This window comes from Gorilla gorilla, chromosome 7, assembly GCF_029281585.2.
Source record: "Gorilla gorilla gorilla isolate KB3781 chromosome 7, NHGRI_mGorGor1-v2.1_pri, whole genome shotgun sequence".
Lineage (NCBI taxonomy): Eukaryota > Metazoa > Chordata > Mammalia > Primates > Hominidae > Gorilla > Gorilla gorilla.
The window spans coordinates 16835817-16902271 of record NC_073231.2 but is presented as its reverse complement, the minus strand read 5'-3'; the positions used below and the strand labels follow the sequence as shown (position 1 = coordinate 16902271).

Genomic DNA, 66455 nt, shown 5'->3' with positions numbered 1-66455 from the left:
TATCCATTATTCCTTGGAACCCTTTTATATCTTGTTAACTTTTGTGATATTTATTTGCTGTGGTCCGAATGTTGGCGTCCCCCATATGTTGGCACCTACATATGTGATAGTATTAAGAGTAGTGGTGTGGGAGGTGATTAGGTCATGAGGGTGGAGCCCTCTTGAATGGGATTAGTGCCTCTTTTATAGAGATGTGAAGGAGACTCCCGTTCCCTTCTTCCATGTGGGGATACAGCAACCAGGCACACTCTATAACAGGAAATAGGCCCTCACCACACATAGAATCTACTGGTGCCTTGATCTTGGACTTCCCAGCCTCCAGAACTGTGAGCCATAAATTTTGGCTGTTTATAAATTACCCAGTCTAGGGTATTTTTGTCATAGCCATCCAAATAGAGACATTAGTGTTCCATGCTAGAGAAAAGAGTCCTTCATGTTTTCTACCTAATTAATTTCACTGAAGTTTGAAAATAACGTCCCCTCCTCTAGCTACTTCAGAATCGGAAAAAGAGATGTGTGTCCTTCTCTTTCATCCAAGGTCCTTCTCTAGTCCAAGACCTGTGCCTGTCCTAAAACATGTACTAGACGCTGACTAAAACTCATCTGTAATGCACATTGACTTGATGTATTTTACATCTTGCTTCTCCTTTTTTTTCTCTTGACTTTCTAAGCTGCTGACCTGGTTGGTTGTTCTGCCATTTCTTCCTGGTCTTGACTCTGATCTATACAATTTCATTCCCTGGTCATGAACTCTTCCATCATCTGAAGTCATCATGTCTCCTTGTTTGGCACTGAACTTGTAGGCCATATTGGAATACAGATCATGTAGTCTAAGCTAGTCACAGGTGTTTTTCTACTTAACATGCTTGACTTCCTTCACTAAACATCCTCCCCACCCAATTAACTTACTCCAGTCTTTTAAACAAAACGATAGATGTATTTATCTTATCCATGCCACTCATTAGTTTATGAACTGCAATCCTGAATCCTTTACAATTTACGTAATAACTCAGATTTTTTTTTTTTTTTTGAGGCAGAGTCTCACTCTGTCGCCCAGGCTGAAGTGCAGTGGCACAATTTCAGCTCCCTGCAACCTCTGCCTCCCGGGTTCAAACAGTTCTCCTGCCTCAGCCTCCTGAGTAGCTGGGATTACAGGCACATGCCACCATGCCCCGCTATGTTTTGTATTTTTAGTAGAGACAGGGTTTCACCGTGTTGGTCAGGCTGATCTCGAACTCCTGACCTTGTGATCCACCCGCCATGGCCTCCCAAAGTGCTGGGATTATAGGTGTGAGCCACTGTGCTCGGCATAACTCAGAGTTTTAAAAATAACACAGGAGCTGAAAATGTACCAGGTAAAGTTGCACTGCATGCCTTCGCCCTCTAAACTAGGTGACAGCCCAACCCTCCGTATAATCCTAGGACTGTCTAAAACAAAACCACATGGGAGGAGAACAGTGGCAGGGGCTCCTCTATATTTGATGGGCATGGGGGATTTACCTGATTGCCACTATGTTCAGTAACTTTCCAAAGGAGTAAAGTCACTTAGTGTTGGTCACTAGAGCTAGTGATTTTTTTTCAAGAAGCTGGATATTACAACTTTATTTCTACTCATCTCTCTTACAAATAATTAACGTTTTGTTAGATCCTGTCCTAGGAAACCATGTTAGAGCTTCCAGACCACATCCTTAATTCCACGGGCTTCACTCTCCCTTCTAGTCGTGGCACAAGTGACCACAACCATTACAGTCAGGTGCTGAGCATCAAAACAAACACATTGCTGTGTGTAGCACCACAGCCCTTTTCTCATTTGTTCATACAACCATTTTTTAAATTGAGCATCAATTATGTGTCCCAAGCATCAAATATTCAGCAGTGAACAAAGAAGTTAAAATCCCTTGTGAAATTTATATTATTTGGAGAAGACAAATAATAAATAATATCAAATATACAAAATGTACAAAACCAAATATATAGTATAAATTAAATATACAGTATATTAGGTATAGATGCTAAAGATAAAAAGACAGGAAAAGGAGATAGGGAGACCAGGCAAGTCACCATAGAGTGGGTGGCATTGCATAAAAGTCTAAAGGAAGGAAGGAAGGAGGCTTGGGGCTGTGTATCAGAAGAGCATTTCAGGCAAGGAGAACAGAAAAGACAAAGGCCCAGGAGAGGCCAGCGTGCCTGGACACTAGTGAAGACTGGGGCTTTCAGCCGGAGATGAGGTTGCAGGGTGAGGGCACATTTAACTGCCGACTTCCAGGTCACAGTTGGGACTTTGGATTTTCTTCTGAGCACAATGGGAAGCAGATACTGTGTATCGAAGAGCACCCAGTTGAAGTTTTGAGATGATGACTCTTTTATTGTAGAGGAAAGAAGGGGTGCAATGATCAAAGCAAAGGCTGCTTAGAAGGCTGATGCATGGATCCAGGAGAAATATGCTGGTGTCTTCAGGGAGGGTGGTGGCCAGGGAGAGATGAGAAGGGGTCAGATTTTGGATATTCTCTGAAGGTAGACCCAAAAGGATTTTCTGGCAGATCAGATGCCAGGTGAGAGAATGAGAGGAGTCGGGAATAACTGAGATCTTTTGACCCATATAGGCATCCCACCAAATCTAAAATCTTCAGACTTTGCTGATATTCCCAGGAGTTTAGGAAGCACTTTAAAACACTAATGCTAACAATAGTGCTGGAGTCTATATTCAAATTATTAATGCTTTATTTCTTTGCTTTCTTGATTGACATATATGGTATATATAGTTTACCAAATATAACTTTCTTTATATCTGTTTCCACGTGTAAAATTATTTCTCTTACCTAGAGAATACCCAAACTTGTCTTAATTTTAAAACGAGAGATGTGGGCTGGGCACAGTGGCTCACACCTGTCATCCTAGCACATGGGAGGCCAAGGCAGGCAGATCACTTGAGGTCAAGAGTTCGAGACCAGCCTGGCCAACATGGCAAAACCCCGTCTCTACTACAAATACAAAAATTAGCCAGGTGTGGTGGCAGGCACCTATAATTCCAGCTACTCGGGAGGCTGAGGCAAGAGAGTTGCATGGACCCAGGAAGCAGAGGTTGCAGTGAGCCGAGATCGTGCCACTGCACTCCAGCTGACAGAGCAAGACTCTGTCTCAAAAAATAATAATAATAAAAATAAATAAATAAAACAAGAGATACTACTGTCCTGGGCCAGGGTGGTGGTGGGGGAGAAGGGGTAAGAGTGGTCAAGAGGACTGTCTGACACACCGAATGGGAAGTATCAGAGAAAGACAGGATGTCTTAGTCAGCTTGGGCTGCTGTGACAAAGTATTAGGTTGATGCAGTTGTGATTAAAAGTAATGGCAAAAACTGCAATTACTTTTGCACCAACCTAATACCATGGACTGGGTGGCTTACAAACAACAAATTTATTCCTCAAAGTTCTGAAGGGTAGAAATCTGAGATCAGGGTGCCAGCATGGTAAGATTCTGGCGAGGGCTCTCTTCTGGGTTGCAGACTGCTTACTTCTTGTTGTATCCTCACTTGATGGAAAGAGACTGAGCTAGCTGTCTGGCCTCTTCTTATAAGGGCACTAATCACATTCACGAGGGCTCCACCTTAATGACCTGATTACTTCCAACCAGGCTCCACCTTCTAATATCATCACTCGGGGGATCAGATTTCAACGTATGAATTTTTGTGAGGACAAAAACCTTCAATCCATAACAGAGGAGAAATAAAGAAAATAAATTGCCCCAATGTATTAATGGTAAGTGGAGTTTTGTTGTTGTTTTCGAGACAGAGTCTCTGTCACCCAGGCTGGAGTGCAATGGCACAGTTTTGGCTCACTGCAATCTCTGCTTCCCAGGTTGAAGTGACTCTCATGCTTCATCCTCTAGAGTAGCTGAGACTACAGGAGTGTGTCATCACACCCAGCTAATTTTTGTGTATTTTTAGTAGAGATGGGGTTTCACCATGTTGGCCAGGTTGGTCTCCAACTCCTGACCTCAGGTGATCCACCCACCTTGGCCTCTTAAAGTGCTGGGATTACAGACACAAGCCACCGTGCCCCACCAGATTTTTATCACTAACAAGAATGAAAAATAGTACATGATATCTTTGTGGGTGGGCTCATTTAACAATGATTTTCTAGTGTCTTCTTGGTGCCTAGGTGCTAGAGACATGACAGTGAACAAGATGTACAGAAATCCCAAATCTCAAGGAGCTTACATTCTGGAGGGTGGAGACAAGTAATATGTACGTAATACGTCAGATGATAAGTACTAAAGGTGGGGGGGGTGTGGTGGGGGGGCAGCAAGGAAGGAGGATGGAAAGTACCAGGGGGATTCATATGTAGTAAATTCTTAGAATTTGTTAAATAATATATGGGGTTTATTCTTATGTCTACTTTTTAAACAGCTTGATACAGGAAAATGTATTCATTTAATCAATTTGACTACCAGCAAAATAGGCCATGGGTCACACACTTAGTATTTCTAGATTCTTCAGAGTATTAGAAGTGAAGAATGAAGCATAGCACCCTTTGTAAGGGTAGTGGCCCTTGCGCACTTTGTGCACCCTGTAGGGATAACAAAGAATGAGCAGTAAACGGTACTTGGTTAGATGGTAGTCCTTGCAGGCAATTGGCTTTAGACTTACACTTCGTATCAGCTCTATTTAACCTACTCAGGTTGTCCTCATTAGGGCTTTTCATTTGGAACGCTATTATAGCAATCATATATGGTATTTTTAGCATCTTATATAAACTTTCGCACAAATGCCCAAGTTATATAATCAGCTCTCCCTCAGCCCCCCCACCCCCGGCTTTCTTTCAGCTTCCCACAGTTTTACAGTAGGGGCAAGGAGGTGTGAGTGCAATAGGGAATCCCTGTACGGTGACTGCAGGTGTTCAGGTCTCAGAGACTGGTTCCCCCTCTCTAAACAGGGATGGGTATGTACCAACAAAATGTGTTCTTGATACCCTTCTCTTCTATTCTCAGCCCTCACCTGCTGTTACATTTTCAGCAGGTATCACATTGCTGTGTTCCTCAGTCTGGGAGATGCTCTGCCTCCTCTTACTGTGTTCAAACCAAGCCCTGGGGCTTGGCTCCAGAGGCATAAGGCACCTTTGAGGTAGTTGCAGTTCCCTCTTTCTACAGATAGCAAATGAGGCCTAGGGAACCCAGGTGACTTCTTCCCTGGCATAGAGGCATAAATACAGTCAGCACCAGGTGTCTGGATTCCCTCGCTGGTATGACTTCTATGAAACTAGCAGCTTCTCAGATCTCAATTTTCTCATATATATATATGTATATATATAATGAGAGGTATGAAAAGGTGGTCTCTAGAGACCCCTCCATCTGTGTATTCTGTACAAAAATTCTATTGGGGACCAGGCGTGGTGGTTTATGCCTCTAATCCCAGCCCATTAGGAGGTTGAGGCAGGGGAATTGCTTGAGGCCAGGAGTTTGAGACCAGCCTGGGCAACATAATGGGGCCCGCCTCTACAACAAGTTAAAAAAAAAAAAAATTTGCTGAGCAGAGACGCATGCGTCTGTAGTCCCAGCTACTTGGAGAGGCTGAGGTGGGAGATTGCTTGAGCCCAGGAGGTCAAGGCTGCAGTGAGCTATATACTCACTATGCACTGCAGCCTGGGTGACAAAGCTAGATTGTGTCAAAAAAAAAAAAAAATCTATTGGGTAGGTACTGTTTATATAAAACGTTATAGTTTACTCTCTTTGAATAGAACATTATCAACTGAAATGAATCAGGAATGGGACATATTTTGCTTGGACTGACAAATTCAGTTTCTTTTTTAATAAGAATGTAAAGAAACAAATGGTAAATTCACCCACAGCAAAAAAAAAAAAAAAGAGGTTCAAATACATATCTTCAGCTGAGTTGTATATAAGAAAAGCACTGTGTTATGTTACTCTTAAACAGGAGTTTACCAAACTATATCAGGAAAAGTCTTATGGTGTGGCAGTGGGAGGCAGGGATAAGCAGGCAATGATGGTGATAAGCATTTTCCAAATTAGGAAACAGATACGCTTTTCTTCTTACTCTCTTACATAACTGATCTATTTTAGAAGACAACACTCAAAAACCGAAACAGAATACAAATCTCATGATTTTACTACTTTGTTAGCAAAGAATGACACGAGCAAGTAATGCGGAAGGAAAAGGAGAGCTCTTCACTCCATTATACTTCTCCTAGCCAGGGGCAGCTTAGCAGGATTCCCTCTTCTCCATCACAGCCTGCTGGGTGACTCAGAGACCTGTCTAAATTTTAGGAAATGAACGAAGAAGGACACTAATTTTTCTTGCCTTTGAATTTAAACAAGCAGTCACATTATTGTGCAACTTTCGGATGGCAGAGAATGATGGAAGGGTGACCTGTGACAGTGCCAGTGACTGCTTTGCCTAGACTTCCTGATTCAAAGGGAAGTTATGCAGCACACAAAGGCCATAGCGGCAGTACAGCCTCTTACATAAATAAGTTACATAAATGAGAACAAGTTATGTAAATGTATAAACCAGCAAACATGAATTATAACCATTCACAAATGCCAAGGAGAACACGGTAAGATTCCTCCTACGGTCCCATTTTTTTCTCCCGCACATTATCATAATTGTGCCATTTTATTTCACATCAGAATCAGATGTGGTTGTCATATTTATTAGGGAAAGGAACTCCAAAGGACAAATAATACTTCACATTATTTTCTGAACCACATATTGTACTTTTGGCAGAAATCCCATAATAGAACCTGACTTTATATTTGAAAAGAAGTTTATGAGTGTTTATTAATTTACTATGCTCCTTGTAATAAACATGAACACATTGATTAAATATTTACTATTGTAAATTTTGCAAGTTGCCATTAAGAACAAGGATGCGTTACAAAAATGAATGTGCGTGTACACATGGATATTTGTTATACTATTTGTGATTTCAAGTCTCAAGGGGGTATGTGGACATCAGCTGAAAGTCACTGTTCTGCTTGTTAAGGTAGTAATTTAGGGGGTTAGGATTGGATTTAAGGTTATGCTCATGACTTAATCCCAATGCTTCCCACGCCAAATGCTTAGGAGGTGCTCGTTGGATCTAGCTGCAATTTGCTTCAGGTGCAATGTGAATGATAAATGAACTTGTTTCTGTCTGCATCCTGTTGGAACAGGAGGCTTGGCTTTTTCTCAGGCACCTCTTTTTTATTCATTCCCTTTAGGGTAATATAACTCTATCTTTTCTGACGTTACACGACTTGTTCCTTGTGTAGTGAAAACACATTAACTCAAAACATTTTTTAGCCTTAATTGCCTGTTCCTTATAAAGAGAAATATTAAACGTTTACCAATTTCAAACATAGCATGCTCAGGTGAACTTTCCAATTAGCAACTTCTTTTACTTTGAAAATCTCATATATTTCTATGAAATATTACATATTTTATTAAATATTACGTATTAGTCTAACGTAGTAACATAATAGTGGAATAGACGTGATCTTAAAATCTGTATTAGCTGTGTGATTTTTGACAAATAACTTTCCCTGTGTTTCCAATCATTTGAAAAAGGACTAAAAGTCCTAAGTGACTTCCAACATTAGCAATCTAATACCCTATCATCAAATCTGTATTTTCAGCTGAGAGCTTTAAACTTGCTGCTGTGAAGTTTAAGGGAAATAGCACCCATTATATATCAACCCGATCATTTTCTTCTGTCGGCAAAACTGCAGAGCCTGCTTGGGTTGTAGTAATACGGTGACCGCCATGTGAAACACATGTTTCTTGGTGTTTTCTTTTAAAGCTGCCAAATATAGACCTTAACCAGCTGTAAGGCAGTGCTTGAGGTGTGGAGACACCTGAGGAACCTGTGGGCTTTCTCCCTCGAGGTGGGCCCATGATGAGTTTTAAGCAAGACGAGCAAGCAGTCACCTGGCACCAGGAAAAACTCCTTCCCCTCTGGAGGGAGTCGCCCCAGGAACGTGGGTTTTTTGTTCATATTTAAAGTTGAGTCCTCTAGAACCGAAGAGTCCCAGTCATCTGCCGAAGGTGCGCTCCCAGGCCCCCTGCTTGGGCGCGCCCACCTGGAACCTGGGCGTAGAGCTATGAAAATGCAGACCCGCACAAGCGCGAGGCCACGCCGGGAGACCCCCGCCCGCCAGGAGTTGGGGCAGGTCCGGCCTGGGCGGGGGCGTCGGGGGAGGGGTGGTGACCCTGAGTCCCGCGCGGCAGGGGAGCGTCCCCCAACCCCCGGCAGGGGAGAGGGCCACCGCAGGTGGCGGCGTTGGCGGACAGGCAAGCGGGGACTGAAGCTCCGGGCTCCTTCGGGCTTTGTTCCGTCACGAGCCGAGCCCTCCTTTCCGGAGAAGCCAATTAGATCTCCGACGGAGGAATCATCCGACCTGCGTCCCCCACCCGGAGGGGGCTCGGAAGGGGCGGGGCCCAGCGCTGGGCTCCTCGGGAGCGCGGCCGCGGGCGGCGTGGGGGAGTCCCGGGCGCCGTCGCCGAGCCCGGCCCCGCCCTCGCCAGGCCCCGCCCTCGGGGCTTCCCGGGCGCGCGCAGCCCCGCCGTGTCCGCGCGCCACGCCCCCCTGCTCGCGGGCCGCGTGCGGAGCCGCGCGCCCGGGAGGCTCCGGGACCGTGGCGGCGGGCGGCGGCGGCGCAGCCCTCCGCGGGCCATGTCCTCTCCGGCGGTGGCGAGGAGCTCCCCAGGAGGGAGTCGGGAGATGGCCCCAGCGCCGCAGGGCCGAGGCCGGTTCTGGGAAGTGGGCGGCGGCAGCGGCCATCGGCTGGAGCGCGCGGCCGCGGAGTCGGAGCGCTGGGAGCTGCTGCTCCGCCGCGGGGAGCTGCTGGCGCTGGGCGGCCACCTGAAGGGCGCGCTGGAGGCGTTCGCGGCGGCACTGCGCCGCGGGGCCCCGGCCAGGCCCGAGTGCCTGGGCGCCCTGGTGGACTGCCTGGTGTTCAACTACCGGCTCCGCCACGGGCTGGGCTGGAGCGCGGCCCCGGTTGCAGGCGCTGACGGCGGCGCCGGCGGGCTCCTCAGATGCCTGGGCTGCCGGGGCTTCCTGAGCGAGCCGGTGACCGTGCCCTGTGGCCACAGCTACTGCCGCCGCTGCCTGCGGAGGGAACTCCGCGCCCGCTGCCGCCTCTGCCGGGACCGGCTGCCGCCCGCCACCGCCAGTGCCACTGATGCTGAAGGGACCGCCCCGCGGCCGCCGCCTCTGGCCGCCGCCATCGCCGCTTCAGACTTCAGAACCAGCGTCGTCCTCAACCACCTGGCCGAGAAGTGGTTTCCGGGCCAGCGCGAGCGGGCCCGGGCGGCCGGCAGGCTCGGGGAGCTACTGCACCAGGGGCGCTACCGGGAGGCCCTGGCCGCCGCCTGCGAGGCGCTGCGAGCAGGTGACCGCGCGGGGATGCGGCGGGGCCGGGCCGACCGCACCCTCCTGGCCCCGAGGGCCGGGGACCCGGAGCTTGTCTGCGCCCCGAGAGTCTCCTCTGCTTCCCCGGGGCCGCTGGGCCGCTGGCGTGTCGGGTCTCGGGGTGCTGGGGGGTGTGGGAGGGGGCGGCGCCCCGGGGTGCTTCGGTCACAATGGGGATCGCCCTGGGAGCCGACTGTGACGCGGCGCGGGGAGGGGCGCTCGGCGCGGGGTTCCCTCGGCCGCGGCCTGGCTGTCGGGCGCGCGCTCCCGGCGCGGAGTGGGTGACCTGGACCGAGGCCGCCCCGGCGCGGGATGGGTGGTAGCTGGGCTATCCCGAGCGGCCGCTCGCTTCCTGCCGCGCGCTTTCCGGGAATTGGCTCTCGGGCCGGGCCCGCCACGAGGAAACGACTGCTGGGGCGGGGAGAGAATCCCCCGCGAGGGCAACTAGGCCGGGCAGGCGGCGTCTCCCTTCCTCACCCACAAAAGTCACCGGGACCATTGGGAACCGCGGGAGGGCAGAATTGCATAAGCTGGGGGCGGGGGGCGTTGTGTAACGGGTGACGTCCGGTGGGCGTGGCGGGAGCTCCGCGCGGTCGCCCGGCCTCGGGAGGCCCTGCAGGCCGCCGGGCTTGGGGCTTGGGGCTTGGGGCTTGGGGCGGAGCTGCCCCGGGTGGTCCCTTGCTACCTGGAAGTGCCTGAACTGGTTCTTCTTGAAAGTTTCAGCTGGCCTGTTTCAGATCATGCTTATTTCCTATGTACTTTGCAGTGCACCTAGTTTATGGTAAAGATGAGAGGGGCTCCCTGATCCAGAGTTCTCTGCCACGCTTCTCTTGGCCTTTCCACTTAGGATCAGGCTGTGGGGAAAGGCCTTGTAGGTCTTGAGTGCATTTCTTAGTCTCCAAGAAGCAGCCTCGGCCTCCTAACCTAGGTTAGCACTTTCTTCTTAAGGTGGTTTTAGGCGCTGAAAGGGGGCAGTTTCAAGCTTCTCTTATGTAAAAGGAAGAGTTGTTCTATATAAATCAGTAGTTCTCTACCAGGGGGATTTTTATCTCCCCTCTCTCAGGGGGCATTATTTAGAACAATATTTGGAGAGATTTTTGGTTGCCACCTCTTGTGGGGGTGGTGCTGGTACCGACATCTAGTGGGAGAGGCCGGGGTGCTGCTCAGACATCCTACTAGGCACAGCAGGATTCCCACAACAAAGAATTATCAGGCCCCAAGTGCCACTGTTGATAAACCTTGTGTTACGCGTATTTCAAGATCTTAGTGTCTATCCATTGGCATGAAATGATAGGGGAATAATCCCCAAGAAAACAGACATCTAGAATAGCAACTGACTTTAGGTATTACAGGTAAATTTATAGACTGTGTAACTGAAAGGATCATCTTTCGGGTCATCTTTTGTCCCAAGTGCTTAGTCATATTGAACTAATGTCAAGATCTTGCGTTGTTTAGTATCTTTAGAGTTCGAAGCACAAACCCCGGAAATTTTTGTATTCTTTCAGTGCCTTCGTGAGGAGTAGGCAGGTATAAAATAGAAAGATAGGCTCAGAACAAAAGAAAAGTATTTGGAATACATAATTCTGATACACGTGACTCTGCCTCTCTGGGTGAATAAAGAGAAGAGAAACTGGACTCAGTTGTACAGACCACCTAGTAACTGACCATGGTGTGATTTTTAAAGCGAGGAAGCAGATGCCAGGCAGTGAAGACTTGCACACCGTCACACTGTTAACTGGTAGAGAGGCAGTGCTGTGTCTTCCGCTTCTCCTAAACGTTGGTCTAGGGTTCATCCTGCCTTATAGCACATGTTTAGTATACATATCCAAGCAAGTTTTTTTGGTCACTGAGGCTGAACCTTATGGACAGTACTACTGATTTAGTGATCTGACCTTGAATTAGGGGTTTCACAAGAATCCAGGTCCTGGTCCATGGAAGAACAGTGAGCCCTTTTGCTAATTGAGGTCTAGCTTAACATTCTGTGACCAATAATATTTTAGTTAACAGAGATTCTGGTTCTTGGATCGAGGATATTATGTTTAACAGGAAAAGGCTCTGAAAGATGTAATCTCTCCTTTTTTCAAGTTGCGTAGATTGCACATGCGGATTTTGCCCACTTAGCAACTTCATTCTACTTTTGCAGGAATAGAACCCAAGTCTTCTGACTTTCACTGCATTAGCTTATTTTTTCCTCATTTTTAGTTCTTTCAAGAATCATTAATTCCATGCTTGAAAATGTCTGAATGGCACTAATGAGGATAAGTTTTTTAATCTTTTGAATTCTTAATGTGAAGTAACAGGAAAAAAATCTCAGAGCTAACCAATTAGAGTTGGTAAAGGGCCGATTTATAAGTGTCTCACAATTTATGGGTGTAAATCAAAATGTTAACTAGTACAGTCATAAGCTGTTTGTACAATCCTTAGGCTTTAACTTCTTTGGAATTGGCAAGCTAGGCATTTGACATGTATTTATATAACTGTACGGTTGTAGTTATTTATGATCTTGTCATTATTGTTGATAATGAAAAAAGATCTTCACTATAATTTCTTCGTATAATTCTTATAATGAAACAAGTAAATACTATTAACTAGAAAAAATCTAGTCTGCAGTTAGCCCACACACATCCAAACTTATCTCTGCCAGCAGCAAAAGAAAGCTTGAAAACCTTTGCCAAAATCAGAAGTTTCCCATTTAGATTACATAAGTTTCTGTTGAATTGAAATATATTTAGATAACATTTAAACCATTGATCTTTTGGTATTAACTCTCAGATGTTTCATAACTTTCTGTCTTTTTAGTATTCAAGGATATTATGTAAAGTTTTTCCTGCACTGAATCTCTGTGCTTGAGCCTATTGAAATGATCCCACTAAGCCATGCTGCCTGCCTTTTGTGTTTAATGTTTTTTTACGCTGACTTATCTCCTTCGTGTGTTCACCTCTCCCCCAGAGGAAGACAACAGAACAGTATAATTTACAGTTTGTACAGGTGAAAAAAAAATAATAAAGGTTGTAAGGTGGGGGGTGATATTTTGTTTTAAAATATTTGGGTAAGGAAAATTTTGTCTTTAATATTAATTCTGTAATCCTTGACCAGGCATGGTGGCTCAAACCTGTAATCCCAGCACTTTGGGAGACCAAGGCGGGCGGATCACGTCAGGCCAGGAGTTCGAGAACAGCCTGGCCAACATGGTGAAACCCCGTATCTACTAGAAATACAAAAAGTTAGCCAGGCGTGGTGGTGCATGCCTGTAGTTCCCGCTACTCCAGACGCTGAGGCAGAATTGCTTGAACCCGGAAAGTGGAGGTTGCAGTGAGCTGAGACCACACCACTGCACTCCAGCCTGGGCAACAGAGCAAGAGTCAGTCTCAAAAAAAAAACATAAAAATAAAAATATGATCCTTGACTGTTACCCAGTATTTTTACATTATTTATATTAATATCATTTGATCTTCACAGAGAATTCTATGGAGTACTGTAATATTATATTCAGAGGGAAACTGAGGCACCTATGGATAGACATGCAGTGTGGCTTAGTGATTAAAGCTCTGCATGCTGGAAGCTGACACCTGGGTTCCAATCCTGACGCAGCCCTCGCCTCTCTCCGACCTTGTGCACGTTGCCTAACCTATCTGTGTTTTGGTTTCCTTATCTGAAAAATGAGAATAGTCTCTACCTCATAGGGTGTTGTGAGAATCAAATGAGTCAAAACATGCTAAGTGCTTTAAATAGTGCCTCACACAGAGTAAATGCCCAGTAAATATTAATTAAATATTTTTAAAATGTAGAAGTGTGTTACGGCTAGAAGGGGATTTTGCTGAAAGTGGAATCTGAACCTTGCAATTTTACATCCTGTTCTGTTCTATCACTTGGTGGAGAGTAACGATTACATCCCGATTTTAGTTTACACATGTTAACTAGCAGTTTAACATTCATCAATAAACTATAGATACTTAAAAGCTTTAGCTATCAGAAGATCAAATTATAGGTAAATACTGAATACATTTAAAGAAAATGTAGAGGGTTTTTATTATCTTTAGTAACTCAACTAGGTTAAAATGAAGAAATTTGAATTTAAACAATACAGTAGTTTCCCCTTATTTGTGGTTTCGGTTACCCACATGGTACAGTATGATAAAATATTTTGAGAGACCACTTTCATGTACCTTTTATCACAGCATATTGTTACATTGTTGTATTTTATCATCAGTTATTGTTGCTAATGTCTTACTACACCTAATTTATAAATTAAAGTTTATCACAGGTATCATAGTATATATAGGGCTTGGTACTATCCGAAGTTGCAGGCATCCGTTGGGGTCTTGGAACGTATCCCCCTCGGGTAAAGGGAAGCTCTTGTTAACTTATTTATGTCCTTACTTATTGTGCAGAGGACTTGAAACAGTAAACACTGATGTCTGTATGGTGATTATAGTTCACAATTATTTTCATTTCTATTATCGTAATTGATCCATACACAAACTTATGTGAGATAGGAGGGCAAGTATTAATATCCCTAATTCACAGATTTAAGAAAAGTTCCAAGAATTTTAGGTGACTTTCTTAAGGGAAGTAAGTGACCAAGTTAAAACCAAAAGCAGAACCCAAATATGTGCATATTGATTCAAAACACAAAGTTTATTTAAAAATTAGCACGCAAAACATAAATCTAAAATATTCTTACTATTCAACAAATTTTTATTGAGTAGCTACTATATACCAGGCATTGTTTTAGGTGCTAGCAATATAAAAAGTAAAATAAACTCCCTGTCCTTGTAGAGTTTGTATTTTTTGTTTCTTTTGTAATTGCAGCAAATTGAAAATCCCTAGAAAATGGGGTTTACTGCTTAATTGGCTTCTACTTAACCAAGACTGTATCTCTAATTATTTTCTTTGATTCATAAGGTACTTTAAGGATGTTTTTTTCTTAGTGCCTCAGGGTTACTAAAAAGATCAACTGTAATGGCTACTGATATAAATGATAAAAAAACTGATTGAAGTGTCCCATTTCAAAGGAATAATTTGTTTTTTAAAGGTTTTTCATTCATCAAATGCAGAATTTACCAAAACTGAATTATCTTAGATTTCTAGTTATTTATATATTAACTTTTTGTTTATTCAGAATCATTTTTCTGTTTGTTGGAATATTTCTAAGAGGCTTGGAAAATCTCGAGTAAAATTTTAAAGGAATTTGTATAGTGTTCTGCCTCTTTCCAAAGGTATTTCTCAGAATTGGAATTGTTCTATTATTGAAGTTGAATGACTTCAGGGAACTCTAAAATGCAAGATGGAAGCTTCTGTTTGGTTTTTTCTTTCCCTTTGGTAAGGTCTTTTGCTTCCCCTCCCCTTGACCCACCTTTGTGCTGTCTGTTGTCCAGTCTGCTCTCCTGATCCCTAAAGATGTTTCTTATCTAGGCTACCATTTATGTGGGTAAAAGACAAGGTAGAAAATACTCTTCTGTATCTTGTATCAAGGGTTAATCTAATATCTTCATCACTTTGAGATATTTTGGAATGTTATCAACAATTATTATAGATGGAGCATGTATGTCTTAGGTTTGGTGTTAACTGTTTAACATGCATTATCTTATTCAATCCTCACAGCAGTTATAAAATGTAGGTGTTTTAGAGGTAAGCATGTTATAGGTGAGGAGAGTTCAAAGAGTTAAACTACCGAAAGGGGATCTGAACCCAATTTCTGAATCTAGTGTTGTTGATCTTACTATCCCAAACTCCTACTCCTGAACATTCTTAATCAATGATCAACAGCTTATCAATTGGCAGCTTTGAGCTCAACCCTGGTAACCAAGTCCTACTATACTGAACATAATGAAGCAATAGAAGCAAAAAAAAAAAAAAATTGATATTCTGGTTAGCCTTTGAAAATTTCGATAGCTTGATATATAAATCTCAGAAAAAGACACTCAGAAAAATGAGAAAAGGAATATGAATAGAGAACTTTATACACATTCCAAATACTGAATAAACACAAAGTTTTAAAGGTCAAACTTAATGAAGAAATGGAGGTTGTTAAAATTACGATGCTATTTTTAATTTATGTATTTCTAGCAAAGAGAAAAAACACAGCTTGTGGGAGTATAAAATAAAGTCTTTATAAAAGAAGGGTTGGCAGAATGTGTTGGAAATGTTGTATATCTTTATAACTTTCTAGGCCCAGCATGGTGGCTCATGCATATAATGCCAAAACTTTGGGAGGCCAAGGAGGGAGGACCACTTGAGCCCAAGAGTTTGAGACCAGCCTGGGCAACATAGTGGTACCCTATCTGTACAAAAAATTTAAAAATGAGCCAGGTGTGGAGGCATGCACCTGGAGTCCCAGCTACTGAGGCTGGAGGATCTATTGAGCATAGGAGGTCAAGGCTGCGGTGAGCCATGATAATGCCACTGCACTCCAGCCTGGGCTACAGAGTGAGATCTTAGATCTTTTCTCAAATAAATAAAGTACAGGCAATAAATAACTTTCTACATACTGTATAGCAAATAACTAAAAAGGCAAGCAGGTACATAAAGATAGACATTTGTTATACTTTTTATACTGCCAAAAGTTGGAAGTAACTTAATTGCAGAGTAGGAAATTTTTAAATAGGTTGTATATATAGTAGGATATTTTGCAACTATTAAAAATCATGTGGACTAGTATTTCATGGAAGAAAAAAGCAGATTATAAACAGCATATATAGTATATTTTATAAAACTACGTGTTAAAAATGTACTTTACACATAAAGAACAAAAATGTGTGGGAGGCCGTTTCTTTTAGACTGACCTGCACTAGGCACCAGCAGACCAGACAGAATTAGAATGGAGGCCCTTGTGCTGAGTGCCACATAATCAAACTGAACTTTGAATTTGAACTGAAATGAGCCAGTTTAAAAAAAAAAAGAGAGAGAGATTTCAGTCAACCTGAGTTAGTGAAATAAGGAAGTCCTCTCTGTTTTAACCTGTAAAGAAAGTTTTCAGCTTTAAAACAACCAATCTACTTTTTGTCCCTTATTTCTGCTTTCTTTAAACCTTTTCTGCCTAGAAGGCGAACCTCCTCTGCTTAGCTCATTAGAAGACCCATTTTATAGAATGAGCTGTTGCCCATTTCTAGAATCACAAATAAAAATCAATTCGAACCTTAAATTTGTGGTAATTTTTTCTTTTGTTAATACCAACACTGGCTATTTCTTTGTGATGGGAAAAAGATAGTTTTTACCTCTTATTTCTATATTTTTCAAATTTTATGAATAAATATTTTTTAAGCTTTTGTGATTTGAAAAAAAACTTTCTTGAAGGTGAACTAAAGAAACAACTTTAAGACCTGTTACTAACCATGGATCTCTAAGGATTGGAACAAAGATAGGAAACCATGACTCTAGAATACAAAACTCTCTGTTCAACCCGTGAAATAAATGCTTTGGACAGCCGAAGACGAGATTCCTCAGACGGTGGAGCAGAGTCTTATTTAAATCTTTTTACTTGCCGAATGACTTACAGATAATACTGGGTATAAAAGAAGAGAAAATGGGAACATGAATTGAGCTTAAGGAATCAAATTTTAATGAATTTTCTCTAATTCAGGAAACATTTATCAAAGCCAGGATCTGAGGATAAAAGGCAGGAAATGAGGGAGTTCAAAAATCTTTGAATTAAATTACTTTAATAAATAATGTATATATACGATGAAGGCACAGAATCATAATAGCAAACACGCCATGCTTTCAATGTACCAAGCCCTGTTTAAGTACTTTGCACCCATTAACTTACTCTCTAGAGTAAGCCTTGGGGTAGAGACTGTTACCAACATGTTAATAGCATGGAGGTAAACAGCTAGAACTCTGGAGCTGGCTTCCTGAGTTAGAATCTCGAATCCACCAATTACTAGCTGTATGATCATGGGCAAGCTGCATATACTCTTCACTGTTTTCTATAAAAATGTGGACAATCCTAGATCCATGTAGAATTGTCCTGAAGATTGTAAATCATTTAGAACAGCACATAGTGGTGTTAATAATGTTTTAAAAGCCCCGGAATATTAAAGCTAAGGAAATTAAAGTACAGAGATTACTTGTAATTTACCCCAAGTCACAGTGAGTGGGTGGAGGAGCCAGATCATGCTCTTAGTGGTTATCATAAATTGTGGAGGAGACCCAAAGCAAAGCATCTTGGGAGGAGACTGGTGAGCTGTCTTGCTGGATGATAAAAAGTTATCAAGATAAAGAATGGTATGATAAGGGAGGAGCTCAGCACAGAAAGGAGGCATGAAATAGAATGGTATGCATGGGGCAGTGGGGGTAGTTAGGTATGGTTGGGACTTTGAGTGAGTGGGAAGGTTCATAATGATAATTAAGGCTGGAGAGATGGACAGGAGCCAGGCATGGAGGAACTTGTACTAAATAATACCTGTTTTACCTTGTGAATGGTAAGGATGTAGGTAGAGTAGAACTGAAGGCAGGGAGATCAGTGAGCAAGCTATTGCAGTAGTATTAGAGAGAGATTTGGGGAGCCTAACCCAGGGTTACTAGAAATAGGATTGGAAAGGGGGAGATTTGAGGAATATCATAGGAAGTGACATTTACAAAGTTGATTCTGATTTGGGAAGTTAGTGGTGTCAATAATAGAGAATACAATGAAAAATGCTTTTTTGGTGAAGAATGCTGAGTTTAGAAAAAGTATGGCAGGCAGTTGGAAATTTGATGAATCTGAAGTTAAGGTGAAAAATCAGGACTAAAGATAAAGATCAGGGAGTTAATTAAATCATGACGACTAGCACATCTGTCCCTGCTTCTGGTAGATAAGGGTACAAGACCAGAGATATTAAGTGATTTAGAATAAGGTCACAGAGTTAAGTACCACAGTCATATTCAATACAATTAACCCAAACCATGTTGTCTTTGGATTTTGTCAATGTTGTCAAAATTTTGACAACTTTTGAAATTTTGTCGATTTCAAAAATGGAAAGTACGTAATATGCCAGGCACTTGCTGGGCACTACAGATACCTGCAGTAATGGAGTGAGCACCAGCATCTTCCCTGATGGCGTGTGCAGTGAGGTGACTCGTCTGTAGTGTCCTCAAGGTCACGTAGAGAGCATACAGTAAATACTTGTTGACTCTTTCAAACTTAAGTTAATGATACAGTCAGGACTGATAGCCATTTTGTTGTCTTTCTTGAAAGTTTACGTGGAAGGCAGACCTTGTGTATGCTTTTCAGAGGGGCTCATTTAGCGCACTTGGCGCTTAAGAATTTGAGATCAGTAAGTGTGATGGTCCTAATCTTTTTTTAAAAGTATTGGAAGTTTGAACTCACCTGATGGGGTGGTTCTTTTTTTTTTTTTTCCTTCAAAAAAATAATCATTCATAATAATCCGTTAACATTGGAAATTCTCAATAAGAGCATTACACAAGGAGTTAGGGAACAAGAGTTTTAAAATCTGGCTCTTTTTATCTCTACTTAGGGCATGCATCTTCTCTTCTTACCCCAACATATACTGACTTTTTAGGACCTCCTTTAGGGGGATCTCAATATCCCGAATTTTTCTGTGTGGAGAGGGGAAGGAATATGTCTTTTTTTGCTTTGGTCAGAGTGGATACATTTTATAGTTTGTTTTTTCAAAGACGGGTCTTCTGAGTCACTTCTTTCACTGCTGCCGTAAAGAAACTGTATAAAGGTGATTGAGCAGTGAAGGCATGGATAAAAGGGGAAATATTCAACAGTTCTGAACGTGCATGTCATCAAATATAAAGGAGTGAGAACTTGATGTATAAGAAAAAATGGAAATTAAAAAAAATAAAAATCCAAGAATGGGCTGCTTGTTGCAGTAGTGAACTCCTCGCTGGAGGTACTAGAGCGGAGTCTGTCTCAAGGATGCTATTGGAAGCACCCCAGCTGTGGGTGGAAAACTGCACTTTCAGAGCCTAGTCTTTTATAGCCTGGAGTTTTTGATGCTGATGCTTTTACTACTTGTTCTTAGACTATTTTGCCATACGCTGCTCTGTTTTCTCAACTCCAGTTGTACTTGACAAGTCAGTATTGCATGATGCTGTTTGACAGTAAAATTTTCTAGCTAGATTATAAGCTCCTCAAAAACAGGAATAATGTAAAACATTTTTGAATACCTACAGGGTCTAGGTTTGTGCTAGGAACTCTTAATTCTTGATTGATTAATCATATTGAACTTTTAATTCTTATGCATTTTGTTCAGAGATAATTTTTCATTGCTTTAAGAAGCACAAGACACAATATTCTAGACATGTCTTTTTTTAACAAGTAAAACATTTTTATAAAATATTAATTTTATTCTTTAAATGTTTTCATTGATATAAAATTCTGGGAACATTGTAATCCCAGTTCTCAGGCACCAGCAACTGAAAGAGGCCTTCCTAAATTAATTGCTCAAGTGAGAGTTTTCAATAGAAAAGCAATCATCTAAAAACTAGAGTAAACCCGGCAGCTATTGATAAATTTTATTAAATTTTATTTAGAGGCATTAAGGTCTTTATGCCCATCTTACAATGAATACTTTATGCTTTTAAAGATCTCAAAGATAGCTTTAAAGTAAGAGTCAAGTTAATGTGATTCGTTGCTATATTATAAATTAATTTCTTGCTTGGACACAGTTTTAGAATCTGTATACCTGTAGTAATTGATTGCAGTAATATCAGTGAACCAGCTAAGTGTCTGAAATTCTGAATGCCATAGGATAATAATTGGCTTCTTAAGTACAGATGTGGATGATAGTGAAATGAATCACAAAGCGTTTTTTCTCAGGAGTATTTTAAATTAAATATATTTTGAATTGGGCCAATACTGTTTTTGCTAATGGCAGGAATTAAAATTCGATCTCTTAAAAGCTGACTCTTATTAACCCATTTCCTCCAGAATCAAGACTACTGTGTACGCTCATAAGATTGAGCCTTTATCAGTCCCTTGTCACTGTGGGAATTCCACATGTAATAGTTACACGTATGGCTATTTTTATAAATGAGGATTTAGAAAGTAGGGTAAAAATATAAGATTTACTATAAAAAGGCAAATCTAAACATCTAAGAAATATGTCTTTAAAATCTTTATAGACTACCCTTTGTTAAAAAAAAAAGTTTTCTTAGGAGTGATTATTCATATTATAAAAGTATTTACAATATTCTGGAAAACAGTTTGCTCCACTAAAATGATCTACTTACAATGATTTGATACAACTTCTAGATAGGATTCAACACGTAAAATGGGTTGTGCCTATACTGCCTTTGGCTTATAGACTTTAGTTTGGTGATTATTAACCCTGGAATCACTAAGTCATTTCTTAATCTGGTATGATCATATTTTGTGGATTATGTAATAATCTTTTTAAAATAATCATATCCTTATAAAATATTTATTTCAGAGCCCAGTGACTTGATTGTAAAAATTTACAGAGCGGAATCATATGCTGGTCTCCAAGAGTTTAAAGCAGCCATAGAAGATTTAAATGCAGTTCTTTTTCAACTTCCAGATTGGCCTGAGGTAAAATTACTGTTTTATGTTTGCATAAATTGTAAAATTTCAACTATAAGGGACATGCATTCATTCACAGTTAGGAATTTTAACAAAGTAGATGGTTGACTCCAAATAAAATACCTAGTGCTCTAGAAATATAGGTTCACCTAGGTGCAATGGCTCATTTCCATAATCCTAGCACTTTGGGAGGCTGAGTTGGACGGATTGCTTGAGCCCAGGAGTTTGAGACCAGCTTGGGCAACATGGTGAAACCCCATCTCTACAAAAAACACAAAAATGAGCCTGGCATGGTTGTTTGTGCCTGTAGTCCCAACTACTCGAGAGGCTGAAGTGGGAAGGTCACTGGAGCCCTGGAGATTGAGGTTGTGCCACTGAAGTGCCACTGCATTCCAGCCTTGGTGTCAGACCCTGTCTCAAAAAAAATCTAGGTTCAATATTTTGAGTGGATGAGTATCATCTCACAATTTTTTAAATTATAAGAGACTTTTCTTTCATAAATAAGGAACAAACAATTCATGGTACAGGAAAAAAAAGACTTTATTATACAAAATGTCTGCAAAGAAATACAACTTGCCATATTGTGAAGATGGATACAAACTGGACTTCATTGAATGAGATTTATTAATGGAAAGAGAATAGGTTCTTAAAGTTGGAAACTTTTTGAGGTATTATATGGTAACTAGATGATTAGGCAGTGATTTAATTCAGAAGATAGGGACAAAGGAAGTTGCCTTGCCCATGTGGCTTTTAAAAAGACTTAGGAATGTGTATAACATACAATCAGTTTACAGATTCTCCTTTTTATCAAATTGTCAAGGCAAATTAGTCCAAATGTGTTCTTTAAGATATAAGTTACTCTTTTAAGTAACTTTTTTCCTCCATTCAAAACTGTGTCTTTGAGGACAGTGTAGTAAGGCTGCTCTAAAAAGTATAAATTAATTAGAGAAATGATACGAAATCTCATGATGGCATGACTGGTTAGTACAAAGCAAATGTATTCAGAATAAGAGGGCAGTGGTCAGTGTGCATGGCTTTAAAACTATTGAAAAGGAGTCTTTTGGATTTGCCACAGAAGTGATGTAATCAGAAAGGTTTTCTTCAGCCATTAAAGTGGTAGCTAAAAAACTGTTTGGCTAGAACTAGTTCTTTAGGCTCCTCTGATATTATTTAATACTAAGAATCTCTTTCATTCTAATCACATAAGCAAGGAACGTTTAAAGCTTACCAGTTAATACTTTGTTGGTGGACCAACCCACAGACTGAATTTTGGGTTTATCAGTGATAATTAGTAGGACTCTAATTTTTGTCATAGAGTTTGCTGAACTCACATTATGAAGGAGAAAAGTGAAAGACAAAATAAGGGATTTATGAGAAGTGTCTATAAGTACTTTCTTAAAAAATTGCATGGGCAATTATACATTCCTAATAACTTGGAAGAAATTTACCGTACTGCCCTAAATCTAAGGCAAAATTTTTTTCACATTTTAATATTTCTTTAATTTTGATGGATTCTTAAAGTCAGTATAATTTTACGTATAATTTCCTTTTCCCTCAAACAGTTCTTATTAAATCAATAATATTTAAATCAGTAATTTCCTTAAAGTGTGGGGACATGGTATTTCTGATCCTGCCAAGCTCTGACTTGGTGTGGAACTTTGGTGAAAAAGTCATTGTCTGGGCCTCAGTTCCCCTGTTAGTGCTTCTCCAGGGTGGTGTGTAGGTATGCCTTTAAAATGCTTTGACCTCAATTTTTCAGAATTTCAAAATCTGCATTTCCTTTTTTTGTTTGTTTGAGACAGAGTCTTACTCCGTCACCCAGGCTGGAGTGCATTGGTATGATCTCAGCTCACTGCAACCTCCACCTCCCATGTTCAAGTGATTTTCGTGCCTTAGCCTCCCAGGTAGCTGGGATTACAGGTGCATGCCACCACGCCTGGCTAATGTTTGTATTTTTAGTAGAGGCAGAGTTTCACCATGTTGACCGGACTGGTTTCGAACTCCTGAACTCAAATGACCCACTTTTGTCAGCCTCCCAAAGTGCTGGGATTACAGGCGTGAGCTACCGCACCCAGCCCAAAATCAGCACTGCTGAGCAGACTATTGTTTTTCTTTACTTGATAATGATTTTTTAAAAAACAGTTCTTACCACAAAGGTTTTATATATGTGCTTTTATTGAAGGTCTACTTCAGGAAAGGAAAAGTACTCTGCGATGCCGGTTTTTTAGGTGATGCCTTACAACTCTTTCTTCAGTGCTTAGCCCTTGATGAAGATTTTGCACCTGCAAAGCTGCAAGTACAAAAGGTAATCAGTTTACCAACAATTACAGTTCATGGTAGGGCTAAGAGACAGGTTTAAAAAAAAAAAAGCTAATAAAAGTTGGAATAAGAACATAAGTAGTAAATAAATCTAACTTAGGAACAAATGTGATAATTTGAGTGGTTTTCAGGTTCATGTACGTATTATATTGAGTTCTTAGTGAAATCGAAACATTTCATTCACAGATATTTCAATGCATTTCTTTGGTTAGTATTCTAATAGTTTCTTCAATCTGAGCCAGACTGATGGTCCTTAATTAAGCATTACTATCACGATGTTCCTGCTCAGAAGCCTTACTGACCTGCCTTTTGCCTTTTACTTCAGGTCTAACCTTTGCTTACTCCGCAGGATTGCCAATAGTATTGCTCAGTCCACTTGTTTTGCCTTATTTTTTTCAATACTCCATATGTCACTTTCCATACTTTGTTCTATTTGTGGTGTGTTAGTAATTAATTTTTAAAAATAGGAGATGGGGGAAGGAAGGGAGCTGTCTGATGAAGTGACTTTGGGAAGCATTGGGTTAAGCCAAGTTAATTAGGTTTCTCCAGAACGTTTCATAGCTTTTGATATGCCAGCATGAAATAAAATAGCACTCAGCTCTTGCAAGACTTATTCACAGAATATCTTCGAAAAATTCTTTGAGAAAATCTATGCTAATACAAATTCAGGGTCCCAGTCATGATGCTCTCCTGCACATACTCAAAACATGCCACGTTATTTATCAGTGTTTCTTAGAGTGTGGCTTTTTGTCAGAGTCATGTGGGGATCATGTTAAACCTAAAGAGTCCTGGGCCCACCAACTACAAGTCTTTGATTCAGAATCTCTAAAATTGGAGCAGTCATTTAAGAAGCATCCCAGGAGATGTTTATGTACCCTGAAGCATGAGAACTTTGAGATTATTCTCAGATCTCAGCCCCCTTAAGAATCCAGCTGGCATTGGTATAGCCTCTATGAGGTTTGTTTGCATATACATTCTAGCCCACTGATTTAAGAAGAAAATGTTTACTATTGTCTGTTTTCTGACTGTTCAATGTTCATTAGTGTTATCTTCTTGGTAAGACTGCAAACTTTAATTTTAAGAGCATGTGTTTCTGCATTTTGCATGCTGCCAGACATCCTTCTATTTCTGTAACTATTTGTTTGCTGGTTAATAGGATCAGGTAGATGCAAAACAAATAATGCTTTAGAATATTTTGTTTTTCTCCAATATACTTTTTCTAAGTTGTGGTATAATTTACATATAATGAAATGCATGGATTTTACACTTCAGTGAGTTTTGAAAAATGTATGTACCTGTGTAACAGCATCCCAATCAAAACAGAGAATATTTCCATCACCCTAGAAAGTACCTTCATCTCCTTTCCAGTAAATCCTCCATCCCCTGCTCCTAGAGGCAACTACTGTTCAGATTTTTGTCACTGTAGAGTAGTGTTGCTTATTCTAGAACTTCATTGGAATGGAATCATACAATATATACTGTTTTGTGTCTGGGTTTTTTTTTTTTTTTTTTTTGCTGAACATATTTTTTAGATACATCTAGTTATTTTTTATTGTTTTTTAAGTATTCCATTATATGAACATAATGGAATATGTGGTTTTCAGTTAGTAGTGATTTTCATTTGGATTGTTTCCAGTATTTTTTCCTGATATAAACTAAGCTGCTATGAGTATTCTTGTACAAGTCATTTTGTGGACATATGTTTTTACATCCCTTTGGCAAAAACTTAGTGGAATTGCTGGGTTCTAGGGTGGATGTGTGTTTAATATATTTTTTAAAACAGAGGAAATGTAAATGTGTATATACAGATTTTTAAATGTTTGCTTATTAAATGGAGTGTTTGAGCACCTACCAAAGATACGTGCTTTTATCTACATTGTTTATATTTCCATGAATGATTTGTGATTTATTCTGATTTTTGTGTGTTTGAAAGATAACAGCTGAAAAACCAAACCTCCAATTTAGACTTTAATATGTGCTGTACCTATAAATACAGATTGTTTGACCACCAAAAATTATCAGAATCCCTTTGATTTTATTCTAGCCATGTTCTTCCCCTATCTTAACCTGTTTCTGTTGGAGTTTTAGGCATATTCCTGAGGTAAGCCCCCAGAAATTTGATTCTCCAGCTGTCTCCCAGCTTATTTCCTCGCTATTATAGGGAAGCTGCCATGGGGTGCTCCTAACCAAGGATTGGGCAGCAGTAACTGCCCACACAGGTTAGTTATTCAGTGAGAAATTAAATTGAGTGTAAGTACAGGGAATTTTGTAGTTTTGTAGTTAGAAGTCCAAGTTTAGTTCACATAAGTGCCCCAAGGCCAACTTCGTAAATATATATTGAGGTGAACCATGAACTATTTTGATAGGATAGGGCTCACTAAGATTCAGAGATAAATATTTAATATGTCTTTTAAGATCTTTTTATAGTCTTTGTGTTGAAAGATCAGCCTTTATCCTGAGTCTTAATACTCCCATGCTTTCCTTTCAAAGTTTTGAATCATTTGTTTGCGGGTGATTTGACCCCATGAGGCACACCTAATTTTGCAAGACTTTTGAACTTACAGTGTTGTTTACCTTGTTCCCCTCCTGCTCATTAAAAAAAATGTCTGCTACAAACTTTCTAAATATTCTTTATTAGGTAAATTTATACAAAATTATCCTTAAGCAAATATTTTATATTTTCTACTACTTTTAATATTTCTCTTACAGATTTTATGTGATTTATTATTACCTGAAAACTTAAAAGAAGGCCTGAAGGAATCTTCCTGGAGTTCATTACCGTGTACTAAAAACAGACCTTTTGATTTTCCTTCAGTGATGGAAGAGTCTCAGTCTCTCAATGAACCTAGCCCAAAGCAGGTACGGGGTGAGACAAGGTTATCATGAGTTTAGCGTATCCATTTCTTTACGAGTTAAGAGCTTCACTTTCCTAGTTTCAAGTACTAGCACCTACTTAAGTACTTTTAACCTGGTTAGTTATCTTAGTAGAATTTTTTCCATAGCCTTTATTTTACACTAAAATCTTTTATGTAAAATATTTGCTAATGAATCACAATTTTAGGTCACGTGAAAGAAAACTTTTAGTTCTTTAAAAATATGTATAGAACATTGCATTTATGTTTCCTTAGGGTAGTAACAGCTGTGTTATAGCATAACTACTTTTAAACTTCATTACAACATAAGTCACCTTGATTTCTAGGGCTGTGTAAGTACAGTCATCCCTTGTATCTGTGGGAGATTGGTTCCAGGACCCCTCACAGATACTAAACCCAAGGATGCTCAAGTCCCTGATATGTTAGTAAAATGGCACAGTATTTGCATATAACTTATGCACATCCTCCTGTATACTTAAATCATCTCTAGGTTACTTATAATACCTAATACAATGTAAATACTATGTAAATAGTTGTTATACTGTATTGTCTAGGGAATAATGACAAGAAAAAAGTCGATATATGTTCAGGCTTTTTTTTAGAATATTTTCTATCCCCAGTTGGATGAACCCACGGATGCAGAGCCTGTGGATACGGAGGGCCAACTGTGCTGGCAAAAATCATTTACTTGTCACAGTGTTGGAATCAAGTTAGTGCTATTAAATGAACATTAAAATGAGCATTATAAGGCATTGAAATTTCATTTCAGTTTGATTCTTGGTGAGAGGAATAAAGGATAGTAAAGAAATACAGTTACCTTTGTTTATTGTATTTTTGTAGAGTGAAGAAATACCAGAGGTCACTTCAGAGCCTGTCAAAGGAAGCTTAAACCGTGCTCAGTCAGCACAGTCTATAAATTCAACAGAAATGCCTGCCAGAGAGGACTGTTTAAAAAGAGTGTCCTCAGAACCTGTTCTGTCAGTTCAAGAAAAAGGTGTTCTGCTGAAAAGAAAGTTGTCTCTTTTAGAACAGGATGTGATTGTAAATGAAGATGGAAGAAATAAGCTGAAAAAACAAGGAGGTAAAAATTTTGCTCTACACTTGTATAAAATGAATTTATTTAGTCAGAATAGTCTTTAAAGTTTTTCCTAAGGAAGAAAACTCCATGTCTTTGTTTTAATAGAAACTCCCAATGAAGTCTGTTTGTTTTCCTTAGCTTATGGTGATATTCCAGAAGAATTAATCGATGTCTCAGATTTCGAGTGTTCTCTCTGCATGAGGTAAGCATATAAAACTTTATAGAAGATGAATATTTTATGTTAGTATACATAAAATACCATGTAGATAAAGGTAATAATAGACAATGTAAAGTAACAATGCTGGAATAAAAATCAAAAGACATGAATTTTAGTCCTGGGTTTACCTTTCATGCCTTGGGCAAATAACTGAATCTCTGAACCTCAGGTTTCCTAATTTAGAAACTGGGGTCAAGCTTTGCGTGGCCTACATCTCATTGTTGTGAGAATCACATGGCTTCAGTATAAAAGGAATCTGGGAAATTGTAAAGTACTAAGAAAGTAATAGATGATATTATTATTGAAACTTACCTATCTCCATGGTGTTAAATTTGGGTATGAATTCTAATTAGTATTTTATGTATATGATCCTATCTTATTAATGTGTATTAACCATAAAGTCTTTTTAAAGTAACATAAAGATAAGGATTTCCATTATTCAGAATGCTATAATTCTAAAAGACTAAATGTTTTGAAGTAACATTTCTCATTTACATGAATTGTGTAGGATCAAAAGATTCATACGGGGTCAGGAGGCCTAGTGCTGGTCACACTAGGCTGGTAGCAGTTACATTCCTGAGCAAATCGTAATTCTGAGCCTTGGTTTCTTCATCTGTAAAGTGAGGGGATTATACTAAACAGTCCCTAAAGTACCTCTAAATCTATTTCTAGCAAATTCAAAACTATCATGTTTCAGAAAATAAGTAAAACTAGTTGTTCTGTAATGTTTGAATAGTACATTTAATATTAAGCCTAACATTAGGATTCAACTGCATTATTTATTAGATCATTCTTTTTATGAGTTTTATATCATAAGGCTCTTATAAACCTATTAAGGAATCATTTTTAAGTTGATATTAAAATGGGAATCTAAAGGCTATACAAAAGCTAACTAATGATTTTTAATGATGTATTTTACATTATTTATTTTGCAGAAAGTCTTTGAAATCTGGTATGTATTTTACATTCACTGCACATATCAGCTTGTACTAGCCACATTTCAAGTGATTGGTAGCCATGGTGTCCAGGGGCTGTTGCGTTAGTCAGGACAGCTCTAGGCCCTTGGCTCTAGGCCTTTGGCAGGAGGCCTTTGTTGATGGAGAACTTTTAAAACATTCTGTAGGGTATGATTACACTTATCACTGCCCCTTCCCTCCTCTCCTGCCTGCTGGGCCCTCCTTCTTCCTCCTTTAAATAGAGATTAGTGTTATGGTTCTAAAGTAGTACAAGCTTTTCAGTGGATAGTTTAATGTGAAAACTAACATGTATCTTGGTTGATTTCAGGTTGTTTTTTGAGCCAGTAACAACCCCTTGCGGACATTCGTTCTGTAAGAATTGTCTTGAGCGTTGTTTAGATCATGCACCATATTGTCCTCTTTGCAAAGAAAGCTTAAAAGAGGTAAATATTAGTATATGTGTCTGTTTGTTGGTCTCAAGTTTGGCAGCATGGTTTAATTTCTGTTCAGCCATAGAAATAGTGATGATCACGTTCAGAATTACATTCTATATTCTGAGTGACTAACAAGGATAATGTTTTATTACCCATATGCTAATGTTGGAGAAAAGTGAGGTTGAAGAGGATGGGGGGAAAGAAGACAGATGCTGAAGACCAACCCCATTGTACTTAATTTTTTTTTTTTTAAACAAAAGTGAGTATGGTTAGTTATCTGGTCAGGGATAAGTTCAATTTTGGTGATGACTATATTGGGGAAACCCTATTGCCCTGCCTCCAACCCTCAATAATAAGCCAGGTGTGAGGACTGTTTCAGCTTCCTTAACATCTAGAACAACTTTGTTCAATAGAATTTTCTGCATTGATGGAAATGTTCCATATCTTTGCTGTCTGATATATTAGCCATTAGCCATGTTTGCCTATTAAGCTTTTAAATATGGTTAGTGTCACTGAGGAACTATATTTACATTTTATTAACTTAAATTTAAGTAGGCACATGTGACTAATGGCTGCGACATTGGGCAATGCAGCTCTAGAAAAGTGGTAGATTGGAAAGAAGAGAGGGAGGTACAGCTTCCTATTCCCCTTCTTGTAGAGTCAGTGATCAGTGCTAATAACCTGTGATAGGAAAGTAGCTAGATCTCAGTGGATGTCTTCTCTAATTGGTGAGACGAGAGCACCCTCTTAATCATGCTTGAGTGACTGCATATCACCTACTGTCAGGCTAAAGCCTATGATTCTGAGAGGCAATTGCAGTTTGTAGCATTGATTGGGGAAAGTGATTCTGTCTCTGATGATTGACAGGATTGCTTAAAAAAAAGTATCTTCCAAATATGAGTTGAAAAATTCATAAAACCATTATGAATATACATACAGTATTTCCTGTATAGAAAACAACTCAGTACGCATGTCATAATAGCATGTCTGTTATTACATTTGATATGTGTCTTACATATATAACAAGCTGATATGTAAAACAAAAGCATATTTAGAATTTTCTCAAAGTCAGGAAACATCAGATAAATTTATTCTTAAAAGAGCTTGTTAGTTACATTTTTAGCTAATATGCTCAATGTTTTTAGATGAAGTACTGTAAACATGCTATTTTTCCAGACTTTATTTAAATATCCCCCAGGATAACTATGATGCTTGTTTTTCCAGATTAACTGTTAGGTTGGTGCAAAAGTAATTGCGGTTTTTGGCATAATATTAGATCTATTGCTTTGATTAGGGATATTCCCTCTTTAAAAAATGTCTGGAGATTGAAAAATATATACTAAGCATATTTTTTGAAAGTATAACTAACATACTATTTAGGAATATCCTGTTTCCAACTTTGAAGATACCCTGCATAATATAATTTGTAAATTCAAAATACATATACTTTAAAAGAAATTGGTATGCTGTTCAGTTTTACATTTTTCCTACTTGTCATTTTATTTTGCTCATTTTTCCATTTCCATCTATTTTAGATACATGGTTTTTATAGCAGCATAACAGTCCAGTGATTTAACATTTCTTTGTTGTTGGATATATAAGGTTTCTTGTTCTCTTTTTTATATACTATGCTTTTGCCAACATCATTTAAAATGAATGATTTTATGCATCTTTATGTAATCGAAGATATTATGACAGATATTATATATCTGTCACTCAAGGACAGAGTTGAGGTCTGCTCCTCTACTCAGTAGTGGGTGACAATGGAAGAAAAATTTGAAAGAAAAATTATCTACAGACTGTATCTGAAATTGGCAACAAAACAGATGTTTTGCTTTTCTTAAATAAGGCAATAACCATTTCCTTAGGTTAAATTTTTGGGAGGTGAATTATTGGATCAAAAGCCATATATTTATAAAGCCCTTAAAACCAATTGTTGGATTGCCTCATCCCCAGAAATGTTACATTTATTGAGATTTTTATCAGTAATGTAAGAGTGGCTGTATTTCCCTAGATGTTTAAACATCTTTATTAACTTAATAGAAAATTATAATGGAATTGCTTTTATGATAGCTAATTTGATTGATTTTGTGATAAACACTTAGTATCTGTGTATATACTACCTGCCCAAGGCCACCTCTCCCCATGCTCCCCTGACCAGCAGCATCTGTCACCTGACAACTTGTTAGAAACATAGATTCTTGGACCCCACCCCAGATGCTCAGAGACCCTGGCGTAGGGCTCAGTAGTCTGTATTTTAACAAGCCGTGATTCATGCTAAACTTTGAAAACCACCACCAATTTCCCAACCTCTCGCATTTCCCCATCTACTCTTCATTGGATAATGACAAAACCCTTGCTTTTACTGACTGCAGTTTCAAGGATGGCTTATCTTGTGATAGTTTCCCAGGAGGTTTTCCTCACTAATTTTATGAAATAAATATGTATTGGGCATTTTCTTTGTACAAAGTTCTGTGCATACATCCTGACTATGTCCCTGGCCCTACCCTAAGCAATTTTTAGTTTAACTGCAGAGATGTAATATATCCGTGTACATATACTACACGCTACAATGCCTACTATGTGGTAAAAACAGTAAAATATGGGTTCTTGGGAGAGAAAAAAATAATTAAGGAAGAGTTTGTGAAAAAGGTAAAATTGGAGTCAGACCTTGAAGGATAGATATGTTTTGCATAAGCAGGAGTGAGAGAGATGGCTTTTGTAAGTTGGAATAGAGAATAACACAAAAATGCATGAGGATAGTACTTTTTCAGAGTATTTAGGGGTCAGCACAAATGTAAGATTTTATATAGAGCTGGGGTGGATGGACCATATAGGAAAAGCAATATCTTGATAAGGGTCTGAGTGATAGTGTCCCAAGAAACGCACCTTCCTTGGGTCACTCAAGGACAGAGTTGAGGTCCGCTCCTCTACTCAGTAGTGGGTGACAATGGAAGAAAAATCTGAAAGAAAATTTATCTAGAGACTGTGTCTGAAACTGGGAACAAAACAGATGTTTTGCTTTTCTTAAATAAGGCAAATTTGTTATTTTATTTATTCCTTATCCCCTTTTTGTATCTCAGTTAAAATGATAGTTTAGTGCCCGTGAGCTGTCGGGTGGAAAAGGGCCTCTGTTGTGGAAGACGGCAGGGCAGGGCCCTCTGCGGCTAATAGAGAAGCTGTGGTCACAGCAGGAAGCAGTTCTTCTGTACAGGGCTTGGTTCAGGTTGCAGCCAACTATCTTTACTGCTCTTGTGCAAAGCCTCAGACAGGTTTTTTTGCTTAGCATCATCCATTGTAATGTTCCCCTCACTAATTAATCCAGAATTGATGGTATAAGTATGTAATAAAGGCTTTAATATATCAGTTAACTGTGTTGCCTGTTTTATACTGTAGGAAAACCACTGCTGGAATGTAAAATAATATTGTCTTTTAGTATCTAGCAGATAGGAGGTACTGTGTCACACAGCTGTTGGAAGAATTAATAGTGAAGTATCTGCCTGATGAACTGTCTGAGAGAAAAAAAATATATGATGAAGAAACTGCTGAACTCTCACAGTAAGTTTCTTCTCATAAAAAAAATTATGAACTACTACCCTTTAATAGTAAGGAAAAACCTCACCGCAAGCTGGATCCTGTCTTTAGTTCATCTCAGTCTAGTCAAGAAGTATTGGTCTGTTTCCGTGGTCCTCAACAGACAGAATCTTATAAAAGTTCACTTGGTAACATCCGGATGTTTTATAGGGAGTTATTGACTCAGCTCTGTGGGTTGAAGCAGTATTTTAGGCGGGGGAGGAATTTCCTACAGTGCCATCAGGCAGTGGAATGGGAAATAGAGAGGGGGCGCTGGTGACAGTGACATTGGTGGTGATGGCGGCTCTCATGTGTCATGGTAGGGCAAGAGGAAGGTTGAGGGTCAGTAGCCTAGATTAGCAGGGGATTTTCTGTCACATGGAGGCCCAGAAGGGGGCTTTCCAAACTTTGAGATCTGAGATTGAAATTGGAAGAGGGGTGTTCAGGGCCAAATCCTCAATTAATGAAGATACTGACTGGGAGCACAACTGAGTTGGTGTCGGGAGGGTGAAAATCTCGGAGGTAACTTTGGGATTCGGTAAGGCAGACCACTCTGCAAAGAACACAGCAGCTGATGGAGCTGGGTAGGCAGGGCCAGGCATTGCTTGTTGTCCCTTTTCTGTTTTTCTTTCCCGTTTTTCTCCCTTTCTTTTCCCTAAATGTCTTTCCCTCTTGTGCAGTCACTTGGGTCTCTTTAAATTTTATTAACGGGTTTTTAATTTCTTTATTTCTTTTACTCTCTTTTAATTGAACACACTAAAAAACAAAATTATAATTTGTATATGCTGTTTTATTTAACAACTTTTTGTTTCCATTGATTTTCAAAATATAAATTGAACATTTTGTATGTCACTTTCTAAGAAAAGCTGTGCTTGTAGACTCCTTTATCAACATGTGCCCATCAGATGTCTTCAGTGAGCCAGGTGCCTTCCACAGAAGAAAGATTTCCACTCTTTATAGAAATAGATATTGATTTGTCTTCTCACAGAATTGATATTTTATTGTGTGGTTTATAAAATGATGTGACAATTATGAACCTTTCTGATCAGTGCTGAAGCATCTAGATTTAAGAAAACTGCAGTTCTACTTTTGAAAATTTAAACATGGTGACACAACCAGCCCGCCCACGGAAGAGTGGTAGACTCAAAGGACAGAGGAGGGAGACACACAGAGAGAGCTGCGCATTGGAGAGAAGAGAAGCGACAGGGTGTCCAGCTGCTTACTAATGGGGCTGTTTCTTAAAACACATATTTTAAACGTGTTTCACCTTATGTTTATATAAGTAATTGATGGTCATTTTGAAAAAAACTCAAAAATACAAATGAGCTTTTAAAAAAAGCCATAATCTGCAACCCAAAAGGAATCAACTATTGGCATTTTGGCATACATATTTCCAAACTTGAATGTAGTATGTATAAATAGGCTTTAAACAAAGATGGGAGCATGTTATTCATGATCAGTATCTAAAACCTGCTCCTCTCATTAATATAAGCATTTCTTCTAATTCAGTTCATACACATCATCTTTTAATGTAAACATAGTATTCCGTTTTATGGATGTACCATAATTGATCTTACTAGTCTCCTCTTTATGATTCTACAATTTGGTTACTATCCACATTGCTACAGTGAACATTCATATAGCACTTGCCTGCTTATGTCTGAAAATAAGCTGGTTGGTTCCAAGAACATGAACATTCCCTGCCAACAACGTAAGGTTTCTGCTGTCTGTAGCCATGTTCTTTAGCGTGCCTGTGCTGTTTCAGACTGCCCCCATGCTGCCATTTTTCCCATACCTCAGACAGAACTGGGCATTGCCTTTATCCTTCTCTTTCTTTCTACCAGTCTGGCAATGAAAAATGTTATATCATTTTAATTACTTGGAAAAAATGTTATCTCATCAAAATATGTTTTCTTATCCTTGCGTTTGAAAATAATGGCTAAGAATTTTTAATTATTTGCTCTTTGTTGTGGGAGTTCACTTTTTCTTGTTATCTAAGAGTAACTGTGAGTGTTTGGATAAAAGGTATTTATTGTCATGTTATAAATATTTAAAACAGATTTTAATATAAAATATTACTTTTAATAAATTCTCTTGATTCATAAACATACTTAGCTCTGTAAGATAATCTGGTGTCTTAAAATTCAGTTTACTCTTATAAATAAGAGGATCACAGCAGATTTTTAGTATTAATATTTCATCAGTGTGAGCTTAATGAACGGGGTGCTGATTCTTGTTCTTGCCAAGAATAAAAACCACCTTATTTAGAACTAATTCTTTTTTTGCTTTACATTAGTTCATTACTGTTATAAATAAACCTCACTCATTTTTTGTATGTGTTCGGTAATATTTTTCTTGTATGAATTCTAATAATTAAACTGTTTTTCCCTTAGCTTGACCAAGAATGTTCCAATATTTGTTTGCACTATGGCCTACCCCACTGTGCCTTGCCCTCTCCATGTATTTGAGCCAAGATATAGATTGATGATTCGAAGAAGTATACAGACTGGAACCAAACAGTTTGGCATGTGTGTCAGTGATACACAAAATAGGTATGCTTTTTGTGAACCTAAATATTTGTATTTATGTTAGACCTCTCAATATGGATGAGAACTTGCATGTTTATGTTTCAACTTTGTTACTAATCAAGGTTTTCTTTTAGTTTTGCAGATTATGGTTGTATGTTACAAATTAGAAACGTGCATTTCTTACCAGATGGAAGGTCTGTGGTTGATACAGTTGGAGGAAAGCGGTTTAGAGTTTTAAAAAGAGGAATGAAAGATGGATATTGCACCGCCGACATTGAATATCTGGAAGATGTTAAGGTATTTTAAAATGTGCTTTGCCAGCATACTTTTGTATATCCTGTTCCAGCGATTGGTACAGGCATGCAGGCTATTTTCTAGGTGCATGAACCAGTTCTTATCAGACAGCCTTACCACTGTTACGAGAATGTGCTCCAAGTTACCTTTTTCGTATCTTGCTCTGAAACTGTTGCACATTCTAAGAGAACTTGGAAGACTAGAACATAGATTCTCTTTATTTCTGCAGGCTTAACAACCAGCCCAGTGCCTGGAATGTATGTGTATATGTACACATGTGCATGTGTGTATACACGTGATGGGTACTTAACAATAGTGGTTGAGTAAGTTGAACTTCCAACCCATCTAAGTTTTGAAAGGTTTACATTTCTGCCCTGTTTTATTGAATGTATTAGTAGTTGAAGCTGATGGAATTAGTAGATTGAAATTTGATGTAAATGTAAACACATCAAATCTTATAAGAATTGTTTTATGTATTAAGATTGTTCTTGTGCCTAAGATAAACTTAATGATAAAATAGAGTTGAATGCTGTGTGAAGACCCTGGGGCAGACATAGAAAGCACTGCCAGTGTACCTGTTGGTGATATCTTAACAGGGTAGGGTTTTGTGATGTCTTTGTAGAATAGGGTTAGCGTGGCCCTTTTGATGTTTGCAATACCCAGTTTACCTACTGCAGTTAGTTTAGGAACCGGAAAAGTGACTTATGATGCTACATATACCAAATTGAAGGCAATTTCTTTTGGAAAGGCATTATAAAAACATAGATCTTATCCCTTCACTTGTTCATTGATCTGTTTAGGCCCTTCATTTCATCAGCATTTATTGGATATTGTCATTAGGTATTTTCACAAACATTAACTCATAGAATTTTCACAACTCTATGAAATAGTAGATGAGGAAAGTACAATTCAGAGGTGTTAATTAATTTGCCTGAGAGCCTATAGATAAGGTAACAAAAATGATTAAAGCAAACTCTCTGACTCACACTCTGAGCTTTATCACTATGCCATTTGGCTCTCTGTTGATAAACCTGATTAGTCTGACGTTGGCAGTCCTATCTTATTATAAAAATGCTATGGGGGTACTTTTTCTTGTGCAGTTGGCCGAAAGTATTGTGTGAGCTGAAATTTTGAGTTGATTGATATAATCTGTGCCTTAGGCATACTTGGTTAATGGAATCACTTGCTAAAGGTTCTTCTTTGTAAAGTTAATAACCGTATTTCAGTTTTGTGTAAATTTATGTCTTCACATATTGGATTTGATGACAAAATCACTTGAGTATATGGCTAAATTACATGACTATATGTATTAATACTTATAAACAGGTAGGCAATAGAATCACATTCTAAAACTATTACATATATGATATTTATAAACGAGTCCTCTTTGGTCCTCGGAATGTCTAGTAATCTTTTCTCATCATAATGTCTTCATCTATATAATGATTTTCTTGTCCATTCTGGAAAACCTTCTCAAATTTGTTTTATATAGCAGATTTTCCTCTTCTTATAATAATTCTGTTTTCTGTGACTTCTAATGAAATTTTAAGTTCTGTTAAAATTATCACAGTAAAGTTCCTTGACTTTAAAAGCTTGCTTTTAAAATGGAGCTGGCCAAAAAGCAGGCAGAGACTTTAAAAGCGTCTCTGCCTACTTTTTGGCCAGCTCCGTTTTTCATCACAGATGCTTATAATTGTTATCATTCCTTGTTTACCAGAGCCTGTCATTTGTTTTCTTGAATTTTGTGAGGGTGCAAAGCAGATGCTTTAAAAAAAAAAAAAAAAAAAAAAAAAGATTTAACAAGGTATAAGTTTGTTTCTTGCTCCTGTCAATGTATGTTAGCAAGGGCCTGAATCATGTATAGTCATTTCAGGACCAAAATTCTTCAATTGTGTGGCTCCTCTACCTTTTTTAAAAGTTTATTTTTATTGTGGTAAAATATACATAGAATTTACCATTTTAACCGTCTTTGAGTGCACACTTCAGTGGCATTAAGTACATTCACATTGTTATGCAAAAAACAGATGCTCTTTAAACTTTAGTTTTCATTTCAAATCTTTCAAAAGTAAAAAGTTTGCTTTTTTGTCTCTGGTGTGCTGTAGTCTTATTTTTATATTTCGAAATGTTTTCGGAGTCCCTTTGTTGTTCTTAAATGAGTCATCCTTGAAGTATGAAAGGCTGAGTCAGGCCTGGTATTTTTTCAGATGAGTTTGTGCATATGAGACAGAGCACGACCTGGCACGTAGCAAGTGGGATGTAAGTGTGCATTAAAGAAATCAGTATAAGATGGATGAGTTAAACTTAGATCTTCCCACCTGTGTTCTCTGAGACTACTCTTCTATCTCAGGCTGGAAGCCTGATGCAATTAATTTTACATTTGCAGTTTGGTGACCCAGTAGTCTAAAGAATACACTGAGGGGTTCCAGAGGTAGCCATAGCCTTGGGCCTTGCCAGCAGAAGCTCATCATTGTGTAATTGACTCTCTGACATACTGGCTTTATATGCTAACTTATTTGTTGTAGGTTTTTGTTTGTTTTTGTGTTTTGACCCAGTTCCCTAGTAAAAGATGTAACTGTGCCTGGACTCCTCCTGTTACTACTTTCTGTCATGTCATCTACAGCCTAACTACTTACCTTTTCTTTTTTTGTAGCAACTATCATCCACTTTTTTGTTCCACTGCTTTCAAAAACCATTGATCCATAAAGACAAATGGAATTCCAAATTAGACCTCTGAACCAGAACTCACTCTCAATCTTACTCTTCCCATTTGGGGGCTGTTGTAGGGTTCTGCAATATTGCACTGCTAAGTCAGCAAGGTTAGGCATAGGTCAGGCCTTGCTGTCTTTCTTTAGTCTGGTCAGCCCTATATGAGACCAGAAATATGTATTAAAGCATAGGAATAATACTCTCTGGGACGTCAGCACTGAAACAGGTATTGCCCTGTTCTTCTGATTCCTTTTTCCATTTGTGTCGGTTGGCATATGGCATATGGACGGGGGATTAGACACAGAAGTCTTACTGACTATTGTATTTCTAGGTTGAGAATGAAGATGAGATTAAGAATCTCAGAGAGCTTCATGATTTGGTTTACTCTCAAGCCTGCAGCTGGTTTCAGAATTTAAGAGACAGATTTCGAAGCCAAATTCTTCAGCACTTCGGATCAATGCCCGAGAGGGAGGAAAACCTTCAGGTATGGTGGCTTTTCTGTTCTTCCAAAAGTCACTTTTTTATAAACCCAAATTTGCACACTTCTACATTTGTTTTCTCATTGTCCTTTCTGCACTACTTTTTCTTTGACTGTCCCCTCCCCCGCACCAGCCCCACCTCATCTTTGCAATCATGAGTTCTCTAGAGCAGTGGTCTCCACTACATTCTATACAGGTAGAGGCTGGAAATACGTGTCAGCTCAGATGCCTGTAGGAGAGAGTGCCAGAGAGGGAGCAAGTCCTTAAGAGGATTTTTAGGAGTGGGTAAGGAATTAAAAATGGGATGTTACTATCTAGAAACTGTGACTGTGGGACAACTAACCATGCCTTTGAGCCCATCGCCTGTTGCTGTTATTCTTTGACAGCAGAGAGACTTACCATTTTCTATACATTTGAAATATCTTTTCTCACCTTTCTTTGTATCTCCCAACATTTGACCCAACCACTTCAATTCATTTTTGTCTCTTCATGTTTAATACCTCACTTCTCATGAAACTATTATTCTTTTAGTCTTGCTGGCATTTAGGGTTTACACTTAAGCTTAGTCTAATGAATGCGTATCTGGCACTTTCTGTGCAAGCAAAACTGCAGGAGGCATAAAAGAAGGGTCTGGCTCCTGGAAAATCTGATCATAGACTCACTAAAGCACTATGTTTTAGGCATCGTAAGCATTTTGAATTGAATTAAATGTTTTTGATTAGAAGGTGATAGATTTTACAAAGGAATGGCTGTCGGTAAATATGTGAAGATGGAGAGATAATAGATCTCATTGTAATGCACACTGCCTCATTCCCGTTTTCAAGGGTTGGTCTACATTTGTCTGAATCCCAATTGAATCCTTCACCTGAACTTGAAACACCAACATTAGGCCATCTCCACATTTAGTATTCATTCTGTTTAGCATATTGTCAGTTGCCATCTATTTGTTTTAACTGATTACTTGAATCTGATTAAACATCATAGAAATGGGCTTTGATAAGAACAGTATTGAATAAGAAATTTTAAATAACAAAACAGCTTATAGAAAAATTCAGCATAACTTTCCCATCACCTTCACCACCCTTGCCTTTTATTATCCTGTCTTCTATCACTGCTTTCTGTTAGCAGTGTTGTGTGAGTTAGGATTTGGGCAGGAAAGCAAAAGCAACCACCCTTCATTTTCCCAGAATGAAGGGTTTGATGTAGGATGTAGACTTTATATAGTAGTTGGGAGAGCTGTGGGAGTGAAGGTCAGGGATGTCACCTACAGAAGTTAGGGAATCTGCCACCAGAGATCCTGCATCAGAAACAGCCAACAGCGTGCTTCTGAAGAACTAGTGGGGAAGTGGCTATAATTCTTAGGAATCCCAGCAAGTCCGCACCGCTATCTCAGTCTACAGCAGTGGAGAAAGGGGTTTCCAGGAGCTCTCTGGAAAGTTCCTGCCCACACTTTGCAACAATCTTCAGAGGATAATGGCTTCTCTTCCAGCTTCCACACCCAACAAGAGTGCCTTTCATCGGCCAACTCTAACCTGGAACCCTATGGCAGAGGGGATTTTAGGAGACAGTTTGTAATGTCTGTGGAAAGCAGATGAGGAGGTAGCAATGCTTAGCTGACAGCGGACAATACACAAATATAGAAACCAAATCTGATTCTAGAGGGGCCTACTGAGATCAGCACTGATGTCATAGCTCCTTTTGTCATTCTGAAGCTTTATATTTTAAGTCTGATAAATAGCAATTCAAGGTTCAGTGAAGGTGGCTTACGAGTCCTTTTATGGAAATTTCTAGTTGTTTCAATAGCCAATAGTCAGCCCTCACAGCATTACCAGGACATTTTCACTGGAGATATGTTTCTTTTCTGAACAAAATTGGAAGCTGGGGCCTTTTTCTTCTGTCTTTCCAAGGGTTCCATAATACTTTGAGGAAATTTTAAATCTCAATTAACATTTCTTAATGCTTTAAATCTATAGCTCAAGAAAGTGGCTGTCAACTAGGGGCATGTTGCCCCCACAGGATATTTGGCATTACCTGGAGACATTTTTGGCTGTCACAGCTGGGTGGGAAGGTGCTACTGGCATCTGGTGGATAGAGATCAGAGATGCTGCTGAATGTGCTCTAGTGCATAGGACAGCCACATGCAACAAAGAATTATCTGGCTCAAAGTGTTGGTAGCCTGAGGTCGAGAAGCCTTGCTAGTGTAATAGGAGGAAAGAGCGTGTGTTGACTGTGGAGAGTCAGGTCTAGATTTGAATCTCGGCTCTGCCACATATGAGCCAAGAGATCTTGGACAATTTGCATTACATTGCTGAGCTTCAGTTTCCCCCGTTTTGTACTTTGCATAATTGTTAAGGACATTGGAGATAGCACCTGGCACATAGTACAAGTGCTCAATGAATAGTAATTTTTTGGTGGTTTGCTACTGTTGTTACATAAATCCTTGTTTTATTAATGCTATAAACTGTCCATTGTTTTTAGGCAGCCCCTAATGGACCTGCATGGTGTTGGTGGCTTCTTGCAGTTCTCCCTGTAGATCCACGATACCAGCTGTCGGTTTTGTCAATGAAGTCTTTGAAAGAACGGTTGACCAAGATACAGCATATACTGACCTATTTTTCTAGAGACCAATCTAAGTAACTAACTGTTTGGATCTCCCTTTAAAGTTACCCTAATCTGGCTGCATTGATGGCCAGATTGTCTGCTGCCTTTGCACATCTAGTGCTGGTTTCAGAAATTTAATGAAACTTTTCTTTTTCCTTCGACCTCCTGAATCATGTGGTTCTGCAAATGAATACCTTCAACTAGGATTTAGACCACTAAGAACTTGCACAGAAAAACACGCACTGAATGTGTGTTGAACCTCTACATTGTGAAGTTGCACTATGTACCATACTCTAAAATGAAATAAGAACTCTGTATGTCTGTGAGAGTGTGTGTGCGTGTGTGCGTGCGTGTGTGCTTGTGGGGGTTGGGTAGTGTGTGTGCATTTTCTCTGGCTTTAAAATTTTAAAACAAACAAAAAAAAAGCCATAGAGAGCAGAACTTGCCGAGGGTCATTTATTGCCCAAGTTTACAAGAGTAGCGATACAAGTTTTTGCAAATTGAATTTGCCTCAGATATATCTGTCCTAATGCTTATATTTGCACAAGTATGTAAAATATCGTGTTGAGGATCATTCTTTGTTGGAAATACTGCTCTTGCTGAACTGTCTTGACCATTGACTATGACACAGTTTCTTATTTATGTAAATACTTGCATCACAGTGGCCGACAGGCATTGGATGCAGAACCTAGAGCCAGTTTTCAGGAACAATTGTAAACCTGACATGGTACTGTGCATCTATTCATAAAACACTCAAAACTGTGAAAATATGGTTTACATTTAATTGTACATAAAGGTAAAGGGAGAACTCAATTCAGTACCAGTTAGTTTGTACATTTTAGGGGGCTTTTCACATTAACTGCCCATTTATGTAATTTATAGTTTGACATGATGTGTTTGTTTTAAAAAAAAATGCATAGTATAAACCCATTAAGGATCTGGGAAAAGAGAAGAAGTTTAATATAGAACTAAGCTTTTAAAGTTTGTTTTTGTTTTTAATTCTGGTCTCGGTGCAAATGTTAGTTATGCCTTATTCATATCACAGTTAGATCACCATGCTGCGACATGGTTTATATTCATGCTGCCCTAGAAACTTTTGTAATTATTTGTTGCAATTTGTGACTGTCCTTATTAACTTTCTTTTATGTAAGTAATTTGTAAAAGTTTCTTAAAATTTTTGCTTTTGCTTATTTAATTTTGAATAAAAGCTAAATTCCTAATACTTTTTCTTAAATTGTAGGTCAGTGTTATAAAAACAAGTCAGTAGAAGAACCAAACTGCATATGTTAAAGAACAGATGAGTTTTGCTTATGGTTTGGTGGCATTAGATATATGCTATGGTTTCCAAAAACTTTGGCCATTTTTATTTTTTGAGAAAAAAAAAGCAATTTGTTGAGGGTTTAGGCCTCGGAACCATCCCTAAAGCACTATTTTTCAACCTTTTAAAAATCCATGTCCCTTTAGGGTAAGGCTAAAATTCTTTCTTTGATGCCTCACCATTTGAGACTTCTCTTGGTTACACAGACTGGACTGTTTCTGCCCCCAGTTCCTCAGCTAGGATTTTGCAAATGTCAGTCAATCATCTTTTTTTTTTTTTTCAGAGACAGGATCTTGCTCTATGGCCAAGGCTGGAATGCAGTAGCACAATCATAACTTGCTGCAGCCTCAAACTCCTGGGCTCAAGTGATTTTCCTGTTACAGGATCCTTGGGGTGGCACTTTGCCAGCCAGAAATGTCTGTGGCCAGTGGTGCCTTCTGCCTGAGTAATGCTCATGCCCATTGGGCTTGTTCTGGCCACTCAGCCTGGCAGGCTGTGCTTGGCTTTTGCTCCCAGCCCAGATCCCTCACCTGCCAAGAGCGAACCAGGCACGGAGCAGCGAGTGGTGTGTGGGCAAGTGCATGCAGGGTCCAGACACTGCACACAGCCAGGCACACCAGCTGCTGTGTTGGGGTGGGCACCTTCATGCGAGGTTGCAGCTGGACCAGATGCACCACGTGGCTTCCACTGCAGGCACCCACATCTGGACAAGGGGAACACTGTGGCACCCAGAAGCTTGGAGATGACAGGAACCACAGAGCTCCAAAGAGGGTGTCACAGCCCTGGCTTAGGCACCGCTTAGGTCTGGACTCCCCAGATAGCTGCAGCTCTTCTTGTCACCCACAATGTGGTGAGTTGGGGGGCAAGGGGGGTATGTGTTTCAGCCCTGTTTGTGTTATAGTTCTTTCAGTTTCACCATTTAGCAAGTCCTGAGTTCTTTCCCTGCATCCAGGAAGAATGAGGTGGACAGACAACTGGAGGGTGAGCAAGGCAGAGAGGAGCTTCACTGAGTGATAGAACGGCTCTCAGGAGACCCAAAGTGCGTAGCTCCTTCCTGCAGGCAGGTCTTCCTGATGAGTGTCCAGCTTCCAGTGGAGAGAAGACCCTCAGTGGGTAGCTCTTTTCCACAGGCAGGTCATCCCAAAGAGTGTCCAGTTCTCAGCAGAGAAGAGACCTGAAGTGGGTAGCTGTTTTCCACAAGCAGGTCATTCAGAAGAGTCAAGGAGACCCACAGTGGGTAGCTCCTTCCTGCAGCTGGTAGTCTTGAGGGTCTGTTTGAGTCTTACTGAGTCTAGGGTTTTTATGGGCTCAGGAGGGGAAGTGTGTGCTGATCGGTCCATGGGCGGCCATGGGTGTGCTGGGGAAAAAGCTCCATATGTTCTCACTCCAGGCAGTGGACTCCAGCTGGAACTGGCAGCTCAGGCCCCAGGCTTCAGGCCATCCCTGGCTTGAAGGTGAGGTTTCACCAGGACCCACCCTTTTCCATCCTGCCACCATCAACATGCCATCCACAGCAACCAGGCTGTTCCTATCAAGAGGCACCGGCAGGCTTGTGCCAAACCGCCTTCAGTGCCCCCTTGGCCTCCCACCCCTGCTTGTTGGTGCCCAAAATTCAAAGGGGGTCAAGGTGGTGGGACTGGTGTGTCAGCACCACCCCTAGCATGCACACATCCAGTCAGGTTGAGATAGCACCTGGGTTCAGCCTCAACTTTGCTCCAGAATTGGAGCAGGTGTTAGGAGAGGGGAGAAGCAGGAGCAGGCACTTATGAGCCTGTGGGGGCAGGGGGGCTTCCAGGAGTGCAGGCATGCCCAGGTCTGGAGCCATAGCTGGGTGGCTGCAACTGCACCCATGAGTGTGGGGCTCCTGCCCTGCCAACTCAGTAGGGGGTGGGGCTCCCACCTGTTCCCTCCCCTATTGGATCCACTGTGTAGTAGTGTGTAAACCTACTGTGATATTAAAAGTTATATCTCCCTAGGGTATTGTGAATAACATCACAGTGGGTGTACAACCACTGTGATACTCGAAATAGTATCTCCCTAAGATACGACAAAAAATATCAAAGCGTGGACCCAGTCGTGGCATCAAAAGTAACGTCTCTGTGGATATTCCGAATAATATCACAGGGTGTACACCCCATGTGACATTAAGGGTAACATCTTAGGATGTTACGAACAACATCACAGGGTGTATGCCCCCTGTGACTTTTAAAGTAACATCCCCCTAGAATATTATGAAGAATATCATGGGTGTACACCCCGTGTGACATTAGGAGTAACATCTCCCTAGGATATTATGAAGAATACCACTGGGTGTACACCCTCTGTCATATTAGGAGTAACATCCTTCTAGGACATTATGGATAATATCACAAGGTGTACACACACTGTGATATTCGGAGAGATATCTCCCTAGGATAGAAGGTATCATATCACAGAATGTACATGCATGGTGTACACCCACTGTGATATTAGAAGCAATATCTCCCTATGAAAGTATGAGAAATACCAAAGGGAGTACACACTCTGTGCTATTAGATGTCATGTTTACCATGGATATTACAAATAATATAACAGGGTGTACACACATGAGGTACACCCACTGTGGTATTATTTGTACTGTCTTAGAGAGAGATAACAGAGTTATAACTGTAATATCTCTGAGATATTACAAATAATATCACAGTGAGTGTAAACACAGAGTACATAGTGTACACCCACTGTGATATTTACAGTAATATCTCCCTATAAGACTACAAATATTATTGAAGGGTGTACACCCCCTGTGACCTCAGGAGTAACATCCTTCTGGATATTGGGAATGATAACATAAGCCATACCCACCCTGTGACATTTTGTACACCCTTCGTGACATGAAAAGTCACACCCCCTGGTATATTACGAATAATATCAAAGGCAGTTGACGCACATGGTGTACACATCCTGTTGCATTAGGAATAATCTTTTTCTGTGATTTCCGAATAATATCACAGAAGGTGTACACACATTGTGTACACTCCAGGTGACATTAGGAGGAACATCTCCTCAAGCTGTTAGAAATAGTATTACCAGGGTTGCATACACATGGTGTACCCTCCCTGTGACATTAGCAGCAACATTCCCCTAGAATATTACGAATAACATCAGAAGGGGAGTACACACATAATGTACGCACCTTGTGAAATTAGGAGTAGCATCTCCCTACAATGTTATGAGTAATATCACAGAATGTGTACTCATATGGCATATACCCTATATGATGTTAGGAGTTACGTCCTTCTAGTATGTTAGGAAGAATACCACAAAGGTGTTCACACATGGTTAACAGCATATGGAATATTAGGATTAACATCCCTTGAGATCATTACAAATAACATCACAAGGGCTGTGCACACATGGTGCACATGCCCTGTGACGTTAGGAGTACATTTCCCTGACACATTATGAGAAATATCACAGAGTGTACACCTTCTGTGACATTTGGAGTAATGTCCCCTAGGGTAGTACGAATAATGTCCCAGGGTGTACATCCCCTGTGACCTGAGGAGTAACATATTTCTAGGATATTGTGAATAATATCACTAAATGCACAGCCCCTGTGACACAAGGAGTAACATCCACCTAGGATATTAGGAATAATATCACAGGGAGTACACCCCATGTGACAGTAGGAGTAACCTTGCCCGAGGATGTAACGAACAAATACAGAGGATGTACACGTGTGGTGACATCAGCAGTAACATCCATTTAGGATATTACGAATATTATCACAGTGTGAACACCGCCTGTGACATTAGGAGTAACATCTCCCTGGGATATTACGAATAATGTCACTGGGGCACACCCTCTGTGATATTAGCAGCAACATCTTTCTAGGAGATTACGAATGATATCACAGGGTGTCAACTCACTTTGATATTAGAAGGACTATCTCCCTAGGATATAAGCTATCTCATGTCACAGAGTGTACACACATGGTGTACACCCACCGTGTTATTAGCAGCAATATCTCCCTATGATATTATGAAAACTATCACAGGGTGTACCCTCTGTGGGTTACTAGAAGTAATGTTTACCATGGATATTACAAATAATATCACAGAGTGTACACACATGGGGTACACCCACTGCGATATTAGGAGTGATATCTCTCGAAGATATTACAAATAATATCCCAGTGGGTGTACCCCATGTGTGTACACCCACTGTGATATTTAAAGTAATATCTCTCTATAAGACTACAAATAACATCGAAGGGTGTACACCCCCTGTGACACTAGGAGTAACATCCCCCTACAATACTGGGAACAATATCACACGGTGTACACCCCTGTAACGTTAGGAGTAACATACCCCTGAATATTACTAATAATAACACAAGGTGTACAGGCATTGTGACATTAGTCGTAATATCCTGCTAGCATATTTTCAATAATATCACAGAAGGAGCACACCTGTGACATTAAGAGTAACATCCCCCTAGAACAGTAAGAATAATATCACAGGGCGTACACCTCCTGTGACATTAGGAGAATCATCTCGCTAGAATATGATGAAGAATGTCACAGGGTGTTATCCTCTGTGCCAATAGGAGTATAGACCCCTGGGAAATTATGAATACTATCAAAGGGTGTACACCCCTGTGACATTAGGAGTAACGTATTTCTAGAATATCACGAATAATATCACAATGTGTACACCCCCTGTGTCATTAAAAGTAAAATTGCCCCAGGATATTACGAAATAGAACACAGGGAGTACACCCCGTGTGACATTAGAAGTAACATCCCCCGAGGATATAGCGAATAATATCAGAGAATGTACCTGCATTGGGACATCAGTAGTAACATCTCTTCAGGAAATACTAATAATACCAAAGGGTGTACACGCATTGTGAAATTAGAAGTGAACTCCCGCTAGGATATTACGAATTTTCTGACAGGGTCTACACGCCCTGTGACATTAGCAGTCATGTTTTCCTAGACTATGATGAAGACTGTGAAAGAGTGTACAGGACCTGTGAATTACGAGTAACATTTCTATAGAATATCGCACGTAACATCACTCTGTGTACACCCCGTGTGACATCAGGGGTAACATCCCACAAAATTATAACGAAAAGTTTCACAAGGTGTACACCCTCCGTGACATGAAAAGTAACATTTCCCTAGAATACGAACTTTAGAATCCCCTAGAATTCCCTAGAATCTCACCTCTCTGATATGAGGAGTGGCACCTTACAAGGATAATATGAGTAATTTGACAAGGTGTACAAACCCTGTGACATAAGCAGTGACATCCCTCTAGGATGTTATGAATACTATCAAAGGGAATATATCCCGTGTGACAATAAAAGTAACCTCCTGTTAGGAGAACAAGAGTAACATCACAAGGTGTACACACATTGTGACGTTATTATTAATAACCTGCTAGGATATTGGGAATAACATCACAGTGTGTAGAGTCCTGTTACAACAGGATTAACATTCCCCTACAATATGACGAATAATACCGCAGGGTGTATATCCCCTGTGACTTTAGTAGTGGCATCTTGCTAGAATATGGAAAACAATGTTCCAGGGTGTGAACCAAGGGTGGCAGTAGACAAAAGATCCCAGGAAAAAGGGGGGAGTCCTATCACCCCCCTCTCCCCCCCTAAATATGACGATCCTCGGTGGTCACACAGCGTGTTCACGTTATTGTCAGTAATATCTTCTCCGCCTCTGGAAATTACCAACTATGTCACCGACGGGTGCACATCCTCTGCACTCTTTGGAGTAATAGCATTCTCTTTCCCCTTGATATTAAGAACAATATCACAGGAGTGTTTTTACCCCTAGGGGCATTCCATGTAGTATCATCCTCTCCGACACTGAAATTAGGAACAATATCACTGGGGGCGTGTCCACCCCATGCGATATTGAAAGTAATATCATCCTCTTCTCTCCTGGATCATGGGAACCATATCACTGGGGTGGTGTACACTTTCTGCGGTATTGGGAGTAAGATCATCCTCTCCGCCTTGGAATATTAGGGACCATATCACAGTAGGGCTGTACACACCCAGTGCTATTAAGAAGAATATTATCCTCCCCTGCCCTGCACATTGGAAAAAATATCACAGAGTGGGTGTACACCTCCTGGGATGGGGGGGGGGGGGGGTTATATCATCTTCTCTTCTTCTGGATAGTAGAAACAATATCACACGGGTTTGTACACTTTCTGTGATATTGGAAGTAATATCAACTTCTCCGCCTTTGAATATTAAGAACAGTATCAAGACTAGATGTACACCACCTGCGATATTGGGAGTAATATCAGCCTCTCCTCTCCATGGATATTAGGAATAATATCCCTGGATGGGTGTACACCTCCTGCTGTATGGGGAGTCATATCGTCCTCTCGCTTCCGGGCTACTAGGAACAACATCAGAGGGTGGGTGTACACAGCCTGTGATATTGCGAGTAATATCACCCTCTCCCCCTCCGGATATTAGGAACAATGTCACAGAAGGGGTGTACACTTCTTGCCATACTGGGAGTAATGACATTCTCTTCTTCCATGAATATTAGGAGCAAAATCACCGGGTGGATGCACACCCAGTGCTATATTGGAAGTAATGTCATACTCCACCCCCTGGAGATTATATTTGGATCAATATCACCGGGTGGGTGTACACCTAGTGCAATATTGAACAGAATATCATGCTCTCTCCCTCCCTGAACATTAGGAACAATATCACAGGTGGGTGTACACCCACTGAGGTATTAGGCGTAAGATTCGTATTCATCATTCCTCATTTATTATTCACATGAATATGAATTGCCAATATTAATATTAATAAATAATTGCTAATAAAGTGTTCAGATTATTAATATTAATATTAATTATTAGGAGCTAATATTACTGTTTTCTAATGAATAATATCAATATCAGTTATTAATATCAGGCGTTATTAATCATTAATATGAATCATTTATTATCATTTGTATAACTAATATTAATTATCATTATTATTGGTATGATTTTTTAAATTATATTATCAGTTATTAATATTGATAATTATTAGTTTCAATTAATTGATATTATTAATTGCAATAAGTAATATTGATATTAAAATGGATATTATCGATTATTAATTATTAATTGCATTACTAATGTTATTATTATTAATTGTGATAAGCAATATTGATATCAATATTGATATTGAAATTGATATTATTAATTGCGATAAGTAATATTGATATTAAAAGTGATATTATTAATTGCGATAAGTAATATCATGCCATTCCACTTAATATCTGTGATCTTGTTGCTAATATCCGGGCGGGGACAGCACAGTATTAATCCCAATAATCCAGAAGGTGTAGACCTCCCCTGTGATATTGTCCCTCACATCCAAAGGTGGAGAGGAAGATATATCTCCCAGTTTCACAGGGGTTGTACACCACCCCTGTGACATTGTTCTTAATGTCCAGGGGTAGAGAAAATGACGTGACTCACAATATGGCAGGGGATGAACACCCCCTCCATGATATTGTTCCTAATATTCAGGGGGGAAGAGTATGATATGTTTCCCAATATGACAGCGGGTGTACTCCCCATATCCCAGGGGATGGACAGTATCCTGATCTGTGATAGACTCTGCCACGATGCGGGGAGTAATATCATCCCCCTCTCCTTCCCTTGCTATTACGATACACATCGCACGGGGGCGGGCGACCCCCGCGATGCGGGGAGAAATATCACTCCCCCCACCCCCGATATTACGAGCCACATCGCGGGGGGGTAGACACCCCCAGTGATGCGGGGAGTAATATCTATCCCCCTTCCCCATGGATATTAGGAACCACATCTCAGGGGCGTGGACACCCTCCGCTGATGCGCAGAGTAATATCAACCCCCTTCCCTCCCTGCATGTTAGCAGCCACTGTGGACACACAGCGTATTTACCATATTTCCAGCAAGATCATCTTTTCCATTGAACCTTATGAACAAGATCACAGAGGGATGTAAACCTCCTGCGACATTGGGGGTAATATCGTTCTCTCCTCCACTGCCTACTGACAACAATATCACAGGGGCGTGTATTCCTCCTTTCATATTGAGAGTCATATCATACTTGCCTTCCATATATGAAGAACAATAGCAAAGAGGGGGGTGGACACTTTGACTATATCGGGAGTAACATCATTCTCTCTACTCCTGGATATTAGTAGCAATATCATAGGGGGATGCACATTTCTTGTGATATTGAGAGTAGTATTGTTGTCTTCCCCACTGGATATGAAAAACAGTACCACAAGGGGCGTGAAACCACCTGCCAAATTTTAGGGAATGTTATCCTCTCCGCCCCCGGATACTAGAGACAATAACACAGGGGTAATGTGCACCCACTGCTTGATTGGGAGAAGTATCATCCTCTCCCTTCTTGGATATTAGGAACAATATCACGGGGCGGGGGGTGGTGTACTGCCTCTGCGATATTGGGAGTAAAACTATCCTCTCTTCCCCTGGATATTAGGAAGTGTATCAGAGGCGGAGGGTGCACATTCCCTGCGATATTCAATGTCATCTTATGCTCTCCTTCCCAGGGTATGAAGAACAATATTACTGGAGGGGTGTACACCCCCTGCGATATTGAGAGTCATATCATCCTCTTTCGCTCTGGATATTAAGAACAATATCACAGGGCTTTGTACGCCCCCTGCGATATTGGGAGTAATATCCTGTCGCCCTGAGGAGAGAAGCCATTTCTCTACTGTCTCCTGTCTCTGAAGAGGAGGAGGAAGTAAAACTGGAAAAACAACAGGAATGAAGTCAGTGGCAAGACCAGCCGGTGGCACTGATGAGCCGGCCTGAGGTGAAAAGATTAACCACCCCCACTCTAAGCACATGTGCTCTGAATCCATCACGACCCTTTCACGTGGAACCCCTTAGAGTTGTAAGCCCTTAAATGGGCCAGGAACTCTGTCTTCCTTTGGGGAGCTGGGCTCTTAAGATGCGAGTCTGCCGACGTTCCCGGCTGAACAAAAAACCTCTTTCTTCTTGAATCCGCTGTCTGAGGGACTTGGTCCCCTGCTTTTCCTACTTGATTTCTTGGTTCCCTGATCAGGAATCGAACGTGGGCAGCGGCAGTGAAAGCGCCAAATCCCAACCACTAGACCACCGGGGGAACTTAGAACCTTGTCAGAAATAGATTGCCCACCATTAGAAGTGGGTCGGCCATCAGAAGGAAGCCTGGACAGGTCCCTTGTTTCTAAGGTGTGGCACAAGGTAACTGGTAAAGGATACCTACACCAGTTCGTATACATAGACACTTGGTGACGGCTGTTGCTAGACCCTCCCACAGTGGCTAAGAGGGCAGGCAGCAACAGTATTAGTAGCAAAGGGACAGATACCTAAGGAAGGATCCTGCTCCACCCGCCCAGGGAAATCAACTCCTGAAGTTCTGTTCCACACAGCATCAGAAGATGCATTGCAGGAGATGGCACCAGTGATCCCAGTGGTGCCCTCCCCTTACCAGGGAAAGAGACTCCCCACTCTTGAGCCCACAGTGCTTGTGCCTCTGCAAGACAAGCATATCCCTAGGCCACTGACAGTAGACAAGAGAGGAGGTGAGGACTTAGGAGAAACCCCTCCCTTGGCAGCTCCTTTACAACCTCAAACGGGGATCCAAATGCCCCTGAGAGAGCAGCGGTATACTGGGATAGATGAGGATGGTCACGTAGTGGAGAGGCGCATTTTTGTGTACCAGCCCTTCACCTCTGCCAACCTTCTCAACTGGAAAAACAATACGCTGTCCTATACCGAAAAGCCACAAGCCCTAATTGATTTGCTCCAAGCTGTTATCCAGACCCACAACCTCACCTGGGCTGATTGCCACCAGTTGCTCATGCTCCTCTTTCACAGAGATGAAAGGCAGAGAGTGCTCCAAGCAGCAACTAAGTGGCTAGAGGAACATGCACCAGCTGATTATCAAAAACCCCGAGACTATCTAAGGACCCAGTTAGCAGGAACCAACCCCCAGTGGGACCCACATGAAAGAGGGGATATGCAAAGGCTAAACCGAGACAGGGAAGCTCTCTTGGAAGGATTACAGAGGAGAGCTCAGAAGGCCACAAACGTTAACAAGCTCTCTGAGGTCATTCAGGGAAAAGAAGAAAGTCCAGCACAATTCTACGAGAGACTGTGTGAGGCCTATCGTTTGTATACTCCCTTTGATCCCGATAGCCCTGATAATCAGCGCATGATTCACATGGCTTTAGTCAGTCAAAGCGCAGAAGACATGAGAAGAAAACTGCAGAAACAGGCTGGGCTTGCAGGAATGAATATATCGCAATGATTAGAAATAGCTAACCAGGTGTTTGTAAACAGGGGTGCAGTAAGCCGTGAGGAAAACTGCAAAGAAAATGAATGTCAGGCCCGGGGAAACACCGACCTGTTTGTTAGCTGCAGCAATCAGAGGGGCCCCCCCGAGAGAGGCAAGGGAAGGGGGGCCCTGGGAAAGAAACTCAGCTTGGCTGTCAGAGTTTGCAGTGTAACCAGTGTGCTTATTGTACAGAAATAGGACATTGGAAGAACAAATGCCCTCAGCTCAAAAGAAAACAAGGTGACTCAGAGCAGGAGGTCCCGGACAAGGAGGAAGGGGCCCTGCTCAACCTGGCAGAAAGGTTATTGGACTGAGGGAGACTGGGCTCAAGTGTCCTCAAAGAGCCTCTGGTCAGAACGACAGTCGGGGGTAGAGACACTGATTTTCTTGTAGATACTGGTGCTGAACATTCGCTAGTAACCACCGCGGTCGCCCCCTTATCCAAAAAGACTATTGACATCATCGCAGCCACGGGGGTTTCAGCAAAGCAAGCTTTCTGCTTGCCTCGGAATTGTACTGCAGGAGGACATAAAGTCATTCAGCAGTTTTTGTACACGCCTAACTGTCCCTTGCGCTTGTTGGGAAGGGACTTGCTTAGCAAGCTGAGAGCCACTATCTCTTTGACAGAGCATGGCTCTTTGCTGCTAAAGTTACCCGGAACGGAAGTCGTTATGACCCTTACCGTCTCCCGAGAGGAGGAATGGAGACTTTTCTTCACTGAGCTGGGCCAAGAGATAAGACCAGCTCTGGCTAAGCGATGGCCAAGAGTACGGGCGGAAGACAACCCTCCAGGGTTGGCAGTCAACCAAGCACCTGTACTCATAGAAGTGAAGCCTGGGGCCCAGCCGGTTAGGCAAAAACAGCACCCGGTCCCCAGAGAAGCCCTTCAAGGTATCCAGGTCCATCTCAAGCACCTAAGACCTTTTGGAATTAGAGTTCCTTGTCAGTCTCCACGGAACACTCCCCTCCTGCCTGTTCCCAAGCCACGGACCAAGAACTACAGGCCGGTACAGGATTTGCGCTTGCTTAATCAAGCTACACTGACTTTACATCCAACAGTACCTAACCCGTCCACATTGTTGGAGTTGCTGACAGCTGAGGACAGCTGGTTCACCTGCTTGGACCTGAAAGATGCTTTCTTGCCTATCAGATTAGCCCCTGAGAGGCAGAAGCTGTTTGCCTTTCAGTGGGAAGATCTGGAGTCAGGTGTCACTACTTAGTACACTTGGACTGGGCTTCCCCAAGGGTTCAAGAACTCCCCCACCATCTTCGGGGAGGTGTTGGCTGGAGACTTCCAGAAGTTTCCCAGCAGAGACCTAGGCTGCGTGTTGCTCCAGTAGGTTGATGACCTTTTGCTGGGACACCCCACGGCAGTCGGGTGCACCAAGGGAACAGATGCCCTACACCAGCACCTGGAGGACTGTGGGTATAAGGTGTCCAAGAAGAAAGCTCAGATCTGCCAACAGCAGGTACATTACTTGGGATTTACTATCCGACAGGGGGAAGTCAGCCTGGCATCAGAAAGAATGCAGGTCATTTGCAATCTAGCAGAGCCTAAGAGCAGAAGGCAGGTGAGAGAATTCTTAGGAGCCCTGGGGTTTTGTAGACTGTGGATCCCACATTTTGCAGTATTAGCCAACCTTTGTATGAGGTCACAAGGGGTCGGGGACCAGGAACTTTTTGAATGGGGATCCCAACAACAGCAAGTCTTTCATGTGTTAAAGAAAACACTTATGTCAGCCCCAGCCCTGGGGCTACCTGATCTGACAAAGCCTTTTCCATTGTATGCATCAGAGAGAGAAAAAATGGCAGTTGGACTTTGAACCCAAACTGTGGGGCCCTGGCCGAGGCCAGTGGCCTGCATCTCTCAACAACTAGACGGGGTTTCTAAAGGGTGGCCCCCGTGTTTGAGGGCCTTGGCAGCAACTGCCCTGCTAGTACAAGAAGCACATAAGCTGACTCTTGGCCAAAACCTGAACATAAAGTCCTCCCATGCTGTGGTGACTTTAATGAATACTAAAGGACACCACTGGCTAACGAATGCCAGACTCACCAAGTACCAAACTTTGCTCTGTGAAAATCTCTGTATAACCATTGAAGTTTGTAACACCCTAAAACCTGCCACCTTGCTCCCGGTATCAGAGAGCCCTGTCGAGCATGATTGTATAGAAGTGTTGGACTCTGTTGACTCTAGCAGACCTGACCTCTGGGACCAGACTTGGGCATCAGTAGACCAGGAACTATAGGTGGATGGGAGCAGCTTCTTCAACCCCCAAAGAGAGAGAGGTGCAGGGTATGCAGTGGTAACCCTGGACACTGTTGTTGAAGCCAGATCGTTGCCCCAGGGCACTTCAGCTCAGAAAGCTGAACTCATTGTTTTAATTTGGGCCTTAGAACTCAGTGAAGGTGAGACTGTCAACATTTACACTGATCCTCTGTATGCCTTTTTAACCCTTCAAGTGCATGGAACATGGTAGAAAGAAAAGGGCCTATTGAACTCTGGGGGAAAAGACAGAAAGTAACCACAAGAAATCTTGCAATTATCAGAAGCAGTATGGAAACCCCACAAGGTGGCAGTTGTGCATTGCGGAGGACACCAGCGAGCTTCCACCTTGGTGGGTTTGGGGAACTCCCGCGCTGACTTAGAGCCTTGACAAGCATCATCTGCCCCCTTCTGGGCATCAGTCACAGCCCCTCTGCTCCTTCAAGCACCTGATCTTGGACCTACTTATTCTAAGGAAGTAAAGGACTTTCTCCAGGTAGTGGGAAGGACAAGTTATGGAGGAAGGATGGATTCAGTTACCAGATGGCAGAGTAGCTGTGCCACAGCTGCTAGGAGCTTCAGTTGTACTGGCTGCGCAGAAAACCACCCATCTAGGTCAGGAGTCACTGGAAAAGTTGGTAGGCTGGTATTTCTACATCTCGCATTTGTCAGCCCTTGTCAAAAAGGTGCCCTAGTGGTGTGTTACCTGCCAACAGCATAATGCGAGGCAAGGTCCAGCCGTTCCACCCGGCATACAAGCTTATGGAGCAGCCCCCTTTGAAGATCTCCAGGTAGACTTCACAGAGATGCCAAAGTGTGGAGGTAACAAGCATTTACTAATTCTTGGGCATACCTACTCTGGGTGGGTGGAGGCTTATCCAACACGAACTGAGAAAGCTCGTAAAGTAACCCCTGTGCTTCCTCTAGATCTGATTCCTACATTTGGACTGCCCTTACGGATCAGCTCAGATAACGGGCCTGCGTTTGTGGCTGACTTGGTACAGAAGATGGCAAAGGTATTGGGGATCACACGGAAAGTGCATGCCGCCTCCCGGCCTCAGAGTTCCGGAAAGGTGGAGCAGGTGAATCGGACTATCCAAAATAGTATTAAAGTCTTCCCCGCTGCATATTTAAAACAACACCACAAGGGGCGTCAAACCGCCTGCTAAATTTGAGGGAATGTTATCCTCTACTCCCCTCCCCCGGCTCCGGATATTAGAGACAATAACACAGGGATAATGTACACCCACTGCTTTACTGGGAGTAATATCATCCTCTCCCTTCGTGGATATTAGGAACAATATCACACTGTGCGTGTAAGTCTGTCGCGACATTCAATGGAATGTCATCCTGTGCCTTCCTGGATATGACAAACAATATCACGGGGGATGTACAACTTCTGAGATATTGGGAGTGATATCATCTTCTCCCGTCTGGAAGTTAGGGACAATATCACAGGGATAGTGTACACCCTCTGGGATGTTGGGACTAATATCATCCTCCCGCCCACTGGATACTAAAAACCATATCACAAGGGGCGTGTACACACACTTCGATATTGGTATGAATACCATCCTCTCCCTCTTTGGATATTCGGTGCCATATTTCAGGTGGTGTATACACCACCTGCAATATTGGAAGTAATATTATTTTCTCCCCCCCCGGATATTAGAAACAATATCACAAGGGGGTGTGAACAACCCCTGTGATATTTGGAGTAATATCATCGTCTCCCCTCAAGAATATTGAGAACAATATCGTAGGGGTGGGGTGTGTACACCCCCTTTGATATTTGATATCATCCTCTTCCCCCGTGGATATTAGGAACAATACGAGGAAGGGATGTACAGACTCTGTGACATTTGCTGTCATATAATTGTCTCTCCCCTACATATTAGGAAAAATGAAACTGGGGATGTGAACAGCCCTGCGATATTGGGAGTAGTATCATCCTGTCCCCACTTGCATATTAGGAACAATATCACGGGTGGGGTGTACTGCCTTTGCGATATTGGGCGTAAAATTATCCTCTTTTCCCCTGGATATTAGGAAGGGTATCAGAGGAGGAGGGTGTACATTCCCTGCGATATTCAATGTCACCTTATCCTCTCCCTCCCAGGGTATTCAGGACAATACTACAGGAGGGGTGTACACCCCCTGCGATATTGAAAGTCATATCACCCTTTTTCGCTCTGGATATTAGGAACAATATCACAGGGTTGCGTAAACCCCCTTCGATATTGGGAGTCATATCATCCTCTTTCCCTGTGGATATTAGGAAGAGTATCACAGGGCTGTGTAAACCCCCTGCAGTACAGGGAGTAATATCATCCTCTCTCCCTCTGGATATTAGGGAGATTTTCACAAGGGTGTGTACTCCCCCTGCGATATTGGGAGTAAGATCATCCTCTCCACCCAGGAAATGACTAACAAGGTCACGGGGGGTGAACTCCTCGTGCGATATTGGGAGTAATGTCGTTCTCCCCAAACCTGGATGTTAGCAACAAATCACAGAGGGGGTGTACACGCCCTGCGATATTGGAAGCAGTATGATCCTCTCCCCTCCTGGATACTGGGAAAGATATCATAGCACAGGTGTACGTTTCCTACGCTGTTGGGAGTAGTTTCATTCTTTTCCTTTCTGGATATAAGGAAGAATATCACAGGGGTGCTGTAGAATTACTTTGATATTGGGAGTAATATCATCCTCTATTTTCCTGGATATTGGGCACAATAACACAAAAAGGTGTACAACCCCTGCCATATTGGGAGTAATATCATACTCTCCTTCCCTGGATGTTAGAAAACAATATCAGCAGGGCTGAACACCCCCTGCGATAATGGGAGTAATATTTACTCTTTCACAGGCCATTTGGAGCAATATCACAGGGGGTGTTTACAAACAGGGGTGGTGTACCCGCCCTGTGATATTGGAAGTAACATCATTCTCTCCACCTCCGGATATTAAGAACAATATCCCGGCGGGAGGTGGTACACCCCCAGTGATATTGGGAATAATATCATCCTCTCCTTCCCTGGGTATTAGGAACAATATCACAGGGGGGTGTACACCTTCTGTGATACTGGAAGCAATATCATCCTCTCCCCCACTGGATATTAGAAAAAATATCACTCATGGTGTACACCCACAGTGATATTAGGAAGAATATTACAGGGTGTACACCCACTTTGACTTTAGGAGAAATAGCTCCCTAAAAGGTCACAAATAATATCACAGGGTATAGAGTAATATCTCCCTAGGATATTACAAATACTATCACAGGGTGTACACCCACTGTGATAACAGGAGTAATACGTCCCAAGGATACTACCAATAATATCACAAGGCTGTACACCCACTATGACATAAGGAGTGATATCTCCCTAGGATATTACGAATAACATCACAGAATGTACACCCATGCTGTGCACCCATGGTGATATTAGGAGTAATATCAACCCAGGATGTAACCAATAACACCACAGGGAGTACAGACATGATGTACACCCACGGTGATATTATAACTATCTCCTTAGGATAATACGAATAACATCACAGAGTGTACACACATGGTACACACCCACTGTGGCACTAGGACTAGTAACTTTCTAAGATATTATGAATAGCATCACAGAAAAAAACACATGGTGTACACCCACTGTAACATTAGGCGTAATTTCTCCCTAGGATATTACGAGTAACATCTCAGTGTGTATACACCTGGTGTACACGCACTGTGACATTAAGGGTAATATCCACCTAGGATATTATGAATAACATCACAGGGTGTCCACCCATGGTGTACATGCACTGTGATGTTCGGAATAATATCTCCCTAGGATATTACAAATAACACCACAGGGTGTACAGAAACTGTGATATTAGACGTAATATCTCTCTAGGATATTATGAATCATATTACAGGGTGTACACCCACTGTCATACTGGGAGCAATATCTCTCTAGGATAGTACGAATAATATCACAGAGTGTACACCCACTGTGATATGAGGAGAAATATCTCTCTGGGATATTATGAGTTAGATCACAGAGTGTACACACATGGTGTACGTCCACTTTGATATTAGGAATAATATGTTCCTACGACATTACAAATAACATCACAGAGTGTGCACCCACTGTAATATTAGGGATCGTATTTCCCTGGGTGATTACAAATAATATCACATGGTGTACGACCACTCTGATGTCAGGAGCAATATCTCCCTAGGATATCAAAAATCATATCACAGGGTGTACAATCTCTGCCTTCCAGGTTCTGAGGGATTCTCCTGCTTCAGTCTCCCGAGTAGCTAGGGTTACCCGCCACCACGCCCGGCTAATGTTTTTTTATTTTCACTAAAGATGGAGTTCCACCACGTTGGCCAGGCTGGTCTGGAACTCCTGACCTCAGGTGATCCATCAGCCTCGGCTGCCCAAAGTGATTAGAGATGTGAGCCATCGCGCTCTGCCAAGAGTTCTATATTCAATTAATTTGGAAACACAGCTCCCATATTTGAGTGTGCATGTACTTTTATGAAGAAATGATGTCAGAAAACCTAAGGATGATAATAAATGTGAAAAGTAACTGGCATGGGAAAAGGTTTTCCGATTAAGAACTCTAAGGTTCCATTTCGTTTTTAGAGAATGCGGTCCTAGCTCTTGTATCATCCTTTGAGATATTCTACATCAAAGGAATTGGTAGCACAGTATCAGAATAAAATAGAGTGTATTTCCCTGCTTCTTAATTTCTTTCAATTAGACTGAGATCTTTTTCTTAAAGAGAGAAGAACATTTGTATTGCATTTTGTTTTTTCTGGAAAGAGTAGGCCATATTTTACTGAGATCAGGGATTTCTTATGTATTACCTTTTGGTCTTCTAACATTCTTCAGTGGATTTTCTCTAAAGTAGTGTGTACAGAAAGAGTTGAAGAGGAAAAAAGTAAATCATGTCGTAATTCTGAGATTTTGGGGTTTGTCACAACTGAGAAATATTGCTGACGGTGTATGGTCCTCAAGTGTGAAAATATTCCATGTGAATTGCTGGCATCCAAAATGTGCACACAGCATTAAGGCTGGTTTTTATCTTTCATTTTTCCAATCCTCTTTTCTTCTCAAGGTGTCCAAGTCACACAGAGCGACGGAATCTCACAGGTGTCTGAAAACTCCTCCTGGGACTCTCTCTGAGAGGATCCAGAACTGCAGCCCGTCCTCGCTGGCCTGTCCCTGTCCATGTATCTGGTCACGGTGCTGAGGAACCTGCTCATCATCCTGGCTGTCAGCTCTGACTCCCACCTCCACACTCCCATGTACTTCTTCCTCTCCAGCCTGTGCTGGGCTGACATCGGTTTCACCTCGGCCATGGTTCCCAAGATGATTGTGGACATGCAGTCGCATAGCAGAGTCATCTCTTATGCGGGCTGCCTGACACAGATGTCTTTCTTGGTCCTTTTTGCATGTATAGAAGACATGCTCCTGTGATGGTCTATGACAGAGTTGTGGCCATCTGTCACCCCCTGCACTATCCAGTCACCATGAATCCTCACCTTCGTGTCTTCTTAGTTTTGCTGTCCTTTTTCCTTAGCCTTTTGGACTCCCAGCTGCACAGTTGGATTGTGTTACAATTCACCTTCTTCAAGAATGTGGAAAACTTTAATTTTGCTGTGACCCCTCTCATCTTCCCAACCTTGCCTGTTCTGACAGCGTCATCAATGGCATATTCATATATTTCGATAGTACTATGTTTGGTTTTCTTCCCATTTCAGGGATCCTTTTATCTTACTATAAAATTGTCCCCTCCATTTTAAGGATGTCATCATCAGATGGGAAGTATAAAGCCTTCTCCACCTATGGCTCTCACCTGGCAGCTGTTTGCTGATTTTATGGAACAGGCATTGGCATGTACCTGACTTCAGCTGTGGCACTACCCCCAGGAATGGTGTCGTGGCATCAGTGATGTATGCTCTGGTCACCCCCATGCTGAACCTTTTCATCTACAGCCTGAGAAACAGGGACATACAAAGTGCCCTGCGGAGGCTGCGCAGCGGAACAGTCGAATCTCATGATCTGTTCCATCCTTTTTCTTGTGTGGGTGAGAAAGGGCAACCACATTAAATCTCTACATCTGCAAATCCTGCCCCTTAGTCACATTATTTTTGTGGCTTGATGGCTTTTATTCTTTTCCACATTTCCTATGTCAATATTGCTTTCTTCGTTATGTCTTTAACTGGAATGGGTGAGGATTCTGGGATCCTTTGTTGAGCAGAAACCTCATTACTGAATCCTCTATATCTAGGCAGCCTCCTTTAGTTTCTGCGCAATAGCCCTATCCTCCAGGTGGAGTCACAACCATCTTTTTATACACAAGAAGTCCTCACTTCATTTTGGAATTCCCTGAAAATTGACTTTATGGAGACAATGTACAGCAGGTCATCCAACACCATTGGTGTGTTCAAAGTTGTTTGGTTATAATATTGGTGAGGAATCAGTGGTTTCACTATACAGAATTTTGCCTAAAGATAAGGTTTCCAAGAGACTTTCAAAGATGTTAAGTGAGGATATACTGTACATGAAATTCATATCCTCTTCCAGTGTTCATGTGGAATTTCTTTATAAACTGCTTCTAGAGAATCTATTTAGGCAGGTTGTGTGTAGAAATCCATGTCACTGGTCCTCAATCTTGGTTTTGAGTCATATGAACTGGGGAGCTTACAAATGATGAGGCCTGGGTCTCATTACCTTAGATTCTGATTTACTTGCACCTGTGTGAGTATGTGGTTTTTTTTTTTTTTCTTTTAAAGCACCAGAGGTGGTTCCAATGAAGAAGTTTTTAGAGGCATCAAGCTCCAATGAGTAAGAACAGAAGTTAATTGTAATCTGATTTCTTCAACTATGATCTTCAAATGCATTGTTCATCAACAACATACAAATGTTTATTATGCTGTTTTTGCTTACCATTTAGCATTTTCTATTTTTTTTCTTTTTCTTTTCTTTTTCTTTATTTTTGTTGAGGCAGAGTTTCACTCTTGTTGCCCAGGCTGGAGTGCAATGGCATGATCTCGGCTCACTGCAAACTCCGCCTCCTATATTCAAGCAATTCTCCTGTCTCAGCCTTCCAAGTAGCTGGGATTACAGGCATGCGCTACCATGCCCGGCTAATTTTTTATTTATTTTATTTATGTTTGTATTTTTAGTGGAGACAGTGTTTCCCCATATTGGTGAGGCTGGTCTTGAACTCCTGACTTCAGGTGATCCGCCCACTTCAGCCTCCCAAAGTGCTGGGATTACAGGCGTGAGTGACCACGCCCAGCCACCACTTAGCATTTTCATTTTACATTTCTTGAAGTTGGAGATTTATACACACATTGATTGCTGCTTTGTTATACACTCATATATACATAAGATGAGAAATAGAAAAGAATAAAATGGGCACAGTATCCCTGAAGTTTCACGTTCCGAGACATTTTAAAAATATTTCCTTTTTAGAAATTTGTTTCAATTTAGAAACTGTGGTATACACACACAATGAAATATTATTCAGCCTAAAAAGGAATGAAATCCTCTCCACTGCAGACAAAATGGATGAGATTGCAGGTCTGTATATGAAGTGAAATAAGCCAGGCAGAGAATGACAAATATTTCATGTCCTCACTTATATGTAGGAACAAAAAAGAAAATCTTGGCCAGGTGTGGTGGCTGAGGCCTGCAATTCCAGCATCTTGGAAGACAGAGATGAGCGGATCACCTGAGGTCAGGAATTCAAGACCAGCCTGGCCATCTTGGTGAAACCCTGTCTCTACAGAAAATGCAAAAAATTAGACGCGCGTGGTGGTATGTGCCTATAGTCCCAGCTACTCAGGAGGCTGAGGCACAAGAATCGCTTGAACCCGGGAGGCGGAGGTTGCAGTGAGCCCAGATTGTGCCACTGCACTCCAGCCTGTGTGACAGAGTGAGACTCCATGTAAACACAAAAAAAACAAAACCAAGAAAGAAAGAAAGAAAGAGAGAGAGAGACAGACAGACAGACAGAAAGAAAGAAAGAAAGAAAGAAAGAAAGAAAGAAAGAAAAGAAAAAGAAAGAAAGAAAGAAAAGAAAGAAAGAAAGAAAGAAAGAAAGAAAGAAAGAAAGAAAGAAAGAAAGAAAGAAACCAAAAAAACCAGACAGGCAGTTCTGACACAGGCTGCAACGTGGATGAACCTTGAAGACATTGTCGTCATGATATAAATAAGTCCCAAAAGGATAAACACGACCAGGCTCAGTGGCTCACACCTGTAACCCCAGCACTTTGGGGCTCTGAGGCAGGCGGATCACTTAAGGTCAGGACTTCGAGACCAGCCTGGCCAATAACGTGAAAGCTCGTCTCTATTAAAAATAGAAAAATTAGCTGGGCATGGTGGCGCACACCTGTAATCACAGGTACTCGGGAGACTGAGACACAAGAATCGCTTGAACCCACTATGTGGAGGTTGCAGTCAGCCGAGACCATGCCACTGCACTCCAGCCTGGGCTACAGAGAAAGACTCTGTCTCCAAAACAAACAAATAAAAAAATTAAACACGGTAGGATTCCACCTATATCAAGGGGCTAGAGTAGTTAAACTCATAGAGCTGCAAAATAGAATGGTGGCCCCCAGGGGTGGGCGAGAGAGAGGAATGGAGAGTTTGGTTAATGGGTGCAAATTCCATTTTGAAAGATAAAACTGTTCTGGAGATGATGGCGGTGATGGTTGCTAAACACTGTGAATGTACCTAATGTGATTAAACTGTAAACTGGAAAATAGTGGAAATTGTCGACGTTGATACTGGCCATTCTATATGAAATAATATATATTTATAATTTTTAAGATGTATACGTGGTATATCTTCCCATCATAACAGATGAAAACAAAACCACTTCGATCTTGCAAAAGGAAAGAAAGATGCGAATAATCCACACAAGCTTTCTCCTGATTAGAGGAAAAGCCCCAGAGCTTCTATGGACACTCACTTTTCTCTTCTTCTTCTTTCATAATTATGAGGAAGTCTTTAGAGGTTGGGGAACTTGGGCGACTTTGGCTAATGAGGAACTCTGTGCCTTGAGCCTCCCAGGCCACAGAATAGTAAATAGTCAGTCTGTGCCTCCAGCCCTGCATGTGAGGTTCCAGTCCTGTGGGCTCCACACCCGTCATCTGTACCAGGAGGCTCATGCCTCACCCTGTCTTCTTGCCAGCCTTGAGGACGGAGTCTGAGCCTACAATGTGCACCACGCAGGGAGGACAGTGGACATGTTCTCCGTGGTCATGGCCCAGCAGAGGGGAAGGGCGGTTCCATGAGTGCTGAGGGACAGTCGGGAGCCTTGTTTGGTTTCCTCCTCCTCAGGACAAACAGGAGAGTGCCATGGGCAGATGGGAGGAGACCAATATGCAACTCTCTGCTCAGCAGACTGTGCAGTTTCTGTTCTTGGTTGTGGTGGGGGTCTCAGAAATCTTATTCAAAATTTTGCTTTCCTCCCCCACTAGTTATCCTTTTCATAGACATCTCACCCATGATAGCAGGGAATCAGTCCCTCTAAACTATTCCCTAAGAACAACAAAGAGATTATGAAGGTGATGACGAGGATAAAGAGGATGACGACAGACACCATGGCATCATGAACCCTTACTGAGGCCTTCCTAAAGGCCAGACTCTGAGCTCTGTGCTCTATGCAGCTTGTTTCATTTCATCTGCGTAGTCTCCACGTTATTAGTGCACATTTCAGGATGATTTTACAGACTAGAAAAGGCGCAATGGATTTTTATGTAGCTTGTACCAGATCACGAAGTCAAAAAGGGCGAAGTCCAATTTGAACCAGGCAGTCTAAGTCCAGACACATGGCATTTGGCCAGTCCTCTCCCTGCATCCAACCTGCCCTCTCAAATCCTTGTCACTCAGGCTGATGCCCCTGCTCCCTGAGCCCTTCCCTTTGGGGGTTCCTTGGAGACCACAGCTAGACCAGTGGGTGCCACAATCACTGTGTCATGTATAGAAAGGGCAGCTGAGATCACATCAAGGATTCCAGAAAGAATTGGCACAGGATCATTCGGGACGCATCTCTCCCTTGCCCCTGTTACTGGCTTTCATTAAAGCTCTCGACTTCCTCAAAGGAGTCATCAATTCGGAGTTTGGCTTCCATTCCTATTGAGGAAGCTGGAAAGTGTTTCAAAAATGCTCCTCCAATGTGCCTGTGGTTAAGACCTCTGAGCTCTGCTTAAAACTTTTTGAAGCTGGGCGCGGTGGCTCACGCGTGTAATCCCAGCCCTTTGGGAGGCTGAGGCAGGCGAATCACAAGGTCAGGAGTTCGAGACCAGCCTGGCCAACATGGTGAAACCCTGTCTGTACTAAAAATACAAAAAAAAAAAAAAAAAAAAAATTAGCCAGGCATGGTGGCATATGCCTGTAATCCCAGCTACTGGGGAGGCTGAGACAGGAGACTCCTTTGAAGCCAGGGGACAGAGGTTGCAGTGAACCGAGATCACGCCACTGCAGTCCAGCCTGGGCAACAGAGCAAGAATCTGTCTCAAAAAAATAAATAAATAAAAATTACGAAAAAAAGTGATTGGGTGGGCTTGGCAAACTTTAGCTGTTAGCTCACGTACCACTTTGGAAGGGCATACCTTCAGTCACTTCACCCTTTAATCTCTTTGCTCAAGACTAAAGTTCTGAGAGGAAGTCTAATCGGCTGAGTTGTGTCCATGTGGGCAGTGCAGGAAAGGATGCAGCGGGACGCTGCTCCAGGGACGTCTTTGGCTTCCATCAGGGGGGAGCAGGCGCCTGGATTATCCACCCTAACAAATCTGGACAAAGGAAAATGAGGTTCTCTGAGGAAGGAGACATAGAGCCCAAGGAGGTAACCAAGAGACGAATAGTCATCCTGTCTTGTCATTTTCTTTTACACTTGTGTGTACATTGTCTTACACTTATCACTTTGTTTTCTTTCTCTCCTTTAATTGCACCCTACTGCAAAAGTTAAAATAAAATGAAAATATTGAGATAGCTCAATAACTGACTTTTGGTCAATTGCCTTTTCCTATAGTGAACAGCTACCCAAACGATTGTGTCTGTCACTGTGCAAATTTGCAAGCATTTGCATGATCACTCCCAATCCCCCAACACAGGGCTGTGTTACAGCACAATTTAGTTCAGTGTTTTGCTCTCTGCAACAGGGAGGTTCTCATCCATTACAGGTTGCAGTAAAAACAGGGGTACCATAAGCAACCACCTCTTTCCTCAACGATGTGATGAAAGCAAAAGCCAAGTAGCTCCATGTATCCAACTTAAAAATATAAAAATTACGCCCGTGGGCTGCAGTTGGACCTATGGCGGCGGCAGCTGTCACTGGGCCTAGCCCGGGGTGTGGACCTGGGGACTTCCCAGAAGGGCCCAAGCGGGAGGCTCACGGAGTGTCGGCAGAAGGCACACAGGATGCTAAAGCTTTACAACGGCCTCTCAGAAGGGGAGGCGGTGGGACTCCCCGCGGGGCCAGACCCCCTGGACCCCACTGATCTGAACGGGGCGCAGTTCAACCCGGA

At 41.5% G+C, this 66455-nt stretch overlaps 1 protein-coding gene, 1 long non-coding RNA gene and 1 pseudogene across 2 annotated transcripts; all 3 read left to right on the top strand.

Annotated features, from left to right (window-relative positions):
- Positions 1-8559: 8559 nt before the first annotated feature.
- LONRF1 (LON peptidase N-terminal domain and ring finger 1) lies at positions 8560-42181 on the top strand. Its single transcript, XM_004046677.5, has 12 exons — positions 8560-9387; positions 20792-20910; positions 23084-23206; positions 25930-26079; positions 26934-27174; positions 27310-27373; positions 28673-28787; positions 32215-32336; positions 34745-34903; positions 35014-35176; positions 38211-38363; positions 40837-42181. The coding sequence occupies exons 1-12, from the start codon at positions 8667-8669 to the stop codon at positions 40993-40995; spliced, it is 2289 nt and encodes a 762-aa protein (XP_004046725.3). The 5' UTR covers positions 8560-8666; the 3' UTR covers positions 40996-42181.
- Positions 9399-12819, top strand: LOC129524382 (uncharacterized). The gene is made up of 2 exons (XR_008668138.2): positions 9399-12395; positions 12504-12819. It is a non-coding gene; the product is annotated as an uncharacterized lncRNA (long non-coding RNA).
- Positions 42182-54483: 12302 nt separating the features above from the next.
- On the top strand, positions 54484-61089 carry LOC101137129 (olfactory receptor 7E24-like; annotated as a pseudogene).
- Positions 61090-66455: the final 5366 nt, after the last annotated feature.

Coding starts and splice junctions, on each gene's coding strand:
- LONRF1 (XM_004046677.5), top strand. CDS start 8,667: ATGTCCTCTCCGGCGGTGGCGAGGAGCTCCCCAGGAGGGAGTCGGGAG. Junction 20,911..23,083: donor AACTTCCAGATTGGCCTGAG/GTAAAATTACTG, acceptor CTTTTATTGAAG/GTCTACTTCAGGAAAGGAAA. Junction 35,177..38,210: donor AATATCTGGAAGATGTTAAG/GTATTTTAAAAT, acceptor TTGTATTTCTAG/GTTGAGAATGAAGATGAGAT.